This window comes from Triticum dicoccoides, chromosome 2B (assembly GCF_002162155.2).
Source record: "Triticum dicoccoides isolate Atlit2015 ecotype Zavitan chromosome 2B, WEW_v2.0, whole genome shotgun sequence".
Taxonomy (NCBI): Eukaryota; Viridiplantae; Streptophyta; class Magnoliopsida; order Poales; family Poaceae; genus Triticum; species Triticum dicoccoides.
In genome coordinates this window covers 440615187-440687275 of record NC_041383.1, presented here as the reverse complement: position 1 = coordinate 440687275, position 72089 = coordinate 440615187, and positions in this window count along the sequence as shown.

Sequence of the window (72089 nt, the reverse complement as noted above, 5' to 3'; positions counted from 1 at the left end):
ACTCCGGTGTGAATCCAAGCTCGTCTACGGCCGATGGGGGAATCGCGGTATCTTGTGAGGAATTCAATGCGGCGTTGGACACATTGAAAACCTCCATGATGACCGAGGTTGAAAGCATGTTTAATAAATTCTTAGAAGGGCTTAAACTATCTACCACGCCGATGAAAGTGGGTGATCCCACTGACAAGGTGACGGATGCTAACTCCGACAAGGGAGAATCTACTAGTGAAAAAGCTCCTTCTACTAGTGGTAAAAATGGCAATGTAATCTTTTCCCATGTGGAACCTCCACTTACTTATGGTGGACCGATTCCTTCCACCCATTTGAATCATGCCGGTCCTCCCCCTAAGATTGTCAAAAATGAAGACTTTGATTCTTGGGTTTATCACTTTAAGTGGCATTTGAACCATGTTAATACTAACCTTTGGAGAATCATTGAAAAAAGTTTCTATTCGCATGACCGAAGCAACTTCACTCCTCGAGAAGCCGCGGATAATCAATTCAATGAGAATGCTCTATTCATCATCCAAGATGCAATTCCACCCGAAGATCTTGCTCATCTCCGACCCTTCACCGTGGCCAAGGATGCATGGCGGCATGTTGTTTCTCTTTACAGGGGAAGCGCTAGCATTCAACGCTCCAACTATGAAGTAGTGCAAGATGAAGCCGATGATTTTGCCATGAAAGAAGATGAAGAACCTCGTGAGCTCTATCAGAGATTGACTACTCTCGCGGTCTCACTCCGAGATCATGGGAGCAAGGATACGAATGATAATTGGATCAAGCGCAAATTTCTCAAGGCCATGTCCTCCGTCAATCCAAAGGCCGGAATTTCACACCTTGTCCTCAAGTGAAGTATTGGATGAGTTTGTGGCTATGAGCATCTTGGACAAGACCGCCGACAATGCGGTGTTACGTTCTCAAAGAGCAAAGAAGCCCAACCTTGCCTTGAAGGCCACGGTTAGTGTGGAAGAAGAGGATGATTAGGAAGAAGATGAGAGCAACCCCTAAGATTCTAAGTATGATTATCATGAACACATGGCTCTCGCTTCAAGGCAATTTTGGAGCAAGAAGAGTACAAGGCCCAACTTCAACAAGAACAACTCAAGTGGCTTCAAGGGCAAGCAACGTGTGATAACATGTTACAATTGTGGCAATGTGAGCCATTTTGTTATGGATTGCCCTTACAAGAAGCGGGAAGACAATGGTGGCAAGCTCATCCGAAAAGACAAAGCCAAGTCCTTCCCCAACAAGAACAACTTCACCAAGAAGACTCCATCCAGAGGGTTGGTGGTTCAAGAAGAATAACATGAGGATGATGATGATGATGAAGATAGTGAAGCCGTGGCCATGGCCTCCATTGCCATTGTGACAACTCCATGGATATCCCTCTTCGACTCACCTAACGAGAACATCACCACCAAGTGCCTCATGGCTATTGCGACCAACAAGCTAACCCCCAACATCAAAACCACCATCATTAATACTCCTTCCTTGATGGATTGCATTGATGAAAGTGAGGGGTCTAATGAGGAGGTAAATGAATTTGAGTCTTTTATGAGTAAGCTCAAGGGCAAATCCAAGAAGCACTTCGTTGCTCTATTGGAACAACTTGGTGAAGCCAATGACATGATGGAGGCTCATGAGGAAACCATCTCTAAGATGGAAGGTCATAGTCGTGAGTATGCCGATGAGATATCGAATCTTTCTAATGCTCTTGAGGAAGAGTGTGTGCACGTTTGGCTCTTGAGGAGTCACACAACGATGACCATGCTAAATTAAAGAAAGATCTTGATCATACTCTTGTTGTATCTCGTGTGCTAAGCTCCGAGAAGGCTAAACTTGGGGTTGACCATGCTAGACTCAAGGAGGAGTTTGATTTACTCGACAAGGCCCACAAGGTCCTAAAGGGTGCTCATGCAAGCCTCAAGGAGTCTCATGATCAACTCCAAGTGAAGATAACCAAGGAGAAAGACACTTTTTCTCATATGGTATTAATCGATAATGCAAATGCTACTAACCCGTGTTGTGAGCATGTGCATCTTGTGGAGGAGAATGCCAAGTTGAAGGAGCAACTTGAGAAAGGCCTTGTGATGTGCATACAAGGTGAGAAGAGCCTCAATGACCTTTTGAGAAATCAAAAGGAAGTTGTGGCCGAAGAGGGAGTTGGGTTCGCACCCAATTCCAAGAACAAGAAGAAGAATGAGAAGACCAAACGACCTCCCCCTCTCAAGCAAACTTTTGTGAAGGAGGGAGCGGGTGCAATAAAGGAGAAGAAGAACAATGCTATTATAAATTATCTGAGATGTTTATCCCTTTATTGTTTTCACCCTTTGATTGCGTAGTAGTCAATTATTAGGGGGATCTCTCACAATAAATATCAAGTTAAAAGGTGCTCTCCCCAGTGTTGCAACTTTCTATAACACATAGCATTCCGGAGTGCGTCATATCCACATGAGTACAAGCAGGACATGAGGAGTAAGACGGAGATGGTTACACCATGTATGCAGATAGCGCTCGGTTGTCTTCAAGTTCTGGTAGAATCGTTCTAAGCTCCAAGCACCAAGCATCAAAAGATGAACAAGATTCATATGGAGATATGACCGACAAAAGTTTGCCTACTGGTCAAAATTCTCGTCATTAGTGATGTCCACATCAATGGCTGAAAACTAGATTTGGATCTTGAATCACTCATTATCAATTATGAGATATATTGATTTGAGTGGGAGCATAATTATGTATTAATTAAGTTTAATAACTAGTGCAAATTAATTAATTATGAACAATGTCTATGTGTAGTCTCCATTATAGTTGTGGAATTATGGCTCACAGTTCCACCTTTTTTGTTGAAAATAGATTGTCTGTTATTTATCCGGTTGAAACTTTATGTTTGAGAGGATCATCATCTAAAAGTGTCAAGAAGGTTTTTGTCCTATTGCATGTTTACAATACTCTCTTGTTGATGATGTGAATGATGAGACTCACGTCCTTTGATCCAAAAGCTAGAATTGCATTACGGCATGCTTGCTTCCGAGAAACCCAAACTTCATAATGTTCAGGATAGTTATGTGATATTCTTGGAAATGAAAATTGTTCTCAGAAACAAACAAAGGCTAAAAATATATGCTATATCTAAAAAGTGTTTTGTTTGGAAATTCTAGTGAAGTGTTCAACTATGTTTAAGAATGAAATTCATATGATCCGAAAGAAAGTCAGTCATGTGTTGACAGTGAAAAAACTTGTAGAGAAAGAACAAAACTACAGGATGTAATGAGACTTACATGCCTAGGGAAGTTCAGGGCTCACGCCACTCTTAAAGTTGTTGTTTCTTCTAAGAGTAAGAGAAATATTGAAGTAAAACTATAAGAAGTAAAAGGCAGAAAGAAAAGAAGACTATAATGTCTACCTCGGGTATTAATGTCATACAAGTTATGAGATGTAGAGGTGGTTGGTCAAGTAAAGTGTAGTTCTTGGGAAATATGATCAATTTATTGATCGCTGATTCTTCGGTATTGTGGTTAAAAGGTTAATCACAAGGATATCGACTCGATTGCGTATTATTGCAAATCATTGCAAAGAAACTCCGAACGGCCTAAATGACCAACATATAATGAGGTTAAAATATTTTGATGATTGCAAAAGGTTACGGTATTTCTATCAACGTATTTCCTCTGTATTTATAATCATAGTTCATTTTAGAGTTTTTGTACACTCTAGCCCATTACATAGAAGTTGCAAGGAGGTTGTTCATGACAGAACAATAGTTGTTCAATGTTATGAAGGAGGTTGTTCATGACAGAACAATAGTTGTTCGATATGATGAACAAAAGGGCATACTGATATGTCTCCAAGGTATCTATAACTTTTGATTGTTCCCTGCTGTTATATTATCATTCTTGTATATTTATATTCATTTTATAGCAACTTTATATCATTTTTTGGGACTAACCTATTGACACCCAGGGTCAGTTGTTGTTTTTTGCTTCTTTTTTACTTCGTAGAATATCCATATCAAACAGAGTCCAAACATAGCGAAACTTTTTGGAGATTTTTTTCTGCCCAGAATACAAATTGGGAGCCAAGGAAGTGCCGGAGGGGAGGCCTGTGGGGCCCACAAGGAACCACAACGCACTAGAGGCCCCTGGCCCGCCCTCATGGGTAGTGGGGCCCACGGGCGTCATCTCCATCGCCTCTCAGTTCTTTAACTACCCAAATATTCCAGAAACCCTAGGAGAGTTGACAAAAACAATTCCAGACACGACCAGTCTAGAACCGCGAGATCCAATCTAGAGCCCTTTTCCGTACCTTGCTAGAGGGGAACACAATCACGGAGGGATTCGTCATCCTCATTGGTGCTCCATCGATGATGCATGAGTAGTTTACCACAGACCTATGGATCCGTAGGCAATAGCTAGATGGCTTCTTCTTTCTTTTTGATTCTCAATATAATGTTCTCCTCGATGTTCTTGGAGATCTATTAGATGTAATGAGTGTTGCTTGGTTCTCCTACTAGATTGATAATCCTGATTTCATAACTGAGGGAAATACTTACCGTTGTTGTGTTGCATCATCATCTCCTCTTCGGGGAAATACCAACGTAGATACAAGAAATTAAGAAGAATTCCTGGCGCCGTTGCCTGGGAGACATCATCAACTTCTATCATGTACACAGTCACAAATCTGATCTCCTTGCAATTTATATTATTTACCATTTGCCTCTCATTTTCATCTTCCCCACTTCTAAAATGTTTTTGCGAAAAGCACAAAAATATTTGCCCTTTTTATTTGCCTTTTTTTGTTTGCCTTTTTTTTGATCTTTTGTTTGCGTGTGATCTTGTTGGTGTAGTCAAGATATCTGAAACAAAGTATTATGATGTTTCCTACCCCAACATTTTGTTTGATATTGAGAAGAGTACTAAGGAATATATGACTATAAAATTTGAGCATAATAAGTTTTTCACCGAAGAGCTTCAAGAACACTCTGTTGTGCTAGATGTTATAACAAAACAACTTGATCATGTTAGTATAGAAGTATCTAATCTCCAATCCAAGTATGCTCATACTGAAAATTTACTAGGTAAAATATCCGATGCACAAGCTACACTAGTAAATCAAATGGCAGCCAAGCCAGTTTCTCTAGAAGATAGTAATGATGCGGATGTTAAGACGATTGGTGTTTATTCTATTGATTCCTTGTTTAGTAGTGTTAAACTTGGTGAAAAGAGGACTGGAGAAGAGTCAACTTTAGCTAGAGGGCGTCCTCATAATTCAGAAGGTGAAAATCTTATTGAAAAATTTGATAAAAGCGGGTTTGAGAGGTCAAAACTTTAACCAGTGATGTGCCCACTCTTTTGGATTTCAAAGATTTTAATTATGATAGTTGCTCTTTGATTGAATGTATTTCTTAGCTGCAATCCATGTTAAACTCACCGAATGCCTATGAACAAAATAAAGCTTTTACTAAACATATTGTAGAAGCGTTGATGAAAGCTTAAGAAGAAATGTTGGAATTAGAGATTTCAATTCCTAGAAAATTATATGATGAATGGGAACCACCATTAAAGTCAAGATAAAGAATTATGAGTGCTTTGCTTGATGGATTTAGGTGCTAGTGTTTCCACAATTCCAAAATCTATATATGATGTTCTTGGTCTTACCAATATTGAAGAATGTTCTCTTAATTTGCACTTGGCGGATTATATTACTAAAAATCCTTTGGGAAGTAATGATGTTCTTATTATTGAAAATAGGAACTATCTGCCCATAGATTTATTGTTCTAGATATTGATTGCAATCCATATTGTCCCATCATACTTGGTAGAACATTGTTACGAACTATAGGTGATGTGATTGATGTGAAAGAAGGGAATATTAAATTTCAGTTTCCACTAAGAAAAGATATGAGTCGGATTTCGGGTTCTGGCAGACCCTCAAGGTTCGAACTCTGGGGTGCACGCGGAGATCACACCCCCTGCCTACCCATGTCTCGTCCCCTTGCAAGGATCTAAACTACACGAAGAACCACACAAGGGACACGAGATTTATACTGGTTCAGGCCACCATTGTGGTGTAATACCCTACTCCAGTTTGTGGTGTGTGGATTGCCTCTGGGGCTGATGATGAACAGTACAAGGAAGAACAGCCTCGCGAGGGGCTGTTCTAGGGTGGTGCGATGAACTGCTAGGGTTAGTTCAATCACCTCCCTCTCTCTCTCTGGTGTTGATCTCTCTCTCTCTCTCTGCCAGCTGCGGGTCCGGATCCCTCTACCCTGCGGGTGGCTAGCTCTATTTATAGAGGGAGGCCCTGGGCCTCTTCCCAAATATTCAGCGGGAAGGGCGCCAACAATTGGCCATTTTGAAGGGGAACATCTTGTACACTTATCCTGACTAAAGTTGGTCCTCGCCTGCAAAAGACCCTGACGATGACGCCGGCCTGGGCTCCATGATGACCTCCATCCTGCCGTCCTGCTGGTCTTGGTCTTGTTGCACCGAAATGGTTGCCTTTGCTTGATACTCTCGCCTGCGCTTGCCCCCTTTGCACCAAAGAGGAAACAAGGACTCTGCGCAGGCTGGCGCCCGCCTGGCCTTGGTCGTCATGGCTTGCGTCATGAGCACCTCGTGAGGTGCCCCGCATTGATCTCTCCGCCTCCTCGTGAGCCAGCCTGACGAGGTCGTGCCCGAGGAAGACTCCTGTCGTCCGCCCCGCGAGGCTTGGCCCCTCGCGAGGGTCTTGAGCACGTGTTGATGAAGATGGGCCGTACTGGGCCACTCCTGGAGCCACGCCGCAGGCCGCAGGTAGGCAAGTCTGGGTACCCCCATTCCCAGAACACCGACAGTAGCCCCCGGGCCCAAGGCGCGCCTGGACTTGGCTTAGCAGAGAAGCGAAGTGGCAAGTGTGAAGCGCCGCCGGCCCCAATAGCCTGCGGCCTTGGGCGCTGCGTGGCGGTTGATTGGACGTGGGCGTCCTGGCTCCCCCACGACGCCTCGGTAACTGCACGATTTGACAAGTCCGTGCATGCAAAACGGGTCATGATTACCTGCGATCGTAGTGGCCGACGATTGGCCTCCCTCGGCTATATGTACGGAACGGCGCGATCCCTTCCAGTTCACCCCTTCTTGCTACCCCCCTTCTCCTTCCTGGATGCTCGCCATCCCCATGGCCCCGCCTCGGCCTCCCGCGGCCGCGGGAACAGCCCTCTGTGCGGCAGTGGGCGTTCAGCCGCCAACGAGAGGTACGTTGAGGCTGCGCGACCCCCAAGGCCGCGCTTTCGCTCGGCGGAGGTGCTGCCGGAGTTCGTCGTGTGGTCGGCGGACCCGACTGGCACCTGGCTCCAGCTCCCCCGCTTCTTCATAGGTGAACTTCCGGCTGGTGCCCCGGGCGGCCTTTGGCTTTAGGCAGATGGTTGCTGGGACAGGGCCTCTTGGGCTACTCTGGAGGTCTCCACCGTCGGGGAGGCGTCCTTGACCCGCGGCTGGCAGACATTTGCCCGCGCGTGTGGCCTGAGCCATCGATGCACTCTACACTTCAAGTTCGACGGTGACGCCACCCTCTATGTGAGGGTGTTCGGAGAAGACGGCCGTTGTGCCGGATGCTGTCCCGAAGATGATGACCGCGGCCGCGCGCCCAGCCCCGACATTGGTCGGGGTGAAGGTGGCGGAGGGCGTGTGGGCAGCGGTGCCCGAGGCCCGCCAAGCTCTGGTGACTCCCCCTCGGATGATAGCTCCTCCAGTGGTGGTCGCGACCAACCCCCTTGTCGTCGCGCTCGCCTGGGAGAGGGCAGCGGGTCGGCCCGACGCCGCGCTCCGGTGAAGCGTGAGGCAGAATCCTGCTGAGCTCCAGAGATAGTACGAGCCTTCGCTGAGAGTTGGCGCCGGGCAAGTCATGCCCCCTATTGCTTTCCTTTCTCTCCTGCACGAAAAGAATGTAATCCGGGGCCCCACGGGGCGTGCTGAACTGTCGCTGTTTAATTGGTGCACTGTTTCTACTATTTATGTGCTATGTTTTCGTTCTTTGTGTCTATGCGTGGAAATCACTTATCTTGGGGGGAGCTCGTCGCGGTCCTTGCCTCCCGAGGTTAGGGCCTCATCCCGCGCCTTGTGTCCTACAGAGTTTAGTCAGCAGGGGTAGTCTCCAGCCTCGGTAGCGAGGGCAACCAACTCAAGCCCCTTGACCGTGTTGCGATGCCTATGGGGCATGGAATGGGAGGGGTGCTCCCGCAGCGGACTCGGACAGGGAAGTTCCAAACCACTGGGCAGAAAAACACTCGCGAGGGTGCCCATGCTCCTCCCTCGTGAGACTTCGCGCGAGAGAAAATGAAACAAATAAGTGAAATGGACGAAGGGTCGCGAGCTCGAAACGGCAACAGCCTTAGAAAAACTTCAAATAAAAACAAGCAAGCCAACTGCGGAAAGCAAATGAAAGAACCCGCGTCCGGCACCTACTCTAGTCTTCGACGTCTTCTCACCAACGCGGAGCTAAGTGCTGCCATTGGGCGTGGGCGGGAGCCCCCGAGGCCCGAGGGCGGCTCTCCGGAGACTCCGGGGCGTGTACAGCCCCACTCATTATTACATGAGAGTGTCACGGGCGGCGAGCTTCACAGGCGTTTGCCTTCTTCACAGGCACTGGGCCTTTTTCCAAAACGTGGCTACTTCACAGGCATTCGCCTTCTTCACACGCACCGGGCCTTTTCCAAAACGCGGCTACTTCATAGGCATTCGCCTTCTTCACAGGCACCGGGCCTTTTCCAAGACGCGGCTACTTCACAGGCATTCGCCTTCTTCACAGTCACCAGGCCTTTTTCATGGGTAAAATCTTCGAAGATGTTGGATGTTCCATGCGTTCTTGATGGGCACCCCCTCCTGGGTCTCCAAGCGTGCGGAGCCAGGCCTGGAAACATGAACAACCTTAAATGGGCCCTCCCACATGGGAGAGAGCTTGTGCAGTCCCTCCCTGGAGAGAACCCGTCTGAGCACGAGATCCCCTACCTCAAGAGTCATGGGGCGGATGTTGCAGCAGTGGTATCGCTGCAGTGCTTGTTGGTACCTTGCTGCCCGCAGTGCGGCTTCTCGGCGATGTTCCTCCCCCAGCACAAGATCCGTCCCCCGCATGGCGTCCTGCTGCGCCTCGTCAAACACCAGGACCCACGCGGAACAACGTCTGACCTCGTGAGGGAGAACGGCTTTAGCTCCATAAACTAGAAAGAACGGGGTCTCGCCAGTCGGCTTGGTTGCGGTCGTGTGGATTGACCACAACAAAGACTGGAGCTCATCGTGCCAGCCCCTACCGCAGGCTTCCAGCTTCTTCTTGAAGGTCCTGGTTTTGAGGCCCCTCAGGACCTCCGAGTTGGCTCGCTCGGCCTGACCGTTGCTTCGCGGGTGCGCCACCGATGCGTAGCATATCTGCATTCCAAGGTTAGCACAGTATGTTTTGAAGAGGTTACTGGTGAACTGCGATCCGTTGTCGGTGATGATGCGGTTCGGCACCCCGAATCGGCTCACGAGGCCCTTGATGAATTTGACCGTGGAGCCTGCGGGGATGGTGCGGACAGCTTCCACCTCAGCCCACTTGGTGAAATTGTCCACGACGACGTAGAGGTAGCGGTAGCCTCCTGGTGCCCGAGGGAACGGACCCAGGATATCCAGCCCCCAGACTGCGAATGGCCATGAGAGGGGTATAGTCTGCAGACCACCCGCCGGCTGATGGATCTGCTTGGCATGGAACTGACAGGCCTCGCAAGCTTTCACCAGTTCCACAGCATCATTGAGTGCCGTGGGCCAATAGAACCCGCTTCCGAACGCCTTGCCAACGAGAGTTCGTGACGACGAGTGATGCCCACAGTCCCCACCGTGTATGTCTACCAGTAGCTCCTTCCCTTGCTCCCTGGAAATGCAACGTAGGGACACATCATTCGATCGTCTTCGATAGAGCTCTCCATCCTTAAGGCAGTATGCCGTGGCCTGCCGTGCCACACGTTCCGCTTCCTCCTCATTTTCCGGCAATGTGCCTCGTGTCAGGTAACTCCTGAGCTCTGTGATCTAGCACCCCTCCTGAGGCTCCAGTGCCAGGAGCAGGCGCGCTCCTGAGGTCGGCTCGGAGACCGGGGCTCCCAAGGCAGGGGCTGGGGGAACTCCCCCCGAGGCTGCGCCGTGCTCGACAGTGATGGCGTCGCCGAGGGCTTGAAGAGACACTCCTCGAAGACGCCGGGCTCCTGAGGAAGCCGCCTGGATGCCCTTTTGGCGATGTCATCAGCCTCTTGATTGGTGCCGCGAGGCACATGCTGCAACTCTAGCCCCTAGAACTGCTTCTCCATCCTGCGGACTTCCGCGAGGTAGGCTTCCATGTGCTCGTCCTTCGGCTCGTATACTTTGTTGGAGAAGTTGACGAGGAGCTGCGAATCGCCCTTGATGGTGAGGCGCTTCACCCCTAGGGCGACTATGGCTTTCAGGCTTGCTATCAGGCCTTCGTATTCTGCTATGTTGTTGGAGACCTTTTCTCCGTGCTGGAAACAGAGTTGCACGGCGTAGTAGACTTTGTCTTGAGTGGGAGATACGAGCACCGCACCAGCCCCGCGCCGTGATAGGAGAACGCCCCGTCGAAGTACATGACCCATCCGTCCGGTGCCTCGCTTCCTGGGGAGAGTGATCGATCCTCGCCAGCCTCAAGGCCTGGTGCGTCCACCCATTCCGCCACGAAGTCCGCGAGCGCGGCCCCCTTGATGACTCTGGTTGTGCTGAATTCTATCTGAAACGCTTGCAGCTCGATGTTCCACTCAGCGACTCTTCCGGCTGAGTTGGGGCTTCTGAGCACCCTTTCCAAGGGATATGATGAGACGACCTTGATGGGATGGCCTTGGAAATAGTGCCACAGCTTACGCGAGGCTACCAACAACGCGAGGAGGAGTTTCTGGGGCATGGGGTACCGCGCCCTCGCGTCCCGCAACACCGTGCTGACGAAGTACACAGGGTGCTCGATGAGGTGGGGAGTGCTGGCGCTGCTAGCGCCCTCCGGAGGCTGGGGCGCCTCCCAAGACAATGGAGCCCCCGGCGGCTGGTCGCTTAGTTGAGGGGTCTCTTCTGTCCTGGGTGTGCTTCCCTGCTGTGGCTGGTCCTTCTCGGCTGCAGCCGCGGTCTCTGGGAGGCCCTCTTGGTCCTGCTTTGCTTTATCCTGGACGGTTGCCGCGGTCTTGGTCCTACGCTCCTCCCTAACAACCACCAGGGCTGCGCTGGCAGAGTAGGGGGTGGCCGCAAGGTATAGCACCAGGGGCTCTTGAGGACGTGGAGCCACCATCACCGGAGGGCTGGTTAAGTACCTTTTGAGATCCTGGAACGCCTTGTCGGCCTGTTCAGTCCATTCAAATGGGCCCTTCTTTTTCATCAGCTTGAAGAAGGGCAGCGCTTGTTCCCCCAGCTTGGAGGTGAAACGCCCCAGTGCAGTCACGCGCCCGGTGAGCTTTTGCATCTCTCTGAGGGTCTTCGGCGGGCTCATGTCCTCGACTGCTTTTACCTTTTCTAGGTTGGCCTCGATGCCCCGGTGGGATACGAGGAAACCCAGGAGCTTGCCCGAGGGGAATCCAAACACACACTTCTCCGGGTTGAGCCGCAGGTCCACTTCGTTAGGGCTCTCGAAGGTTTCCTCCAAGTCCTGTATTAGGGTTTTTGCCTCCCGAGACTTCACCATAATGTCATCAACATATGCCTCAGCATTCCTCCCGAGCTGGCGACCCAAGGCGATGTGCATCAGCCGCTGAAAGGTCGCACCAGCATTGCGCAACCCGAACGGCATGCACGTATAACAGTACACTCCGCACGGGGTTAGGAAGGTCGTCTTTTCCACATCTTCTACTACCATCTTGATCTGGTGGTAGCCGGAGAAGGCATCCAGGAAGCACAACAAATCGCACTCAGCGGTGGAGTTGACAATCTGGTCGATGCGGTTGGTGAAGTCGACACACATGCGTTCCTTTCCCCCTTCTTCGGCACGACAACTGGGTTAGCCAGCCAATCTGGGTAGCGGACCTCGTGAATGACCCCGGTCGCCTCCAACTTGCGGGTCTCTTGGACGATGAAAGCTTGCTTCTCAGTGGACTGCCACCTCGCCTTCTGCTTCATGGGGCGCATGTTGGGGCACACGTTGAGGTGATGCTCGATTACGCCCCTCGGGACCCCTGCTAGCTGATCAGGTTCCCACACGAATACCTTCTTGTTCGCGCGTAGGAACTTCACCAAGGCGTCCTCCTGTTCGGGCTCAAGGTTGGCGCCTATGGTGAAGGTGGCGCTGGTAGATCCTTCCTCGTCGACCAGTACCTGCTTGGTTTCCGCCTTGTCCTGTGTGAATAGCTGCTTCTTCTTGGCCGGTGCAGCCCCCTTGGGCTCGAGGGCGTCTGAGCCGGCGGGCTGCGCCACCGCCGCGGCCTTGAAGGTGAGCTTGAGCGCTTGCAACGCATCCCCTGTGTCTCCAGACACGGTGAGGATGCCGCTACTCCCGGGCATCTTCATGAGGTTGTACGCTAGGTGAGTTGCGGCCATGAACCGGGCTAGTGCCGGGTAGCCAAGGATGGCGTTGTATGGGAGGCCAATGGGGGCGATGTCGAAGTCGATTAGCTCCGTGCGGAAGTTGTGGTAGGTGCCGAAGGTCACCGGAAGGCGGATCTGCCCAAGGGAGCCGGTGGAGCCGCCTCCGACGCCCAAGAAGGGCTTTCTGGGCTGCAGCCGCTCCGGCGGCACGTGGAGGAGGCTGAAGGCCTCCATTGAGAGCACGCTGAGGCCAGCACCGCCGTCGATGAGGGTCCTGGTGACGGCCACCTGACAGATGGTGGGGGTACATAGCATCGGGAGCGCGCCCGAGCAGGCCGAGTTGGAGGGGTGATCCTCCAAGCTGAAGGCCAGATCGGCTTTAGGTACCGCCCAGCCCAGAGGCGCCCACGCGGCATGGAAGCGGTGCCGATCTGGCGGACAGATAACTTGATGTGGCGGCCTAAAGGTGGCGCCTGCGAGCCGCCTAGGAGAGGTGCGACGACCGGGTGCGCCGGTGCAGTGTAATGGGCGAGGAAGAGGCCGCGCAGCTCCCCCAGGAGGCCATGGAAGCCGTCGAAAGGTGGAGCATCCACATGCGCGGGACGCCAGTGAGGGCCATGCGAAACCAGTTAGCCATGACCCTGTCATCGCCCTCGGCCTAGAGGACGGCCTCCTTGTAGGCCAGCAGAAAAACCAGCGGATCGGCCGTGCCGTCGTATTGCGGTGGCATCTCCGGCTTGAACTTGTTCGGCCATTGCACCTGTCGCAGGGCGGGGGCCAAGGCTCGGAGCCCCATGGCCCCCGTGCTGGCGCTGGCGACCGGAGTGGGCGGCGCGTTGCCCATCATGAGGGCGAACCGCGGCGTTGCCCATCATGAGGGAAAGCTCCGGCGCACCCCTACCTGGCGCGCCAAATGTTGAATTTCGGGTTCCGGCAGACCCTCAAGGTTCGAACTCTGGGGTGCACGCGGAGATCATACCCCCTACCTACCCATGTCTCGTCGCCTCGCAAGGATCTAAACTACACGAAGAACCACAGAAGGGACACGAGATTTATACTGGTTCAGGCCACCATTGTGGTGTAATACCCTACTCCAGTTTTTGGTGTGTAGATTGCCTCTGGGGCTGATGATGAACAGTACAAGGAAGAACAGCCTCGCGAGGGGCTGTTCTAGGTTGGTGCGATGAACTGCTAGGGTTAGTTCAATCGCCTCCCTCTCTCTCTGGTGTTGATCTCTCTCTCTTCCAGCTACGGATTCGGATCCCTCTACCCTGTGGGTGGCTAGCTCTATTTATAGAGGGAGGCCCTGGGCCTCTTCCCAAATATTCAGCGGGAAGGGCGCCAACAATTGGCCATTTTGAAGGGGAACATCTAGTACACTTATCCTGACTAAAGTTGGTCCTCGCCTGCAAAAGACCCTGACGATGACGCCAGCTTGGGCTCCACGATGACCTCCATCGTGTCGTCCTGCTGGTCTTGGTCTTGTTGCACCGAAATGGTTGCCTTTGCTTGATACTCTCGCCTGCGCTTGCCCCCTTTGCACCAAAGAGGAAACAAGGACTCTGCGCAGGCTGGCGCCCGCCTGGCCTTCGTCGTCATGGCTTGCGTCATGAGCACCTCGCGAGGCGCCCTGCCTTGATCTCTCCGCCTCCTCGTGAGCCAGCCTGACGAGGTCGTGCCTGAGGAAGCCTCCTGTCGTCCGCCCTGCGAGGCTTGGCCCCTCGTGAGGGTCTTGAGCACGTGTTGATGAAGATGGGCCGTACTGGGCCACTCCTGGAGCCACGCCGCAGGCAGGCAAGTCTGGGTACCCCCGTTCCCAGAACGCCGATAGTATGGAACAATTCCCTAGAACTAGAATTAAGCCACCATATGAATCAATCATGAGGGCAACCTATGGAGCAAAAACTAAAGATGACAATACTTGAATCTATGCATTATGCCTAGCTAGGGGCATAAAACGATAGCGCTTGTTGGGAGGCAACCCAATGAATAAATTATTTTTTCTTTTTTCCTTTTTGTTTTTATGTGTTCACACAATTATGCTACTGTTATTATTGTGTTTTATGTTTTAATTAGTGTTTGTGCCAAGTAAAGCCTTTATGATCATGTTGGGTGATAGTTGATTTGATGTTGTTGGAAAACAAAAGCTTTTGCGCCCAGTAGCAGAATTGTTAAAAACCACATAAGCGTGAAAAATTCTGTATTTATTACAAAAGATTGACGTACAAATTTCCAATGTCATCCTTATTTTTTAGAACTTCTCTAGTTATAGAAGTATGGTCAAAGTCCAGATTACTATAGACTGTTCTGTTTTTGACAAATTCTGTTTTCGTTGCAATGTGTGCTTACTTTGATGAATCTATGGATTGTATCGGGGGGTATAAGCCACATTAAAGTTAGAATATAGTAGGTATGATGCAATAATAAAATATGAATGGGTTTGCAACAGTACTTAAAGTGGTGATTTTCTTTATTATACTAACGGATCTCATGAAAGTTTTGTTGAGTTTTGTGTGATTGAAGTTTTCAAGTTTTGGTGAGATCACAATGGATGAAGGAATAAGAAGTGAAAAGAGCCTAAGCTTGGGGAAGCCATGGCACCCCAAGGTAATATTAAAGGAGAACCAAGCAACTAAGCTTGGGGATGCCCCAGAAGGCACCCCCTCTTTCTTCTAACAACCATCGGTAATTTTACTTGGAGCTATATTTTTATTCATCACATATCATGAGTTTTGCTTGGAGCGTCTTGTATTAATGAGTCTTTGCTTGTTTTGATTTTTAGTTTGTCAAAATCATCCTTGCTGGACACACCTATTTGAGGGAGCCATAATGATCATCTGATTTGATAGAACTGCTCTATGTGCATCACTTAAAAAAATTGAGGTATGGAATTGCTCTAGTGCTTCACTTATATCTTTTTGAGCACAGTGGTGCTTAATTTTTGAAGAACTACTCTCATGCTTCACTTAGGTTAATTTGCGAGTTAGTAATTTTTGAAAGAAATTCTCTCATACTTCACTTATATTATTTTGAGAGATGGAAAAAATTATTTATGCTCATGTTCTTCACTTAAATTATTTTGAGAGCTTGTTATAAGAAATGGTAATATATGAAATTATTCCCAAAGTGATATATATCAAGAGGATATAATAAAAAAATCATGAAGATCATTGGATATTATAAACTTGATTCTTTGTAATAGTTTTGAGATATGATGATATTAATATGTCAGTCATGTTGGTGAGTAATTATGGTTTAGTAAGAATATTGGTGTTAAGGTTTGTGATTCCCTATGCAAGCACAAAGGTCAATAGTTTTGCAATGAAATTACATCCTACTTGTGGTGCATTATTCGGTGTTAGTTATGCTTAATGCTCATTTGTGATTGTTCTTAATGCTCATTTATGATTGTTTTAGTTTCTTTGTTGGTTGCTCCTCAATCTATTTGCTAGCCTTTCCTTGTACAAAGTAGGAATACTACTTGTGCATCCAAAATCCTTAAACCAAGTTGTTCCATATGAGTCCACCATACCTACCCATAGGCGGTATTTCTGTGCTGTTCCAAGTAAATTTGTGTGTGCCAACTCTAATTTTCAAAATGAATTTCCTTTTTGTGTGTCCGTACTACTCATGAAGCGGTAGGGGGTGGCCAATATTTTTCCATGCTAGATGTGTTATTCTCAAGATGAGTGTTTATTCACTTGTCATTGCACGGGAGTGTGGCGGTAATAGGGATGCCCATTCCCGAAATGAAAAAGAAATTTACTTTATGTCAAAAAATTAATTCCTTGAAAAGTGTTGGTATGGAAGGCACCCGTGGATACGGCTATCCATGGATTGTGAAAGAATGGTGGGAAAAGGAATACACTTTATTTGATGTTTGGGAACCGCCAATGATGTATATAGCATGGAAAGTATTGGGAATTACTCGGTCATTTTTGTTCATTGGAAAAGTGTGCCTCTCAAAATATTTTATCTCTCAATTTAAGCTTTGAGCTCTAGCACCTCTACAAATCTTTGCTTCCCTCTGCAAAGGGCCTATCTATTTACTTTGTGCAATATTTTTATTTGAGTCTCCATATTACCTTATGAAGCACCAACTAGGGAGCACTATGATCATACTTGTGCATTTGATGTAGCTAATATTCGAGTGCGTTTCATGAATGGATAAATGATTGAGCATGATGGGATATGGATAACTTTCTTGAGTGTTGATATTTTGAAATACATGGTTTCTTGTTGATATGCTTAAGTATTGAAATCTTCATGTCAAATATAGACTATTGCTTTGAATCATCTAAAATTCCACATGTCCATGCTACAAAAGAAAAGAATATGTGATGAACATGTTCGGCAGCATTCCACATCAAAAATTCTGCTTTTATCATTTATCTACTCGAGGACGAGCAGGAATTAATCTTGGGGATGTTGATACGTCTCCAACATATCTATAATTTTTTATTGTTCCATGCTGTTATATTATCATTCTTGGATTTTATATGCATTTTATAGCAACTTTATATCGTTTTTTGGGACTAAACTATTGACATAGTGCCCAGTGCCAGTTGTTATTTTTTGCTTGTTTGTTACTTTGCAGAATATCCATGTCAAACATAGTCCAAACGCGGCGAAACTTTTTGGCGAATTGTTTCTGCCCAGAAGACAACTTGGGGGCCAAGGAAGTGCGGGAAGGGAGGCCCATGGGGCCCACAATGCACCAAGGCGCCAAAGGCCCCTACCACACCCTCGTGGGTAGTGGGGCCCATGATTCTCATTTCCACCGCCTCTTAGGTGTATAAATACCCAAATATTCTAGAAATCCTAGGAGAGTCGACGAAAAACAATTCCAGCCACCGCAAGTTCCGGAACCACGAGATCCAATCTAGAGGCCTTATACGGCACCTTGGCGGAGGGGAACACGATCACGGAGGGGTTCATCATCCTCATTGGTGCTCCTCCGATGATGCGTGAGTAGTTTATTACAGGCCTATGGGTCCGTAGGCAGTATCTTGATGGCTTCTTCTCTCTTTTTGATTGTCAATACAATGTTCTTGGAGATCTATTGGATGTAATGAATTTTTGTGGTGTGTTTTTTGGGATCCGATGAATTGTGAGTTTATGATCAGATCTATCTATGCATATTATTTGAGTCTTCTTTGATCTTTTATATGGATGATTATTATAGCCTCATATTTCTTCTCCAAAACTTTGGTTTGGTTTGGCCAACTATATTGATTTTTCTTACAATGGGAAGAGGTGCTTTGTGGTGGGTTCGATCTTGCGTTGCTCAATCTCGGTGACAGAAGGATAGGTGACACGCATGTATTGTTGCCATTAAGGATAAAAAGATGGGTTCTATTCCTACATGAATAGATCTTGTCTACATCATGTCATCATTCTTATTGCATTACACTGTTTCTCCATGAACTTAATACACTAGATGCATGCTGGATAGCGGCCGATGTGTGGAGTAATATTAGTAGATGCAGAATCATTTCGGTCTACTAATCTTGGACGTGAAGCCTATATACATGATCATTGCCTTGGATATCGTAATAATTATTTGCTCTTCTATCAATTGTCCAATAGTAACTTGTTTACCAATCATATGCTATTTTCTTGAGAGAAGCCACTAGTGAAATCTATGCCCCCTGGCTCTATTTCCTATCATATTATTTTCAGATCTATTATTCTAAAAACCCAAAAATACCTTGCCACACTTTTTATTTATTTATTTATTTATTTTTTGTTTGTTCTAGATCTATTTATCCAATCTCATACAATTTAATCTATGTCAATACCGAGGAGGGATTGGCAACCCCTCTTACGCGTTGGGTTGCAAGTATTTGTTATTTGTGTGCAGGTACTGTTTACATAGTGTTGCTTGGTTCTCCTACTGGATTGATAACCTTGGTTTCATAACTGAGGGAAATAGTTACCATTGTTGTGCTGCATCATCCTCTCCTCTTCGGGGAAATACCAATGCAGATACAAGCAATCACATACTCTTGTTGTGAAAAAGATGTATATTATCAATATTGATAACAAAATTGAACATCCATAACACCAACGCTAAATGTCATAAGACTAAAATAATACCTCATCTGTGTTGCACTACATTTGGTCACATTGGAGAAACTAGCATGGAGAAATGTCATAGTGATGAATTTTAAAGTCATCTGATTGAGAATCATTTGACACTTGCAAGTTTCTCCAAATTAGTGAAGTAAACTGAAGTACCATTCATAGGCCATAAAGAGCAAGAAACAAAATAACTTGAGATATCCATATTGATGTATGTAATCAAATAAGTGTTGTTTCAAGCAGTGGATTTATCTATCCTCAAGATGACTCAAGTAGATATTTATATTTACTAATTGAGACATAAATCTGGATTGTTTGAAGTGTTTCAAAAGGTTTTCAGAATGAAGTGGAAATTATTGTAACAAGAAAATTATGTTTCTACAATCGGATTGCAGAAAAGAATATTTGAGTTACAAATTTAGTGAATGTCTGATGAGCTATAAAAGAATTTTATAGCTTGCAACTCCTAGAACTCTACTAAGAGTAGAGTGTTTTAGGTAGATGCAATCAAGCTATGTGTGACATGGTGAGATCAAAGATCACATTAATTATTTCACCAATATATTTTCAAAGTGATGCTTTAGAGACTATGGCTTTTACACTTAAAAAGGAGCGTCGTCAAATTAATTGAAATAAATGCTACTTTGTAGGTTATCCCAAATTGTTGGGTATTCCTCTATCACTATGCAGAGGCAAAGTGTTTTGCCACGGAGTGCATAAGTTTTGAAGAAAATGCTTTCTACAAAAGAGGAGTGGGAGGACAATGCAACTCGACAAGATTGCAGAATCTTCGTAATCAGCTCAAAGAAAACAAACACTGGAAGTAATTCTAGAATTTCTTACTGCGACTGATACGAAAGCCTCTACATGAGATATAGAGACTACGACTGAAGTTGTAGCTGAACTATATATGTTGCAAAATTTGTGAAGACCTTTGTGGTATGCAGATGAAATATTGTTGGGAAAACAATGAACCTATAATTCACAAAGAACCATTGATGGGCTCTAACTCTGGAAATTGGCTATATACCAACATAATCCAAGATAGTATCCCTTCACATAATTCGTGCTTCGTACTTGATGAACCAATTGAAAGACTTAGTGTCTAAAGAATAGTAATGGATTTATAAAGTAACAAAGATAAAAATGTTTTATAATGCTTGACTTGTTACAAACAGTTTATGACAAGATCAAGGAATTGACTATGACAACATTGTCTCATCATCACAATACTTAAACTCAGTTCGGGTTAAACTAGAAGTTGTTAGATATTTCAATTATGAGATAGAATAGATGGATGTCAAAATTATTCCCATGGGATGGACATAGAACCAAGATTGTATATTTGATACGATCCAAGGTAATTTTGTTGATCCATAGGACGCTAGTAAGTATGCAAACTTCAAGAGATCCTATAATGATTGGAAGCAAGCATAGTGGAATTGGAATCTTCATACTGATGAAATGGTCAAATAAATTGATTTCATCGAGTAAAGTGAAGATGCTTGTATTTACAAGAAAGTAAGTGGAGCATGATAATATTTCTAAACACTCTATGTACATGACATATTTTTGATTAGAAGTTATTTTCTTGACATAGATTAAGACTTTATTGAAACTAGTTTTTCAGTAAAATACTTAAGCAATGAATAGTCTTCGTATTAGACATAACAATCTATGAAGATAATAGTGTCTAATCGTAATTAACCAAAATACATATTGACAGAATACTAAAGCAGTTTAGTATGAAAAATATCAAGAAGAGTTTCTTGTCAATGTCACATGGAAGGAGTCAGTATCCTAAAATATTGTTCATTGAAATATAATTTCAACCACACTTGTATTCCATGGTATGTAGGCAACCACACTTGAAATATAATTTAACAAAGTCTATACCAGAAGCAAAGCATGGACTGACACCAGATTGCCATTGGTGTAAACGTTAAAAGTACTAACTGTATTATTGTCTCTAGTGCAAGTGGGAGACTGTTGGAAATATGCCCTAGAGGCTTTATATTCCATGCTATAACTACTATGTCCTGGATTATGCGATTCAGTGGAAAACTCATATGCACGTGTGGAATGATAAATGGTAACCGTAGGTTTCTGGTCTCGCCTATAAGACTGGCTCAAGTGCTGTTGGTGATCATGTTTTCCGGATCTTAGGATATCGTTGTGTAACAATAGTCCTAAAACAACATTGAGGGCATGACGTTAGAAGAACAATCATATTAAATCGATCCAATATTTTTGTTATACTTTGTGATTATATCGTCTAAAATCATATGTTATAACACGGAGTGTTAGCATTTGTTCTAGTTCCTCAGACCATGAAAGTATCTCAGTCACTTCCTACCAGACGGTGGGCTTTGGGGTTGCTCAAACGTCATCTGTAACAAGCTGAACATAACGACAACTTTCAGGTTCACCAGAAAGTTTGACAATTAACCGGTAGCTCAAGAGTGGGATTTATTCCTCTGACAATGGGGAGATATTCTTAGGGCCCTCCCAGTGTGATGGCATCCATCATTGTTTGGCCAGACATATGTGACAATGTCATGGGATGCCGAAAGACGTCAATGAGAAAGAAGAACAAAACCGGTAACGGGAGCAACGGTATAGTGAGCATGGTGATGACTCTAGAGGATACCGATGCACAATGGGTTTTGTAAAGTACCGTGAAGCGAAGGGAACATCACATTATAACCAAAGGTTCACTCAGATATTGTTCGTGTAATCATAGGGACTGATATGGATGTCCACGGTCCCGCTATCGATCATTGAACGAAGGGGTTTCGTTCATGTCTATGGTTTACCAAACCTATGGGGTCACAAGCTTAAGGTAATCATGATCTGATGAGTGTTAGTGGGACAGGAGTGATGAGAATATATTTGTGGAATTGTTTCATCAATATCTGGAATAGTTCCGAAAGTTTCCGGAAGCGTTACAAGGTCACCTGAAGGGTTCCGGTTAATATCGGTAATACCGGGTATTACCGATTAATTGTATATAGGTCGAAAATGTTTCCAGGGATGTTAGGTTTTATATATAATGGTCTAGAATTGTTTGGAACATTTTATATTTAATTTAAATATCAACGGGCCTTAAAAGGCCAAGAGGTGGAAGGATACTTGGGCCACAAGGGCCCAAGTGAAGTTGGGGCCCCCCTTTCCATGTGGGGGGACCGAATTGGACTAGGGGAGGGAGTCTTACTCCCTCTCCCTAGGCCAGCTCCCCAAAGGGGACTCTCCCCTCTTGTTGGTTGCCCTCTCGCTCCCCTCTAACGAATATATAATAGAGGATTTCCACCCTATGGATACACAAGTTTTGGAGCCTCCTCTAGTTGATCTAGTGCACATTCTAGTTGGTCCTACTTGACTAATTAGAGCGAGCCCTAGCCACCTCTAATCCTCATAATTATAATCCCCGTGTGGTTCTAAACTCAACCCTTGAATTCTCCGGTGATGATTAGCTCTGGACGGTGAAGCAGTGTGGGATCGTGAAGACCATACGCTTGCAACAAAGTAGAGAGGTCGTGCTTTCGGTCTTCTGTTTGAGGGATCATTCGAGGGTGGCTCATGGGATCGTCATCAATGTTCGATGTACTTCAAGTACGATCTACACCGACTCATCTACTTTTGCTGCACTCCTAGACTTGGTAATGATCGTTGATCACAACTCGTTATGCATCTTCATATTGTTCCTCGGTGATTTAGGGCGATTTTTTTTTGTTTTCTACTATGTTTCCCAACAGATGGAATTTTATTCGCCCGCTCCCGCGGCTTAGGACATGGGCATCTCCTCCAATTTGGGTTTGATGGATCCCCCACCCTTTTTGTGAAATTCATCGGGCCTTTCGGCGGCCATCTGGAGTGCTGCGCGGAGGGCTTGAGCGACAGTGACTTCGACTCCTCCAACGAGAGTGTCGACACCGAAAGCTCTCCAAGTGTTAAGAGCAAGGGTGATGGTTCTGAATAATTACACATGGTACTTTAGTTGAATCTTGAATATGAGCCATGCCCTAGTTAAGTCATATTTCCTTTTGCTCTTGTATCGCGCCCAATGTAACCCTGCAGGGACGCAAGAAAATGTTGTCGGGCACTTTCGACTAAATATCCATTGTTTATTATATTTGATGAATGTGTGCTATTTCCCCTTGTTCGATTCTGCTTTTGCATCATATATTCCCTACATTGTTTGGAACTTGCCGGTGCGCACACTTGCCGCGAGTGCTTGAGGAACGGGTCCTTAGTAGCCTGCTGGCAATGTTGCTACCAGTGAAAGCACAAGTGCTCCCTGGGTGATTTTGATAATTAATGTCAACATATCTCTTGTTGGACTAATGGTTTTATCTAGTACATTTCTGACAAGTTCAAAATGGCGTGGAAAGGACAAGAGGATGTGGAACCCCTTGAAAATGCTAAGGACACATATTGGCAAAATCTTAAGACTCTTCATTTCTATTTTAGTGATCGAAGATCACATTGAGTCTATAGGAAAGCCAATACTATTAAAAGGGGATGAGGTGTTGTTTAATGGTCTACTTGCTCAAAATGCTTAGTGATATTGCTCCAAATCCCTCAACCACTTTCTCATTTCCAAATATGTCCAAAACCCAAAGTTAAACTGGGCCCCACCGAAACATCCTATCCAGCACCACCGAGTTCACTTGACATAGTCACTGCTAGAAACCCTAATAGTTTGGTCACAGCGATACAGATGTCGGTCTCACCGAGATGCCCCTGCAAACTCTCTGTTTCTCTTTTGTAACATTTCGGTTTCACCAAAATGAGCGATCGGTCACACCTAGTTTTCTCAACCAACTCTCTATTTGCTCTTTGCTAAAATTGGTCTCACCGAGTTCACGTAATCGGCTACACTGAGTGAGGTTTTGCACTAGCCCTAGCACAGTGGTCCACCGAGTTATTCCAGCAGGTCCCTCAGAGATTCCCAACATTCACATTTTGAACTAAATCGGTCTCACCGAGTTCTTCTATTCGGTCTGACCGAGTTGGGTCTAATGTGTGTAATAGTTGGATTTTGTGTGGAGGCTATATATACCCCTCCACCCCTCTCCATTTGTGAGAGAGCCATCAGAACGTGCCTACACTTCTAGCTTACATTTTTTGAGAGAGAACCACCTACTCATGTGTTGAGATCAAGATATTCCAATCCAACCACAAGAACCTTGATTTCTAGCCTTCCCCAAGTTGATTTCCACTAAAATCATATTTATACCATGTCCAGATCTGTGAGGGAGGGTTGAGTGTTGGGGAGTCTATCATTTGAAGCACAAGAGCAAGGAGTTCATCATCAACACAACATATATTACATTTTGGAGAGTGGTGTCTCCTAGATTGGTTAGGTGTCGCTTGGGAGAATCCGACAAGATTGTGGAGTTGAACCAAGAAGTTTGTAAGGGCAAGGAGATCCCCTAATTCATGAAGATCTACCAGAGTGAGGCAAGTCCTTCGTGGGCGATGGCAATGGTGGGATAGACAAGGTTGCTTCTTCGTGGACCCTTCGTGGGTGGAGCCCTACGTGGACTCGCACAAACTTACCCTTCGTGGGTTGAAGTCTCCATCAACATGGACGTACGATAGCACCACCTATCAGAACCACGCCAAAAATCTTTGTGTCATCATTGTGTTTGCACGCTCCAATCCCATCCCTTACTTTCGTGCAATTTGCATGCTTTACTCTTTCCGCTGCTCATACTCTTGTCATGCTTTCTTGAAATGTATTGTGAATGCTTAAACTTGTAATAAAACTTCACCTTAACTTGAGAACTTAAAAATTGCCACCTTTACTTGTTGAGGGTCTAATCAACCCCCTCTAGACCCCTCTTCTTGATCCTTTCAATTGGTATCAGAACATTGGTCTACATTGCTTTGGTTTAATCGCCATTGGAGGAAGACGGATGAGTCTACGATTGGGAGTATTAGACGTAGAGTGCCTATGCTTGACGAAGAGCTCTATAATTCTTGGAAGAATGAGATGTTTGAGATTTTCAATGAATATAATTTGAACAAGTATATCACTAGCCCCTATGTGCCCCCATTGATCCTTTGCATCCTACCCCCGATGAGTACCTTGACATGACTCAAAATCTTAGAACTACTGATCTCATCATTAGAGGGTTGCCTAGAAACATGATTGTATGCTTGCCTACATTTGAATGTGCTTATACCATAGGGAAATATATTGAGGAGCGTTTTCCAAACTATTCCTTGAAAAATTTAGATGAAATTAAAAGTTCATTGTTTTTCAGAAAATGGATCCTAGTGATCCTAAATTTGATGATTGTCTATTGGAGCTCCGTGACCTTATGCATGCCAAAGGAAATGTCAGAGTTATTAGTGGTATCATCTCCTTAGTTATTAGAATTTATAAACATGCACATTGTCATGGTCATAAATCTAATGAATCACTCTCTCTAGGTGATGATCGTTCACAAGACAATATTGAGCACGAATATTATGATGAGGATGATGATAGTGACTTTGATCTTGATGAGTCAATGAGGCACTTTGGTATTATGGCTAACTTTCGCGGTTACATGGCCGAAGGAAAGGAATGGGTTCTTGATAGTGGATGTACTGATCATATGACCAGATGTAAGGACATGTTTCATGAGGTTGCTAAGAACTACGGACCCCGCAAATATGTCACTTTTGGTGACAACTCAAAGGGTAAAGTAGTTAGCCTTGGTAAGGTGTCCATCTCGCATGATAGCTCTATCCAAAATGTCATGCTTGTTGAATCCCTTGGTTATAATCTACTTTCCGTATGTAGACTAGCTGACTTCAGTTGCAATGTTCTGTTTACTAAAGTAGATTGGCAAGTGTTTCGTAGAGATAATCATAATGTGGTCTTTACCGGTATTCGTAGAGGTGATCTATACATTGTTGATTTCACTAAGAAAGCTCAACCTCGTACTTGCTTAATTGCTAAATCTTCTAAAGGTTCGTTATGGCATAGAAGGTTACGTCACGTGGGTATGCAAAATCTTGATAAGCTTATTAAAGGTGATCATATCCTTGGTGTTAAAGATGTCATATTTGACAAGGATAGACTTTGCAGTGCTTGTCAAGCAGGAAAACAAGTTGTAGGAAGTCATCCCGTGAAGAACATCATGACCACGAGAAGACCGCTCGAGGTACTTCACATGGATGTTTTTGGTCCTAGTGCCTACAAGATTCTCAGTGGTAACTCTTTCGGATTGGTCATTTTTGACCATTTTCAAGATTTATGTGGGTGTTCTTTCTTGATGATAAATCGCATGTCCGAAAGATCTTCAAGAACTTTGCTAGGAAGGCCCAAAACCAATTTGAAGTGAAGATCAAGAAGGTTCGAATCGACAACAGAATGGAGTTGAAGAACGCAAATGTGGATACCTTTTTTGACGATGAAGGGATCTCACATGAGTTCTCAGCTACGTACACACCTCAACAAAAAGGAGTTGTTGACAGGAAGAACCAGCCACTTATTGAGATGGCAATAATGATGCTTGATGAATACAAGACGCCAAGACACTTTTGGGCGGAAGCGGTTGAGTCAACTTGTCATGCTATAAATCGACTATATCTTCACAAGCTTCTCACAAAGACGGCATATGAGCTTCTCACCGGTAACAAACCCCAAGTTGGATACTGTCGGTGTTCTGGGAACGGGGGTCCCTAGACTTGCGTGCCTTCGGCCTGCAGCGTGGCTCAGTCAGTGGCCCAGCACGACCTGTCTTCATCAACCAACACTCAAGACCCTCGCGAGGGGCCAAGCCTCGTGGGGCGGATGACGCAAGGCCTCCTCAGGGGTGGCCTCACCAGGCAGGCTCGCAAGGAGGGGGAGAGATCAAGGCAAGGGGTACCTCGCGAGGTGCCCATGACGCAAGCCATGACGATGAAGACCAGGCGGGCGCCAGCCCACACAGTGTCCTCGTTTCCTCTTTGGTGCAAAGGGGGCAAGCGCAGGCGTGGAGTACCAATGCATCAGGAAAATGTTTCCCTATCGGTGCAATGAGACCAAGACCAGCAGGGCGACAGGATGGAGGTCACCGTGGAGCCCAAGACGGCGTCACCACCAGTGCATTTGGCAGGCAAAGACCACCTTTAGTCAGAATAGCTTGTACTAGTTGTCCCCATTCAAAATGGCCGTTGTTGGGTCCATTCTGGCTCAATATTTGGGAAGAGGACCAGGGCCTCTATAAATAGGGCTAGCCACCACAGTAGGAGGGGATTCGAACCCAGTTCATCTACACACCACCAAACACAAGAACACCTCTCCTTGCGAGGCTGTTCTTCCCTTGTACTGTTCATCATCATCCCAAGAGGCAATCCACCACACCACACACATGAGTAGGGTATTACACCACAACGGTGGCCCGAACCTGTATAAATCTCGTGTCTCCTGTGTTGTTCATGGATCTAGCTTAGAATTCGCGGCGAGGCTAAGGGCATGCTTCGGTAGGGAGAGATCTTCGTGTGCACCCCAGTGTTCAAACTTTAATGGTTTTGCCGAAACCCGATATCTGACATTTGGCGCTCCATGTAGGGTTGCGCCGAAATCTTCTTTCCACAGATCTGCGTCCCATCGCTTCATCGCATCCATGGCAGACGCTCGCCGAGCTCACACCGAGCACCGAGCCGCTCTCGCCGCCCGCGTCGCCCAGACGGCTCCCGTCGGCGGGCCTCCTCGTCGTACTCTGTCGCCTGCCGCCAGCGCCTCCATCGGCCCGGCGGGGAACAGGCAGCAAGCATATTCGCTGCACCCCTCGGTGCGGCGGGAAGGCCGCACCGCAACTCCGTCGCTGACCCCAGCTGGTTCGTCGTCTCACGCTCGTCGCGCCCCCACGGACGCGCAGGCCGCGTTGCTCCTGGCACGTGAGCTCCTGCACTACCGCCCCTTCTATGACCTCTATGAAGAGTGGCTCGCTCGCATCACCGAGCTCATCAGCACCGCAGGGGGCTCTCCTGCACAGTCCCTCTCGCTGCCTCGCCCTCCATCATGCATGGGCGACGCAGCTCAAGGAGCGCCTCCGCCATCTCTCCCCCAAGACGGCGCCCTAGCTCCCAGGCGCGCGGCCCCTGGGCGTGACCCACCGCATCCAGCGCCCGCGCGACAAGAAAGAAGCTGCCAAGAAATCCCTCGACCTCAAGAAGGCGCTCACGTACTCCCCACACCAGCACGATAAGACCGCGTCCCGGCACGCCAAGACCCCGTGCCGCCCCTGGCGGCAGTATGCGGGTACCACCAAGAGCCGGCCCCGCGTCAGCAAGGGGCTCCGGTGGCCACGGGAAGGTTGTCGTGCCTTCACCACCGAGCTGCGCAGTGTTGCCTGCCCGGGTATGTTCAAGACGGACCTGCCTCCTCGCTACGACGGTACTACAGACCCCGCGGAGTTCCTGCAGCTCTACGAGCTGGGCATCGAGGCGGCTAACGGAGATGAAAAGGTCACGGCGAACTAGTTTCCCATGGCGCTCAAGGATGGTGCGCGCACCTGGCTCCTGAACCTGCCACCTGGCTCGATCTCCTCCAGGGACGGGATGCGTAGCCGCTTGATCGCCAACTTCCAGGGCACTCGCGACCCGCACCGTGGCCGTGGGTGACCTGCACCACATCAAGCAGCAGCCTGGAGAGACCCTGCAGAAATACATTCAACGCTTCAACAGCGCCCGCCTCAAGATCCCCAAGGTGACAGACAAGGCCATCATCTCAGCATTCTCCGATGGCGTCCGTGACGTCAAGATGAAGGAGGAGCTCACCATCCACGAGGAGCTGTGCAGATCTCTGGAGCTGTTCAACCTGGCGACCAAGTGCACAAGGGTTGAGGGAGGACGCCTCTCCCTCCTCGAGCTTCCAACTCCTGACACAGAAGAGAAGAAAGCCAAGGCCAAGGACGTGAAGCGCAAAGGAGAAGCCGTGCTCGCAGCAGAGCCTAACACGAAGCGCGGCAGGGACCAGCCGGAGTCATCCAAGGGCAGTCGGCCGTTCTGGGCCTACCACAACCTCCACACCCAGAACACCAACAAATGCCAGGAGATCAGGGCCGTTCGAGAAGGATGCTTTGGTCGACGCCCCAAGCGCAACGACCGGGGCTACGGCCGAGGAGGAGGATGAGGCGGAGGATGTTGGGACGACCATGGCCCCCGCCAGGAGTGGCGTGATCGACCTCGCGAGGACCACCGGCAGGACCAGCCTCGCGAGGGAGCCTGGAGGGATCAGCCTCGCGAGGATCGCCCGTAGGGCAGCGCAGGTCTTCCTCCTCTACCGCCACCGCCAAGAAGGAATGACGACCACCACCAGGACGAGGGGGCCGGGGGCTTCCAGGAGCTACGTGCTATCGCTTGCATCTTGGGCGAAGCACATGCCCCATCCTCTCAGTGCATCTTCAAGCAGTTTGCTCGCGAGGTGAATGCAGTCCTCCCGAAGCTTGAGGCCACACGCCCGCTCAGGTGGTCCAAGTGCGCCATCACCTTCAGCTCAGGAGATCAACTCAAGTGTGTGGCTACCACTGGCGTCCTCCTGATGCTTTGTTCCCCAGTCATCAGCAACGTGCAAGTCACCAGGACCCTCATTGATGGCGGCGCATGGCTTAACGTTCTGTCTGTTCAGACATTGAACAACCTTCAAGTGCCATATGATCAACTGCAACCTACCAAGCCTCTCAGGAGTTACTGACGGCTCCACCACCCCGATAGGGCAGGTCTGCCTCCCTGTCACCTTCGGACAGCGCAACAACTACCACACCGAGCTCATCGACTTCGACGTCGCCCACATCCGCCTGCCATACAATGCCATCCTCGGGTATCCAGCCCTGGCCAAGTTCATGGCAGTGACCCAGCATGGCTACAATGTCCTCAAGATGCCAGGAAGCGGCGGAATCATCACGATCCCCTGCGAGGAAAGAGATGCGGTGTGCTCCCTCGAACACGCCTTCCAAGATGCATCAATCGAGGACCCGGACAGCAAGGGCGAGAACCCTCCTGAGGCGGTCCCCAAGAAGAAGAAGACATAGCCCAGCTCAAGGCCTTGGGAGGTTGGCATCGCAGGAGGTGTCGCATCAGGATTCGCGCCCCGTGCAAGGGGCGCCTCCTTCCATCGCATAGGAAGGCGCGCCCGGCGCCCTCCTCGGGCAGGGCTCGAGGGCTCTCTTTTGGAGGGCCTCAGACTTTCCCAAAATCACGAGGGAGGCGCTTGGGCACCACTTGGAGGCGTGCTTTGCATCACGTTTCCCTCAGGATGGCACATGGCAAGGAAGGCCCGACCCTCAGGAGTTCATCACCAAGACCACTCTGGAGCTTCAGGAAGCAAGAGCCATGCGCAGAGATCGCCGTTTGCGTGGGTGGCTCCCCATCAAAGCGAGGATGGTGGGCTGCGCGTCTGCATCAATGTCCCAAGGCTCAACTGAGTCGAATCTCAGGAGCGCCTCTGGCCTTCGCATGTGGGACGTTGCGAGGGTCTGCTGCATAGCTACGTTCGCATGCCTTTCGGCCTGTCGAACGCGGCTGCCACCCACCAGCACCATCTGTGGAGCTTTCTGGCAGCTCAGGAGGCCAGTCACCACGCGGTCCTGGGAGAGATGGAGATCGTCCTTGAGGAGCCGCCTGGACCCCTAGAGCCTCCCGAGGCTCAGGGCTCTAGGGTCTCATGAGGGTCAGCCTCTTCACCACGCGTCTTTAGCTGCTCCAACAACCTCCTCTACAACTGTACCAGGTGACATCTTCCAAAGTTCATTTCAGTTGGGAGCGCCCTCAGGGCTGCATCATTCCCATGCCGCATGGGTCCGTCCCTGCGGCATGTATCCCTTTTGCTTATGTCTTTAGTTTACCTTGCTGGGGGCACCCCTCGGGCTGCATCATCCCCAAGCCGCTCGGGCCTGACCTAGTGGCATGTATCCCTCTTGCATTTTCCTAAGCTGGTTTGCTTTTCATGCTTAACCTGCCTGTGATTATCACCTGCCGTCCACTACGGGCCTCCTCTCTCTCTCATGCAAATCGCTTGCGCGTTAAAAGGGGGGCTCCTGAGCATCGCGACTCAGGAGCTCTTACTGGCTCTCCAACCCTCACCCCTGGCCTTGTCCATGGCATCGCGACCTGGCATACCAGCGGTGACTGAGCTCGCTCGATGGTCGGGACCTGAGGACATAGAGCATTTGTATCTAACCCTCTCGCAGGAACACACAACTGTCAAAGATCCAAGACTAGGCACAACCCGCCTTGAGGTAGGGCCTCGTGAGTTCCGCGTTGCCTCACGAGTGCCCAGATACACCTCGTCTAGCCCTTCCGTGCAAGCCACGTGTCAGGGCGAGGCTGTACACGCCCTGGGGCTCCTCCCGGAGGGGTCCCCCCTCCCACGTACCAGTGGAAGCACCATGCTACGGACTAGCTGATGACACTGCCGAGGAGCACCTATGCCCGTACACATACGGAAGCGCTAAGCTCCATGCTGGTGATAAACAACTGAGGGCGGCCCACGGCCGTATCAACCTCAGGGAGCCCAAAGATCAGTGTCTGGCCTCATCGCAACACCTCCCCTCGGGAGCGTTACGCGAGGGGGCTGGACACGGGGGCAGCGCCAGGGTCACGCCTGAGCACACGCCACCCAGCCAGGTCCCTCGGGCCCTGTCATCGTGCGCCCATCCCCGAGCGGAGCCAAGGTATGAAGATCGTTTGAATGTCAAGGGGGACTCCTGAGCATCGCGACTCAGGAGCCTAACTGGTCACGTAGCCCCTCACTCCTTAGTCCCGCGGGGTAATGGCGGTTGAGGTATGCACGCGGCCGGGCCCTGCTGACGTAGAACGCCAGATCTACCCCTACATTCCCTCCCTATTTGTTGTTTGCGCGTCAAGGGGGACTCCTGAGCATCGCGACTCAGGAGCCTAACTTGTCGTGTAGCCTCTCACTCCTTTGTCCCATCCTAGTGATCCGGTCGGGGCTAATGGCGGTTGAGGTATGCGTGGGACCGGGCTCTGCCGACATAAAACATAAAGCAAATAGGAAGGACACCGCAAAATCCCCAAGCAAATCCCGGAGCACATATTACAAACCATGATTGTCTTCACAATACCAAATGCAAGTTTGAACGCCTCCACGAGGCATGGTGCACATTGCAGGAGTTAAAACAGGAAAGAAGCCACAAGGAGATCACCCTTGGACATCGCCATCGTTCGCGAGAGACTCCACCCCCATGGTGGCACCACCCGGGGCCACAGGATCAGCACCACCGCCTGCCTTGGGCGTAGAACTTCCCCAGCAAGGCTTCCACCTAGCTCTTCACAGCTTCGGCAGCAGCGGCGAAGTGCTCGCTGTCCACGGGCTCCAGCAGCTTGTCAAGATTAGCATCAGGATCGCGAAGGTGGGCGTGGCTGAAGACGTGCGTCAGCACTGCAGAAGAAAGGACACGAGCTTCTACATCGGCCATGGGGCCGACGCCAGTCACGACTTCCTCGAGTGCCTCGACCAAGAAGGGAAGTAGCTGGACGGGGCCGTCCTCGGCGCCGGCCACCGGATTCTCTAGGCCATTCTCGTAGAGCGTCTTCACTGCCTTGCGAGACCTCTTCTCAAGGAGCGCAAAGGCCACACGGTCCTCGGCCAGGACCTTCGCCTTGGCGTCCATCTCGGCCCTCTCCGCCCTCAACTTCTGCTCCAGCTTCCCTAGCCGGCCACGCTCAGCAGTCAGCTCGGCGTCGTGGTACCTGACGGCGTCCTCCCAAGCCTTCATCTCCTTCTCCTTCGCCTGGCGCTCACGAGCTTCCTTGGCATGCACATCGCGCAAGGCTTGCGCTCGGCCGCCAGCACCTTGCAGCGGTCCTGGGCGACTGTGGCATCCTTCAATGCCGCCTCACGAGCAGCTATGACCTAGGTGGTGGCCTGCTTCTCCTCCTCAGAAGCTGCCGTGGCCCGCCTCAGCGCCCCTCGGACAGAGGCATCAGATTGAAGCCACCCGGAGACCAGCTCCAGGAGCCCGGCTACCATGTGGGTGTCGGAGCCTTGGAGGTCCTCTCGCAACTGGCTCAACTCAGACAGGGCGCGGTCCAAGACGGCGGAGGAGGCAGAAGATCCCGGAACCATCGGCGCATGAGGAGGAGGCGGCGGCGTAACCATGACTCGGGAGACTGAGGGCTCCTGAGCATTGGATACCTCAGTAGCGGCAGCGGGCACTGGCACCTCCGGAGCCAGCGGGGCCACGGGGGCTGGCACCCCGCCAGGGCGCTCCTCCAGGCCGCGCGAAGATGATTGGGAAGGGGAGGTGCGAACGTCATCGCCTCCCCTTCCCACGGATGAAGGCGCGGCTGCGGCAGATGAGTTTGCCCCAGACGGGGTCACCGTGTCCCCCTTCTTCTTCTTTGCCGCAAGCGGCGGCCTAACCAATTGATGGAGAATGTCAAGCCTCGACGGCATAACCGAGAACAAGATGGAGTTCGAGCACTTACTGGTCAATCGCGGCATAGTTCATCGCCCTCTTGCCGAGCTTAAAGCCCGAGAGCCTCGTGGCCCGGGGCGTAGCTAAAGGGCTAGAGGCGGCTCCAGGTGATGCCTGGGCAGAAGCAGCTTCTCTGGAGATCAACGCTGATCTATCCTTCTTCGAGATCGCGGGTGGATCCCCCTCCTCCCACGTGGCGTCAGCCTCGTCGTCGTCCGGTAAGGTGTAGAGGATGTTGGACCTGCACAGGGGTGAGGTCTCCCCTGCCCCCTCAAAGGTCGCCTCCGAGTCGCGCTCATCGTCCTTTTCTCCCTCTCCTCCCCCGTGGGAGTCACCTAAATACACGTCCATCGGCGCCATTGCCCCTGGGCCACAGGAGGCGCCGCCGGCACCAGGCCGCAGCCATCAAAGCTAGGCATAGTGGCCACCACCTGTTCCCGTACCTCATGGAGGAACAAGGGGGCAGGGGCACCCTCCAGACCTTCCTGGTCGTCTCGAACCAAGAGGCGAAGAGCTGAGGCAAGTTCATCATTAGCCAGAGCAGCCGGATTCAGGCGCAGCTTGTCGTCTGCACCCCCAAGCTTCCATAAGGGGTGCGAGTGCGCCTGAAGCGGAGCCACCAACTGTGTCAGGAACTACCTCAGGAGTGTGGCCCCCGTCAGCTTCGCCGCCTTCATGTTGCCCCGCTTCAAGTCGGTGTTCATCTTCTCCAGCACCAACTTCGCCCGGTCGTCGGCAAGCTTTGTGCGAGACCGCCCTTTGTCAAGATGGGGTGCCTCCGTTGGCAACACCAACCAGGAGTGGACACATCTGGCATCCATCATGACCCACTTGCTCCAGAAGTTGTCGGCCCTCTTCCCGGTCTTCGAGATCGCATTGGCCTTGAAGTAAGCGACGAAGTTGGCACACGCCAAGGTGTGCACGCCATTGATTCAGAGGGAGAAGAAGTGGCGCAACAGAGCCATGGACGGCGTCACCCCAACATGTGCCTCGCAATAGTAGGAGAAAATTGACAAAAGGATAACGGAGTTGGGATGGAGATGAAGGGCTTGCAACCTGTAATGGCGGAGGATGGCGTAGAAGAAGTCGGAGAAGGGAGGAACCAGGCCGGCAATGACGGCATTCATGAAGAAGGGGTAGAAGGTGCTCCCCTTAGCCTCCGGCCCGGCGGAGCCAGCTCGGAGCTCGGTCTCCCCCATCTCGCTGCCCTCCGCCACCATCATCAGGCGCGTAGCCGCGAGATTCTTCTCTGACATGTTGGGGGCGTCCAGGGCCGGCGAATACCAAGCCGGCAGCGCGTCGACCTTGACCTTGCGGGGCGGCATTGCTCGCTGAAAGGGAAGGAAGTGAGCGGATCTGGAGATTTCAGAAGTGGGGAAGCAAAGAAGGGGATCTGGAGCAAGACGAAGGAGAGCAATGAAGACAAGCCTTGCCCACGCCAGCCTTTTGTCAGTCGGGTAGTTGTCGAGGCAGCATGGGGAAGCGGAAACGCCCACGTCCAATCAGTCGCCACGCATCGACCAAGGCCGCAGGCTGTGGGGGCCCGCGGCGCTCTGCACTTTCCCTTTGGCTTCGCTGCTAAGCCAAGTCCGAGCGCGCCTTGGGCCCGGGGGCTACTGTCGGCGTTCAGGGAACGGGGGTCTCCAGACTTGCCTGCCTGCGGCCTGTAGCGTGGCTCAACCAGTGGCCCAGCACGATCCGTCTTCATCAACCAATACTCAAGACCCTAGCGAGGGGCCAAGCCTAGCGGGGCGGACGACACAAGGCCTCCTTAGGGGCGGCCTCACCAGGCAGGCTCGCGAGGAGGCGGAGAGATCAAAGAAAGGGGTACCTCGTGAGGTGCCCATGACGCAAGCCATGACGATCAAGACTAGGCGGGCGCCAGGCGGGCGCCAGCCCGCACAGTGTCCTTGTTTCCACTTTGGTGCAAAGGGGGCAAGCGCAAGCGCGGAGTACCGAGGCATCAGGAAAGGTTTCCCTATCGGTGCAATGAGACCAAGACCAGCAAGACGACGGGACGGAGGTCACCGTGGAACCCAAGACGGCGTCACCACCAGTGCCTTTGGCAGGCGAAGACCACCTTTAGTCAGGATAGCTTGCACTAGTTGTCCCCTTTCAAAATGGCCGTTGTTGGATCCCTTCCCGCTCAATATTTGGGAAGAGGACTAGGGCCTCTATAAATAGGGCTAGCCACCACAGTAGGAGGGGATTCGAACCCAGTTCATCTACGCACCACCAAACACAAGAACACCTCTCCTCGCGAGGCTGTTCTTCCCTTGTACTGTTCATCATCACCCCAAGAGGCAATCCACCACACCACACACAGGAGTAGGGTATTACACCACAACGGTTGCCCGAACCTGTATAAATCTTGTGTCTCATGTGTTGTTCATGGATCTAGCTTAGAATTAGCGACGAAGCTAAGGGCGTGCTTCTGTAGGGAGAGATCTTCGTGCGCACCCTAGTGTTCGAACCTTAAGGGTTTTGTCGGAACCCGATATCTGACAGATACTATCGAGTATATGGCTCAAAATGCTACATTCTTGATAAGCATCATCGTTCAAAATTTGCTCCTAAATCTCATGAAGATTTCCTACTCGGTTATGGCTCAAACTCTCACACTTACCGTGTCTACAACAATTTCACCCCGAAAAGTTGAAGAAACGGTAGATGTGAAGTTTGATGAATCTAATGGCTCGAAAGTAGAGGAATTGCCAATTGATGTAGGAGATAAAGACCTTTCAGAAGCAATTCAAGATTTGTCTATTGGCAAGATTCGCCCAACGAAGGTAAAGGAGAGTACTTCCTCCATTCAAGTGGAAGCCTCAACTTCACATCAAGGGAACCACAAGTTGACTTGGAGGCATCCACGAGTGGAACACGTTAAGACTATGGAAATGAGGAAGTGCAACAAGATGAACCACCTCGACTTCCCTCTCCACCTCCAGAAGAGAACAATAACACCAACAACAATGAGGAAGGAGAAGAAGAAAAAGAAAACAATGAAGAGGATCTTCCAGCCCAAGCCGAACAAAAGCTCTCTTGAGTTAGAGCAAGAGTTACAAGAGATCATACCATCAAACAAATCTTCGATGCCATTCAAACCTGGACAATCATGTCACATCCCTAGTTCTATTAATGCCTAGTGCTAGCATCTGGTGTTGCATCATGTTTAAATTTCAGTTAAAACTGAAATGGGGATTGCCTAAACCCTAGCATCAAAGGAATCCACTAGGTTCAACTAAAATATTCTCAGTGAATCCAAATGGCTTTCAAAAATGTTCATCATTTGTGAAAAAGAAAACATTAACCAGAGGTGTTGCACCTTTTTCCATGTCATATTTGGGCTCTGGATTAAATCACATGCTATTTGCAATTGGGCATTTAAATGCTATATAATATTTTAAATGCTCAATTAATTCTGAACTTAAGTGAGGGCTGTTGGGAATATTCCAAAAAGAGCCCACAATTATTTTCAGGATTTTTGAAAATGTTTTGGTATTTTAAATAAAGCCCAGAAGTTACATAAAAATAGAAAACAGAAAACAACTTAGAAAAGAGAGAGAGAGAGAACACCTACCTGGGCCACTTACTTGGCCGGCCTAGCTGGCAGCCCACCTGTGCGGTCCAGCCCACCTGGCCCCTCCCTTGTCGTATTCCTCCCTGCCAGGAGGACGGGCGCGTGCCCGACGCGCGCGCACCGCCGTGCGGACACCTCCACCCTGCTTGCCTGCGTCCTCAACGCCTGGACGTCTCCAACGCCGCCACAGATGCCCCTGGAACCCCCTCACACTCTCCCTCGCTCTTCCCCTCTCCTCTGTTTCTCTTTCGCGCACCCACCCGAGCGCAGCCGCAACCGCCGCTCGCCATAGCCATGGCCACCAGCCACCCCACGCCTCGTTGACGCGCTCAAAAGCTCCGCCACTTCGTCCTCCACCCTCTCACCGAGCCATGCCCCGCCGGAAGCCCCCGAACGTCCTCACCGAGCTCGTCCCCAAACTCCCGACGACGAGATCGCCTCCGCCGCCCCGACCGCTCCGGTTCTTCCCCGAGCTCGCCGTTCGCTTCCCTACACTCGCTGTGAGCCACTGATCCTCTCCCCCTCACCGTTCTCGCTCTCGTGCACTGTAGCCACCGCACCTTGCTCACTCGCACGCGCCGCCGCTTGTGCTCGCCGCCGACGTATCTTTGGCCACCTAACAGTCCGACCGTCGTGCTCAGCTCCCTCTCCGCTCCGTGTAGAGCACGTAGGTGCCCCGCACGAGCCACCCTACCCACCATAGCATCGACCCCGAGCTCACCTGAGCTCCGGCAACCGCCAAGGTCAACGCCGGTGACGACTCCGGCCATCCTAGGCCCAGCCGCTGCCACCACTCGACGCGGACGAGTGCCCGCGTCCCGCAGATGCCCTCCGCCGGCCATTTGGTCACCGGAGGAGGAATCCCGAGCCCCTTCGCCATCTCTGGCCCTATCGGCGACGAGCCCCGGGTCAACTCCGGCGAGTTTGACCCGGGTTGACCCAGTTGACCTCCCCTGGGTCCGGACAAGTGGGCCCAGAGCCCTGCTAATTTAGTTTAGTGCTAATTAACTTTTAGTTAACCAGCTAAGTCACTGACATGTGGGCCCATGCCCTAATTAACTTAGGTTAGCACTTAACTTAGCACTAATTAACTCTGTTAATTAGCTGTGACACTGACACGCGGACCCCACTGGTCAGGTTTGACCCTGGTCAACTCGGTTGACCTGCTGACATCATGATGGTGTCATGCCGACGCAGTAAATCTATTTCTGGATTTAGCTTAATTTTAAATAATCCAGAAATTGCAGAAAATGCTCTAAACTTCTAAAATTCATAGAAATTTAACCGTAACTCAGAATGAAATAATTTATATATGAAAAATGAGCAGAAAAATCCAATCTATCCATCTGTACCGCTTTCACGCATGTTAGAACAACTTATGAGTACTGTTTAGGACAAATCATATAAATGGCATTTGAATATCCACATATGGGGTTTGAATTTGAATCTTGGATTCAAACCAACTCCATTTAATCTGTTGTAGTTGCATTAGGCCAACACACTCATTATGCCATGTCATGATCATGCATCATATTGTGCATTGCATTGATTGTGTTTCTTCTTTGTTGTCTCTAGTTGTCCCCTCTCAGTAGACTTGTACCGATGATGTGATCGATGACACCGATGAAGAGCTATACTATCTTCAGAAGTGTCAGGCAAGCAAAACCCCCTTGTTCATTCCGATACAATCCCACTCTTTTGCTCCTGCTCTCTTTTACTGCATTAGGACAACAACGATTCATCTGTTACTTGCTGCGGTAGTTAAACCCCTTATCCTCTGCATGACTTGTCATTGCCATAGTAAATAGATGAAACCCACTAGCATGAGTAGGAGTTCCTTGAGCCCTGTTGTGCCTACTCATTCATGCTTGTTTGTCATGCCTGCTACTGCTTAGAGTTGAGTCAGGTCTGATTCATCGGGGACGAATCAGAGGTGTGTGAACATGTCCTACTGTGTGTGAGCTAAGTGTGTGAACACGATTTGGTAAAGGTAGCGGTGAGAGGCCATGTAGGAGTACATGGTGGGTTGTCTCATTGAAGCCGTCCTTAGGAACTGAGTTCTGTGTTTATGATCCATGAAACAGCTACTACCATGCATTGGGCCCTGAAATATGACCCCGCTCGACTTCTTAATCACCCTTGTCCTCTGTCCAGGAGTTGCAAGTAGTTTCTGGTGTTTGTAGTATGCTGGAGGCCGTGCGCAGCGCTGACCCGAGGGGTGGGCTGTGATGCGGTAGGCACGTGGCATGGTGTACCGGGCGCCCGTTTGGTGTCTCGGGAACCCTGCACACATCGTTCGGGGCCGTATGTGGAAACTTCGGCCGGACTCCCTGCGGATGGAACCTGAATAGGCGATAAACCTAGACTAGAGACTTGAGTGTTTAGGTAGGTCGTGGTCTACACCCACGTCGGCTTTCGCTTGAAGTCTGCCGAGCACATGTCGTGTGCAGACGCTAAGTGGTGGAAACATGTATGAAGAAGTACACCCCTGCAGGGTTAACATCATCTATTCGAATAGCCGTGTCCGTGGTAAAGGACTTCTGGGTTGCCTATAACAGTTCATAGACAAGTGAAAGTGCATACTTTAAAATGCACAAGATAAGCGTGAGTGCTATGGATGGCGTTCTCGTAGGGAGACGGGAGCGGATCCATAGTGGTGTATTGATATGGTGAATATGTGGACTCGTGTGCGCCACCTCAAAAGAGTTACTTGCAGTCGTAGTTTAGGATAGCCATCGAGTCAAAGCTGGCTTGCTGCAGTTAACCCCACCAACCCCCTGTTGATAATGATGCATATGTAGTTAGATCTGATGTAAGTCTTGTTGGGTACATTTGTACTCACGTTTGCCTATTTTACGTTTTTGTAGAGAGATTTTAGTCTCACTAGTAGTTCCGCGTGGACTTCGACATTTAGCTTGTTACCTCAGCTACGATCTTGTGCCCTCGGCAGGATCTGGTAGTTAGTCAGGCTTCTCAGTCTGTTTCATTTGCAGATGTCTATACTCAGACATGTTAAGCTTCCGCTTGTGCTTTGACTTGTATGCTTTGAATGTTGGGTCAGGAGACCCATGTTTGTAATATCTCGCTCCTCGGAGCCTATTGAATAAATACTTGGAGTTGTAGAGTCATGTTGTGATGCCATGTTGTATTTGCACATATCAAGCATATTGTGTGTATGTTATTGAAATGCTTGGTATGTGTGGGATCTGACTAACTAGTTGTTTATCCTTGGTAGCCTCTCTTACCGGGAAATGTCTCCTAGTGCTTCCACTAAGCCTTGGTAGCTTGCTACTGCTCCGGAACACTTAGGCTGGCCGGCATGTGTCCTTCTTCGTTCCTATGTCTGTCCCTTCAGGGAAATGTCACGCGGTGTCTACCGGAGTCCAGTTAGCCTGCTGCAGCCCGGTTTACCGGAGTCCTGCTAGCCCAGTTGCTACAGCCCGGATTCACTCGCTGATGGCCGACACGTTCGTTGTTGGGTCATGTATGCCTGTCCCTGTAAGTTAGTGCCACTTTGGGTTCACGACTAGCCATGTCAGCCCGGGTTCTTTGTCATATGGATGCTAGCGGCACTATCATATACGTGAGCCAAAAGGCGCAAACGGTCCCGGGCCAGGTAAGGTGGCACCCGTGGGAATACCGTGCGTGAGGCCGCAAAGTGATATGAAGTGTTACATGCTAGATCGGTGTGACTTAGGATCGGGGTCCTAACAAATCACTCGCTCTACAACTCGCCTGGCTAATTTTGGTGAACGTTACTCATTCGTTTCTAGTATTGAACCTATAAAGGTGAAGAAGCTCTTGAGGATCCGGATTGTGTGTACACTATGCATGAAGAGCTACACAACTTCGAGAGCAATCAAGTATGGACGTTGGTTGAAAAGCTCAACGAGAAGCACAATGTCGTTGGAACCAAATGGGTGTTTTGGAAGAAGCAAGATGAAGATGGACAAGTTGTACGCAACAAGGCCCGTCTCATTGCTCAAGGCTACACTCAAGTCAAAGATATGGACTATGGTGAGACATACCCCCTCGTTGCTAGACTTGAGTCCATACGCATCTTACTTGCTTAAGCCACTCACCATGATATCACCTTATACCAAATGGACTTTAAAAGTGCTTTTCTAAGTGGATAAATTGAGGAGAAAGTCTATGTTAAACAACCTCCTGGCTTTGTTAATCCTAAGAAAACTAATCATGTCTACAAATTTCACAAAGCTCTTTATGGTCTTAAACAAGCTCCTAGAGCATGGTATAAATGCTTGACCAGATTCCTTATTGAAAAAGGCTTTGAAATTGGGAAGATTGATTCTATAGTTTTTACTAAAAGGGTTAATGGTGAATTATTTGTGTGCAAAATTTATGTGGATGATATTATATTTGGTTCTACTAACCCCCATTTCAGTGAAAAGTTTGGAAGGCTAATGTCGGAGAAGTTTGAGATGTCTATGATGAGTGAAGTCAAATTCTTTCTTGGGTTGTAAATCAAACAAACTAAGGAAAGTAACTTTGTTTCTCAAACAAAGTATACCAAGGATCTTTTCAAAAAGTTCAACATGCAAGAGAGCAAAGGTATGAAAACACCCATGCCTACCAGTGGACATCTTGACTTGACTAAGGTTGGCAAACTGGTTGACCAAACGGTTTACCGCTCTATGATTGGTTCATTGTTATATCTATGTGCCTCCCATCCCGATATTATGCTAAGTGTGTGCATGTGTGCACGATATCAAACGGCCCCTAAAGAATATCATACTAATGCTTTGAAAAGGATAGTGAGATACTTAATTCATACACCAAACTTTGGCATTTGGTACCGTAAGAGGTCATATTATGATCTTGTTGGATACTCCAATTTGGACTATGCCAGATACAAGGTTGATAGGAAGTCCACTTCGGGTACTTGTCAATTTGTTGGTAGATCACTTGTGTCTTGGTCATCCAAGAAATAAAACTCGGTATCGTTATCCATCGCCGAAGCGGAATACATTGCCGCCGGATCATGTTGTGCTCAATTACTTTGGATGACCCAGACCCTTAAGGATTATGGGATACATGTGAAACATGTTCATTGCTTTATGACAATGAAAGTGCTATTAAGATTGCTCACAACCCCGTGCAATACTCTCGAACTAAGCATATTGAAGTTCGTCATCATTTCATTCGAGATCATGTTGCTAAAGGAGACATCAATCTTAAGCATGTTCGTACCGATAAGCAATTAGCAGATATATTCACCAAACCGCTTGATGAGAAAGTATTTTGCCATTTGAGGGGTGAATTGCATATCATTGATTCCTCAAACTTGGAGTAGAAACTCCATTTGGATACATGCAAGGCTTGAGCCTTTTTATGTCTAATCCTTGATATTTCTCTTATGATGATGATCATATGACTTGGATCTATACTTGCACTCTTGCATGTTGTCTAACCCTTATAGGTACTTGGATGAGTCGAAATCTATGGGATTGCAAGTCACACACATCTTGAGCAATCTCTACATCACCAAGTTCATAAGATATGGTTTTTGAATACAAGTAAGCATGAACTCACTCAACATATCCTTTGACAATTTCAATATATCAAATATCTTTTGGTCTCAAGATTCACGATTGTCATTCTGGATACACAAGTGCTCTTCCTTGCAAGAGTAGCCCATGTAGGAAGATGAAATCAAACTACTAGTGGTGCTCCCAACTCTTGATGAACTACATCAACCTTGAGCATCCAACACAAGTTCAACTACGTGATCAAGATCAACACCACCACCCAAGGTATGTCATTCCATCTTAGAGAAGCTTTTCCCCAGGTCATGAGACAAAGCAACTCAATGAGATGCAAGTACATCAAAATGCTTAAACGAAAAATGGTAACCCCATTTTGAGCTTAAACGATGAGTATGATCTACGATCAAGTGCTACCACTTGACTCCTCAATCAATATACTCTAACATAGGCGACTTTGTCGCCGGCCTCCTCTAGATGAAGTTCTCTAGTGTTCCTTTGCTCATTTACTTTGAGATCTTGCATTCGGATCGTCCTACTTTTACTTCATCTAGATCTCTTTTCTGTTTTTCTTTCTGTGGATAACTCCTTGCAAATCCTTCAGTTAATTCCTTGCAAATACTTGTGAAATTTCACTTGCCAAGTGAGCTGAGTTGACAAAATCTTTACTCTGTGTTGAACTCGGTCTCTCTGATTCAAACCTATCGGCCTGACCAAAATACAAGGTCTCCTTGTAAATAGTTAATCGGTACAACCAACATGGACTAACTCGGTCGCATCGATAAGTACCTTGTGTGACACTGTCATTTTAGAGCCACCGATGGAAAACACATCGGCGTCACAAATTTCAACTCTGAGAAAATATTTTTCCATTTCTTTTCTGCCTATTTCCTTCAGCTCCACTCAATGATTCATTCCTCTACAATCATCATGAAATACCTACTACTTTGTAGTGTCTCAAGCACCATACCTACTTGACTCATGCTCGAGAAGTGCCCTTCTTGGAAATTGATGTCAAAGGGGAGAGAGCACATAAAAGCCTATCATATGAGCACATCTAAGCTCTTGCAGATGCTGGCAAAACAAAGAGGAGAGAAGTCACATATCTTTTAGAGGGGAAGGACATGTCAATATGATGATCATAGCTATTGCCATGAATATCCTTATTGCTCTGATTTCGGTTGATTGTACCATTTCTTGCTCTGATTTTCTCTCACCCTACCTTGTCCCGTTATCAAATACCAGATTCAGGGGAGAAAGAGTCCTTGTCTAGGGGAGAAAAATCTTTGGAATTCATTGCATATATTTAAATCTTTGGGGACATGTCTATATCTAAATCAAGTACTTAGTATTTACCCATTACATGTCATCCCAGTCTTGGTATTCTTGTGGTTCCCTGAAATTGCTTTACTTAAGAGTGTTCTTGTGTTATCTAACCCTGTTTTCTCAAGTCCACCTCTTCCAAAGCCAGCTCAAGACTACAAGGTAAGTATATGCATCACACTCATGTGCATGATGATCTCTTGCTAATACACATATTGTTTGCAAGAGGCATTGATAAACATGGAGGTACACGTCTTAACCACATAATTTGCTCTGATGCATATACCCAAGATACATGTAACTTTCTGCTTGCTCTGTCTTGATTATGCATTCACATGTCCTTATATTCTATCTTCACATGACTGCATACATGTAGGGGCAGCTTATGCATGTCACATGTCTGTCCAAAGCTTTACCTATTACTTTGCATATCCTTTATCTAAAGCTTTGATGTATGTTGTCGTAAATTACCAAAAAGGGGGATATTGAAAGAACAAGTGCTCCCTGGGTGATTTTGGTAATTAATGTCAACATATCTCTTGTTGGATTAATGATTTTATCTAGTGAATTTCAGACAAGTTCAAAATGGCATGGAAAGGACAAGAGGATGTGGAACCCCTTGAAAATGCTAAGGACACATATTGGCAAAATCTCAAGACTCTTCATTTCTATTTTAGTGATCCAAGATCACATTGATTCCAAAGGAACCAATACTATTGAAAGGGATGAGGTGTTGCTTAATGGTCTACTTGCTCAAAATGCTTAGTGATATTGCTCCAAAGCCCTCGACCACTTTCTCATTTCCAAATATGTCCAAAACCCAAAGTCAAACTCGGCCCCACCAAAACATCCTATCCAGTGCCACCGAGTTCACTTGACATAGCCATTGCCAGAAACCGTAACAGTCCAGTTACACTGATACGGATCTCGGTCTCACCCAGATGGCCCTGCAAACTCTTTGTTTCTCTTTTGTAACATTTCAGTTTCAGCGAAATGAGCAATCGATCACACCAAGTTTGCTTGACCAACTCTCTGTTTGCTCTATGCTAAAATCGGCCCCACCGAGTTTATGCAAATGGCTACACCCATATGAGGTTTTACCCTAGCCCTAGCACATTGGTCCCACCGAGTTTTTCCAGTCGGTCCCACCGAGATTCATAACGTTCACATTTTGAACTAAATCGGTCTCACCGAGTTCTTCTATTCAGTATGACTGAGTTGGGTCAAATGTGTGTAACGGTTGGATTTTGTGTGGAGGTTATATATACCCCTCTACCCCCTTCTCCATTTGTGAGAGAGCCATCAAAACGTGCCTACACTTCCAGCTTACATTTTCTAAGGGAGAACCACCTACTCATGTGTTGAGATCAAGATATTCACATCCAACCACAAGAACCTTGATTTCTAGCCTTCCCCAAGTTGCTTTCCAATCAAATCATCTTTTCACCATGACCAAATCTGTGAGAGAGAGTTGAGTGTTGGGGAGTCTATCATTTGAAGCACAAGAGCAAGGAGTTGATCATCAACACAACATCTATTACCTTTTGGAGAGTGGTGTCTCCTAGAACGGTTAGGTGTCGCTTGGGAGCCTCCGACAAGATTGTGGAGTTGAACCAAGTAGTTCGTAAGGGAAAGGAGATAGCCTACTTCGTGAAGATCTACTCGAGTGAGGCAAGTCCTTCGAGGGCGACGACCATGGTGGGATAGACAAGGTTGCTTCTTCGTGGACCCTTCGTGAGTGGATCCCTCCATGGACTCACACAGCCATTACCCTTAGCGGGTTGAAGTATCCATCAATGTGGACGTATGATAGCACCACCTATCGGAACCGCGCCAAAAATATTTGTGTCATCATTTCCCTTGCACACTCCAATCCCATCCCTTACTTTCTTGCAATTTGCATGCTTTACTCTTTCCGCTTCTCATACTCTTGTCATGCTTGCTTGAAATGTATTGTGAATGCTTAAACTTGTGCTAAAACTCCACCTTAACTTGAAGAACTTAAAATTTTCCACTTTTACTTGTTGAAGGTCTAATCACCACCCTCTAGACCCCTCTTTTCAATCCTTTCAGCCGACAAGGTCTCTTGGCAATCTCAGCGCAGCTACTTAGGTTGTTGAGTAGACTCGAAACAAAATAAGAGGGCAACTAATCTCGACAAGGGTCCTTCGCGTGTAGGTTTTCCATACAAAATCCAAAACCATTCAAGGAAGATAGCTTCTACAACAAAGAAAATTGTTTGGAAGTTTTCCAACTTAGCTTCTCTTTTTTATACTACTTGTCTGGGAATATTAACATGAATGTCACTCGTCGTGTCCATACCATCACTCCCCCCAACAAACATGCATGTGAGGCAACCTTCTGCCCTTTGACAAAAAGAAAAAAAATAGAAAATAATGATATAGGACATTGACGGTTCGTTAATCATCCATACAAGGCACGCATATCACAACATCACAGAGAAAAACATATAATTAAACATGTGAATTGACAATAATTGTGAAACACTTAGCTTTATTTCAGTTATGCATGGGGTCAGCACATGGCTTTGTACGAAGGATTACATGCTTTGGCAGCAAACTTGTACAAAAGGTGGTTGCCGGGATGCGCCTTACGGGTAGAAATTGCGAAGATGCTCAATATTCCATGAGTGATGCACTGGAGTGCCATCTTAGGTCTCTATGCGGACTGTGCTAGGCCTAGTCACTCGTACCCCCAATACAAAAAAGGCATATCCGTGACATTTTGGCCCAAACAAAAAAAATTATGTCATCCTTATGACACTTATATGACGATAATACTCACAAAAACACGTATCATCATAGATGTGGTGGGCTCCTACTTCTATGACAAAAAATCATGACAGGAAATGGGCTTTTAGTCCTGGACGGGCTGGAGACAAAACTGCATGACATTCTTTGGGCCATCCATGACAGAAAAAATCATGGTAGAACCAAGGGCGAGGAAAATATCGGGGAGTTCCCGGTAACAGTGGGTGGTCGGGGGCAAGCAATGCACTGTGGTTTGCGCGTTTCTCTCGTGTAGGCATGTGTGTGCGAGGCGTTGCTAACTGAACCCGAGTGATTGCATGTTACTGAACTCGAGCGATCGATCCCTTGGCTGTTAACTGAACCCGAGTGATTCATTCACTGCTAACTGAACCCGAGCAATTCCTTAGGTGCTCCTGCTACCTGAACCCGAGCGATCGATCACTGTTGCGGCTTACTGATGCCGATCGAGCCGCCATGTGAGACGTAGCCAGCTGGTTTTGGGTTGCCTCTCGATGAACAATGACCGTTGCTACCGTGTGCATGGTACGTAGAACGATTCGAGACGTCGTGAGTCAAGCCGGTTGGTTGGCTGTGGATGAACAGTTCCCGGTGGGGGTTGGATGAACAGGACACCATGGTAGTAAGCCATTGTCGCTGGATCAGGACCCCAAGGAGGCTGCCACACCCTAGCCGGCTGGGGGTAGATGAACAGGACCCCGTGGAGGCTCTATGAACAGTAGGCGGTGGAGGTTGGATGAACAGTAGCCCGTTGATGAACAATAGCTAGTGGAGGCTGGAGGAAGTCGATGGTGGATGAATAGTAGCCTGTTTAGGCTGGAGCGAGGCAATACATGGTGGATGAATAGGACCCCTGTTTCAACCATAGGCACTCCAACAGAAGTCCGTTTCTTCTGTTTTGCGGTACACCACACCCTCCCGATCAACAAGACCCCGTTTCGACCGTAGGCACTCGAACAGAAGCCTGTTTCCTGTATTTTGTGGTTCACCAGACTCTTCCTGATGAACAGGACCCTGTTTTGACCATACACGGTCGAACAGAAGGCCATTTCCTCCATTCCGCGGTATGCCAGACCTCGTTTCGGCTGTTCTGTCCAAGCCGGTTGGCTCCTGATGAACAAGACGTATTCCGACCCAGTCGGTTGCCTCCCGATGAACACAACATTGTTTCCTCCATCGCGACCCGATCGGTTGGCTGCCGATGAACATGACGACGTTGTTATACGCGTTTGAGACCCGCCCATATGAATGTACGTACCCGTATTTACTTTCTTGCAGGGTGGTTGTACGTACGTGTACACGATATAGATGGGACTCCATGACATGATACGTCCGCGCCTCTACTACGACACATGCTGCTCCTTACTCAACCACAGTTCATCGCTGAAGAGAGACTGATCGACTAGTATGTACGTACATGTTTGCGACCAGACAAACAACCCTATGCATGCTTCGATTGGGTGGGTCCCATCTTTCATGGACGATAATGACGTTTTTCCTTGCGTGCGAAGATATATATGGTGGGTCCCAGCTGTCAGGGGGGAGAATCATTTGTTTGCATGTAGTATGGACACACTTCCTTGCGTGCGAAGATGTAGCTGGTGGGTCCCAGCTGTCAGGGGAAACATTTTTTTCTCACAAAATACGGTGGCCTTTATGGTGGGCCCCCGCTGTCAAGTGGAGGAATCATTATTTTCCCAGTAATAAGGAGGCACTTCCTTGCTACGGCCATGGACCCAGCTGTCAGCCTCTCCACATATAGTCCACTTCCGATGAAGTCGTTCCTTCACCATGTTGGCCATGCCGCGTCGAGAGCACCAAGGCGGGGACAATGGTGAGGCCTAGGAAGGGAATGACTAGGAGTCGGGGAAGACTTGACAGTTGTTTCCCATGCGGAGGGGAGTACAAGGGTTTACTGCTTTGGCTGCATTGTGAGGCTGGCGTCGCCGGAGAATAATAGGAGGTCTAGGTGAGTACAGGGATGGCCAGACCAGCGATGGTAGTATAGCCGGCCGAGAGACGCAGGAGCAGGTGGCACGGTCGGCAATGATTTCGGCGGCTTGGGAAAGAAGACCAGAGATTGAAGAAACATGACACACATTGGATGGACATCGTATGGTCGCTGTAGCTGGAATTGTTTATATTGACTAAGTTGAAAAATCATGCGTCCCCGTAAACTTAGTAGGCCCACATGTCATCCTCCAAATATGGTGGGTCGCAGCTAGCAGGGGAGTATTCTTTTTTTGTGCGTAATAAGGAGGAACTTCCTTGCGTGCGAAGATATAGCTAGTGGGTCCGAGTTATCAGCGGGAGGAACGTTTTTTTCATGAAATACAGAGGCCCTTCCGGTGGGTCCTTGCTGTCAGGTGGAGGAATCATTATTTTGCGTGTAATAAGAGGCACTTACTTGCATACAGCTGTGGACCCAGCTTTCAGCTTCTCGACGTACATTCCTCTTATGATGGATGTCATTCGTTGACCACGTTCACCACGCCGCGCCAATAGAACTAGGGTGGTGGATGACGGCGAGGCCTAGGAAGGGAATGACACGGAGCCAGGGAAGACTCGATAGTGGTTGCCCACAAGATGGGGAGTATGAGAGTTTACTAGTATGGCTGCCGTCGCCAGAAAATAACAGGAGGTGTGGGTGAGTAGAGGGATGGCCTAGCCAGCGATGGAGTAGGGTGGGGCGGTGCGGCCTGCACAGCAGCACAGCCGGCTACAGGAGGCAGGAACAGGCAGTCCCACCGACGTTGGTTTCGGCGGCTGGAAGAAGAAGATCAGATATTGAAGAAGCAGCACGGCCGTTGCATTAACATCCAATGGTCACTGCTGCTAGAATCGTGTGTGGACTAATTTGACAAAGCCTTTCGTACACGTCAACCTAGTAGACCCACAAGTAAGCTTCCAAATCTATCCCAAATAGTATACAATCCAAAATTTCTAGCTAGATTCAAATTAATTTAAAAACTAAACATACCTTAATTTAAATCAAATGAAATTTTACGCCCACAAAAACAATGAAATTTACAATATTAAAATCCGAAAGAAAAAAGTAATTTGGAACTAATTGCCTGCTTGCTGTATTTTTTTTTCATTTTACAGCCCATTTCTTATTACTTATAGCCCATTTTTTGGGGCAAGCCTGAATGCATCCCTCCTCATCTTGAATGATTTTCGACCCAGCAGGGCGTAGAAAAGCAGTAGGCCTATGTTGGTTCTTCTGCAAAAAAAAGCCGGCCTAGCCATTTTCAGAAAGGAAAAAAACTAGGTTGGTCATGTGGTAAACATATGAAGTAAAAGCCTGGGCTAGACGGGCCATAGCTCCCGCACAACCTAGTTGATACCTTTATCCGTCCCAAAAACAAAAAAAATACTACATGCGCTGCTGGGTCCCGGGTGTCAGCCGCTCCTTGTGCAATTATCTCGCTTATTGACTACGTTTACAGTGGCGTGCAACCCAGATGTCTGGAAACCATGAGGAGGAACCCTTTTTTCTAGTAATAAAGGAGGCACTTGCTTGCCTACTTCCATGATCCTGGTGGGTCCCTACTGTCATCCTCACCATTTACAGTCATCTCCTTATTCCTCTCGGTTGTTGACCATGTTGACAACACCGGAGGGCGGCGCCGCGGCGAGCAAACCAAGGCAGAGGATGATGGTGTGGCCTTTGACGGGAACGAACAAGAGCTGGGGAAGATGCGCGGAGTTTTAGGGTGCGGTGTGGCCATTATGCATGCACGGCAGCAGAGCCATCCGTGGGAGGCAGTCCTGCTGGTGCTGGTTTGGTTTTGGCGGCTGGAGGAAGAAGAGACTGAAGAAACACAACAGACGTTAAATGTCAATCCAACGGCCAAGGTTGGCACAATCATTTGCTCACTAAGCCGGCACCACATAACATACTTTTTATAGGAAGAAAAAAATTGGGCTTGTTCGCTAGATAACATTCCCGAAACTGCCACCGTTTGATCTTGCGTCGCAACAAAAACTGCCAAGAAAATGCGTTCGTTTGCCGTCCTCCTCCCAGGGAATGTTCGCCACATAAGTGACTAGCAACCTTGGTTTTCAACTGAGAGGTCTTGGGTTCGAGTCCTAGGAACCCTCAGTTTTCTCTTCCTTTCTTCCTCACAAAAAAAGAAAAGAAAATCAAAGACTTGAGAAGGCGTACAGAACAATCTAGTGTACCAGTAAAGAGACGTTGCTGAGTTTTAGAAAAAAGAGAGACGTGCTCCTGTAGCTAGTTCAAATCCAAACCTAGAATATGATTTTATATAGTGCTATGCTACTCTGCAAGTAATGAAACTTACATATCCAACGTTTGCTTCTCCTCTTCTCTACTTACTCTGCCTAGCATCAGAAGCTCTGGCCGCAGCAACCATGTCCGCTGGCATCTCATCACACCCCCGCCGGCATACTCAATGCATCCGGTTGCTCATCACAACCCGCTGCCGTTGGTGTGGTGCCACTGCTGCCAATCACGCAGAGTCATCCGTCGTGTCGCAACTACAGTCATCAACCCTGGCCGAGTCTTCTACAAATGCCGGAATCATGGTGTAATAATATGTTTAAGTTTTGTTCTCCTGCATTCAGTTGCTGATTTTTTTAATAGTTTGGTTGATGATCTTCCAATTTGACTCATGTAGAAAAGGGAATATTCATTTGATTTGTATTTCTGGGAAGTTGTTGATGTGGGGGAATGGAACTACGCTAATTATTTTGTTAGCCGAGGAATCGTCCCAATACCAGCAGGTTGGGGTGTTGGACAAGTAACTTAAGGAACGATAGAAGAGGAAGATGAAGAGCGGAAGGTTAAAGATGCAGTTCTTCTGATCATGGCCAAGCAGTAGCTGTTGAACGTCCTTGATAGTAATGAGGAGATGAAAGACTTGTGAAGATAATGGGCAAAATCATTGTGCTCTATAGGATGATTGTCTCTTTATTTGCAGTGTATGTAGCACTCGTGAAGTATTCACTGGCTATGACATGAGCACTTTGCTGAAACTAGTAATGAATGAAACTTGTTTAGCAGGCTGGGCGTAGTGTTGTGGACATTTAATGATTTCTATTAACGAAAATAGGGGGCGTATCCCCTTTTGCTCATAAATAAAAAATAGCAGAGGCCCTTTTGCTAATAAATAAATAAATTAGCAGAGGCCCTGTCGGTTCAGCTTCGTTTCCATTCAAAGACGTAGTGGAAATTGCAATCCAACAGCAAACTATGTCATCAAATACAAGTTTCACAGCCAAATATGAGTACAACTAAACAACAATGTCATGATGTTTTAGTCCTCATACAATCACCAAACACAAATCAACATACATAATAAGTGATGTTCTCACAGCAAAATACTAAACAACAACTTCATCAGGTTTCAGTTGTCACAGCAAACACAATTTCACATAGTAGATAAAAAGTCATCTTCTCATAGGCAAATATGACAAAAGTAATCTAATCATCATCTGCAGCAACAGTGTCAACATCTTCGCCATGTGTATCAGTCTGAATCGTAATTCCCCAAGTGTCATCTTCTTCTTCATCCCCAATGTCCTTGAACGTTGGCCTCTTATCCATCAACTCTCGTTCATCCATAGCCCGACAAGTAATCTTTTCCCCATCCTTATTGACGTGATGGTCCTCAAAGATACTACGAACTTCTGTGGAATCTTCTACATGATGGGCAGTGTAAGCATCATCTTGTTGTGCAACTTCATGAAACAAATTCATCTACTCAAATCTTTGCAATACTCTCCAGTCATCGCTACGTGCAGATGTGTCTTCATAGAAAATTATCTGATTTTCCAAAATAAAAGGCTCGTCGATGTGGTACGCCACCTTGACATTGATGGATTTGAAATAATCATCGGCTTTGGGTTTTCAGATCCTGGAAAACAGCAGAACAAAACCACACATCGATGAACCTCAAAACTAGAGATATACTGCAACTGAACAATGTTTGTTATGTTAGCATACAATTCAATTGTGTTCATGATGGCACTATTTTGTGTCTTCCCGCCTTCGTCACGTGTAAGGGTGTTGTAGCGCACATCTGCCACAACGCAAGATTCATAATGTCTTACCTGAGTATCAGGACCCATTGCTAGTGCATAAAGGGCATCATTAACTGCCTGCCATCCTCCTGCATCTTCCGAACCTGTGGTTAGAAAATAGACAAGCTGATCATCTTAGGTACTCAATATATTAGAAAAACTTACAGTGCAATTAGAAAGCTTACACAACTCTTGAACCATTTCGCAAATCCTGCCATAACTAGTTTGTCAATGTTTCTCGGATTTTGCGCCAGTAACTCCTTTTTGTAGATGCTGCACAACATAGTGATCACATCAAACATCTAAATATATAAGAATGTGATGCAAGTTTAGTAGATTATGATGTATAAGCTGCAGAACTTAGCACTTACTCAATATAAAGTAGAATCTCAGGACAGTTATTCAACACAAACCAAACCATTTTGTCCAAATCTTTAGATTTGTCATCTTGTCGACTCTTCCCTGTAACTCGAACAGAACAATCAAAAACATTGAGCTCAGGATTGTCTTCACCCACCTTTTTGCTATGCTGATAAGCTGTTTCAATGTATTTTGAGCAGAATGTCAAGGCTTCTGTAGAAATGTAGACATATGCAATGGAACACTCATGTCTAGCTCTGTTCCTAACATAGCCCTTGAAAGTGCTTAGTTGCCTTTCAATAGGGTACATCCAGCCATACTGTACTGGACCTCTAAGTAGTGCCTCATCAGGTAGATGAACAACCAAATGCACAATCACGTGAAAGAAGGCTGGAGGATATATCTTTTCAAGGTCGCATAAGATAGTTGGTGTCTTGTCTCTAAGACTCTCCAAAGCATCTAACCTGATATTTCTACTGCAGAGTTCCCTGTAGAATTGTCCCAACTCTGCAACTGATGTGTATAAGTCAGGGCGGCCCAATCCTCTAGGGATAATAAGAAAAACCCTTTCAAGTAGTACGTGGCAGTCATGAGTTTTCAACCCTTGTACCTTGTATCCATCTGCACTATTTCTCCTTTCATGGTTGGAAGCTAATCCATCTGGGAATATCACACATGACAGGATCATGCAGAATTCTTTTATTTTTATCTTGTCCAAGACGTACACAACTGGTGCCATATCCCGTCATGCACCATGACCCTTCACCTAAAAATCGGTTCTGATACCTAGGTGTGTCAAATCAATCCTAGATTTTAAGGTAACTTTCATCTTGCCTTCAATATTAAGAAGTGTGCCGATAATGTTGTCACATATATTTTTCTCGATGTGCATCACATCAAGATTATGCCATAGATCCAAATCTTTCCAATACTCCAAGTCCCATAAAGTGGGACTACCGATAAACAATAATCTCTCTTCTGCCCTGCCACGCTTCCTTTTCCCGCTACTATTATCAGGATGGTTTCCTGGTGTAATATGCCTGACCTTCTCTAATCCCTCTTGCAACTCATCATCGGTGAGCCTCTTTGGCACATCACAGTTTCCATGCTTTGCATTGAACACATGTCTTTGGTATTTTGTGGGACACAGCTTGTCCTTGGCAAGGAAACAACAGTGTGCAATGTAACAGATCTTGCTAAGTATTGCATATGACAGCGGATTCTTGTCACAGCAAACACATGCATTATAACCATGTGTCATTCGACCTGACATAGTGCCCAAAGACGGGTAATCATGGCTGCACCAAATTATAACAACAAGGAAGAAGATATCAGATGGTGGGCTGCTATATAGGTCTCGAGTGAGAACACCCCACCATAGCTTTTGAAGTTCCTCCACAAGAGGATCCATGAATAAATCAAAATCCTTTCCAGGACTTTTTGGACCTGGGATAAGCAACGCCATCATGTAGTTTGATTCTTTGGTCCAGACATTTGGTGGCATGTTTGTCGGCATTCTGGGAACGGGGGTCCCCAGACTTGCCTGCCTGCGGCCTGCGGCGTGGCTCAAGTGGGGGCCTAACGCAGCCCAGCTTCATCAGCTCAAGCTCAAGAACCTCGCGAGGGGCCAAGCCTCGCGGGGCGGACGACAGGAAGCTTCCTCAGGAGCAGCCTCCTCAGGCAGGCTCGCGAGGAGGCGGAGAGATCAAGGCAGGGTACCTCCCGAGGAGCCCGTGATGCAAGCCATGACGATCGAGATCAAGAGGGCGCCAGGCGGGCACCGACCTGCGCAGTGTCCTTGTTTCCCTTTTGGTGCAAAGGGGGCAAGCACAGGCCAAGGCATCAGGCAAAGGTTACCGTTTCGGTGCAACAAGACCAAGACCAGCAGAACGGCAGGATGGAGGTCACCGTGGAGCCCAAGACGGCGTCAATGTTAGAGCCTTTGGCAGACGAAGACCAACTTTAGTCAGGATAAGTGTACTAGATGTCCCCCTTCAAAATGGCCAATTGTTGGCGCCCTTCCCGCTCATTATTTGGGAAGAGGCCTAGGGCCTCGCTCTATAAATAGGGCTAGCCACCATAGAGTAGAGCATCGAGCATCTATCTCAAGGAGATGCATAGACTATAGAGAGGCGACTGAACTCGCCCAAGCAGTTCATCGCACCAGTTCAAGAAAAGCCCCTCGCGAGGCTGTTCTCCCTTTGTACTGTTCATCATCAGCTCCTGAGGTAATCCACCACACCACACACTTGAGTAGGGTATTACACCACAATGGTGGCCTAAACCAGTATAAATCTCGTGTCCCTTGTGTATTCATCTTTCTTGCTTAGATCCTTGCAAGACTTCGACGCGTGAGCTGGTAGGGGAAAGGTCTTCGCGCGCACCCCAGTGTTCGAACCTCAAGGGTCTGCCAAAACCCGAAATCCGACAATGTTGTAAGGGATAACAATCACTAGCCACATGCTCTATGTGGTGCTCTGGTGGCCAAATGGGTTGAATCCATCTCTAGCTAAGCCAAGTCTAATGTTTTTCGGTGCAGCAACAAACTTTTTGTGTTTCTGATTGAAGCTTATCCAGTCACTACCATGAGATGGATGGCTCATTACATTCCGATCTTTGTACCCCTGGTTACTAGATTACCACAGTACATCTTCTCTCGTTTCTGCATCATGAAATAACCTCTGCAATCTTGGTATAATTGGAAAATGTCTCAGAACATTATGAGGAGTCCTCTTCACAACATCGCCATCTTTCCATCTTGATGATTTGCATTTTGGGCATTCACTTAAGTTGGCATAATCCTTCCAGAACAGAACACAATTATTCTTACAAACATGGATCATATCATATCCAGTTCCAGCTGAACGAAGGAAATTCTTCATTTTACTATAGGTGGGTGGCAACTCAGATGCATCTGGGTAAGATTTGCGGAAAGCAGCCAACATCGCATCGAATGATTTGTTAGTCATCCGCTCAAATGTCTTCATCTGAAGAAGGGCGACCGTAGCTGAGAATACTGACAAGTTATTTCCTGGGGTGACTACCATGTTGCATTGTTCCAACATGCGGCCCACTGTTTTTCTTTTGCAGGTGAAAGTTCATGAAATGCACGAGCATTTCGTAGCATTGTTTCCATGTTGATCAAACTCACTGGTTCTGCCGCCACCATCTCCTCCTCCTCTTCCACCTGAGCATCAGGCTAATCAAGATGGTGATCTGCTCCTTCCACATAGTCAGTAACATTGACGTTAATAGGTTCACCATGATGAACCCTCCTAGTATATGTGACTGACATCCCATACAAGTTAGATGTTTTTGCATAGTTGACTCGGGTCTTGAAACTGAATTCATACAAGTGCTGCACGGGCAGAGCACATCTGATTTCGGACCACTATACTCGGTCTGATAAAGTTCATGAAGTTTTCAAACCCCTCGACATATGCAGGGGAGAATCTTCGAGCAGAAGGTCCTGTCCATCTGTTAGACATACAACTTAGTTTTTCTACTAGATATTACAGTACAAGCATATATGTTTTTTTATAAATTCCAAAAAAATACCTAGGTTGATGTCTTAAGCTATGGCAAGATATTTGGACAAGCAGATCTAAGTAACAAAATATATGTAAAGCTAATTTAGCAAACAGATTGAGTGCTAAATTATGGCAGGCTATTTCAGCAATCAATGAGGCCAAGCACACAACCATCAAAGGCCATCTCAGCAACAAAGATTGAGTATAAAAGGTGTCAAGCTATTTCACCTAACAGATTGGCTACTAGACCATGGCAATCTACTTCACAATACATATATGGTCCTAATATATGGCAGGTTTAAGCGACTTATTGGGCATGGCATGGCATCTCAGGAAAGCAGATTGAGTGTAGAACAGGGGAAAGGAAGCTTCTTAAGAAGAGCATATTGACCGTAAACTTTTTTTGGCAAGTAGTGATATTAACAGCGTCTATCAGCTAACATTCAGCGCTACTCCGACATGCACGGGGCCTCAGTATAGAATGTGCGTACCATGGGAGAAGCTCACAGTCTACAAGAGTGTACTATGAGAGCGAGAGGATCGCCGTGCGTCCCCTTGATAAACCACGGCACTGACATATCGACACGGTGGGGAGGGCATCGGTGGCAGAGCGAATGGAGTGGAGGCACCGGGAGGAGGGGGTTTGGGGAATATTATTGGCTAGTTGGCCAAAGGGTGGTTGAATTTGGGATTTGGGGCGAATTGTTTTTTGGGGGGGGGGGTCGTGCAGTGGGCGGGGAGTTTGGCGCTTGGTCGGTTTCTCCAAATGCGATTCCACGTGTCAGTGAAGAGGCAAGTCAAAGTGTGTTCCATTTGGGTGAGCCGTGTCCAGGACATACCGTGTGAGGGGTGCAATGCGACCGTGACAGGCGTGATGTGAGTGTATGGCCATTTTCCTTTTAAACTTGGTGCTTCGCGTGATCCTTCGATACTACTAGTAATCCAGTAATCGTAACTAAAACGGCGCGACCGGGTCTTTTCCCACGTGATATGCTTGGAGGTTGGCTTAGTTGGGTTTTTTAGGATGAATAATGCTACACCTACATAATCCCAGTTACGTAATTAACATAATGTGAAATGTGTGGGCTGCTAATTGGATATTGGAGAGAGGGAGGGCCCCACCACCATCAAAATCAGGGGGGGAGAGAGTTAGTTAGGCAATTTACGTTAACCCTTTTGTAGGTGCCGGTAGATGTACAAAGATGTGAAATGCATGAATGTGTAGTGGACATACTATTGGAGTGGCTAAGATAAATTGTGTATGTAGACCCTATGTGTTTATTTACTTCACATGTTAGCTTTGTCTCAGGGCAAACCTTCTAAACTTAGACCAAGTATATCTCTACTCTTATAAAAAACCGAGTTGGTGATGATGGTGTGCCTGCCATCTTGCAATACAGACCGCCCGATCCATATATGATGGATATAAAGCAAACTATGGCCATTTTGGAAAATGATACCCGCACCTCTATCATTCATCCTTATCTCCCACAACTTGATTGTTGAGTAATTAAAAAAGGAAGCCTCTGGAACAATCTGGCATGGTGGCTGCAGGAGTCATCCATCCCCTTGCCTCCGCTAAGTCCGACCACCAATCACCACCGTGCCCCACTCCTCCTCACCTTATCTCTCATCTTTCTCGAGATATCATTTGTGATGAAATTCTCAAGATACCTTTTTTTGATGAAATTCTCGATATATCATTAGATTTTACACATGGGATTACTCCTACAAGGATCAATCACAATAGGTGTTTTGTAAAAAAATGCATCTTGATGTTCCGTGCAATGAACAGGCATCTTGCTTACACACAAAAACAAATCATCATTTCACATATTTCCGTACAATATATCTTACTATTATTGTGAAAGTTCATATACACCAGACGAGATTCATGCAAACACGGAAGATTTTCATTACATTTCGAACTTTTATATGACAGGAAAAGAAAAGAAACCCGACCCTAAACCTATTTTACGACGGCGACCGACGTCCATTTTCCTTTGTACTGTCGATCGGTGACGACATCCTCCATCTATCGTATCCATGAACGGGGGCAGGGTTCAAGACTAGTGAAGTCAAGGTGCAGTCTTTGGGGAGGAAGAGTAGAACACAAGAGACGGACCGGCCAGTTGGCACACCATGCCCTACCGCCTCCCATGACATACACATCCTCGGAGGAGTCCCTGACATCAGCAGTGCTAGTATTGCATTGCGAGTGGCGAGTTGAATGAGGGCATCAACCTCGACTTCATCCCTGAAGACAAGCTCTCCCGCAGAGCATTCCCACTCGCTGTTATGGTGGATGTGGTGCGAGGTAGGAGGATGCGCTATGGTGTGGAGTTTAGCTGGGCGCCCGCTTTATGTAGTGCATTTCGGAGAGGCCAAGCATCCGGGTACGTCATTAAGTCCCTGGAGTTGGTTCCTCAGGCACCGAGACTGCTTAATGATGGCACACAGATGGACGACATGAATGCGGGCAGCTGGCGCCGGCTGGGAACGCACGCGTGCGACGGCGCGAGGGACGAGGGTTTTTGGTGTGCCAGGGTAGCCAGCTGCGGCCGTGGCAACGTTGGAGATGCCCTTTGCTCACATGTGTTCCCCACATGTCATGGAAAAAGCAAGACGACCCGCATGGTCTCATGTCCTGGGGATGTAGTTAGCCGCGCTAGAACACTCCACGGACGCGTCGTGGCACGCGCGCACTTTGGCGCCCCATGCATCCTCGACGAGTCGGGTGTTCATCTGCTGGTCGTGCGACAGCGGTAGCGCCACCCTCGGCACCGTGAAGCCGAGCATGTCCAGCAACGATGAGTGTGTCGCTCACTGCGATCGCCGTGTCCAGAGTCGGTGTGGGTGCTACGCCACGTTGCTGCCCCCCACGACCCACATGAATGGTTGCCGGTCAGCTTCTCTGATGGACTAGTCTGCGCCACGTCATCCGGACAGATGTGCCCCACATGTCGGTTTCCCTATTTTCCTGGCCAAATTCGAACGTCAGTGCTCCACATTACGCATTAGGCATAGAACAGGTGGTTTTTGTACCCTGGTTCAAATGTGGTACAGTAGCAAGTTGTTACCCTAGCCCCAAGTGTGGTGCTTTTTGGTACAGTACCACCCTTTTCCTTTTCAACTCGTGAAGCATGTCACTTGATTAAGTAGCCAGATGTTGTGCTAATTTAGGTGTCCGACTGTTTGAAGGAATAATTGAGGTGTGCCCGGTCCATACCCGCATTTAGGGGTCCAACTTACCATGTTCCAGCAATAGTACTAGTCCCTATGTATCTTACACCGTGACCAAGACGAAAGGGAAAATGGGACAACTTTACGTTTAGTTGAGCCGTCCAAGTATAATCATGTGGCGTTGCTTATTTCTCATTCATGTTTAACCCTCTTCTCCATCAATCATGCCGGCCTCCGGTAAACTCCATCCTCCCGCATGCCTCATTTGAACATTCCGTGGAGTGTCATTCGCATGTGGGCCTAGACCATGCTTGTATTTCCAATGTTGTTATTTTTTCGACATGCATACAAACAAACTGTTCATTTAAAGTTTCATGTTGCCTCCACTACGTGCCGCTTCCCATCTTAGTTTTGACATCCCATTCGGTTCATGCCCTGACACATCATGACGAGATTGATAGATGTTGAGAGATGAGTGTGTTTCTTGCAAGGAGATAAAGGTTTGGTGTGTTTCTATGATATAGAAATGACCGTGTGGGGTGGAGTGAAGGACGGGGCGGGGGAGGGTTCTGCGTGTGCGCGTCGGTCATGTACCATCTAGCTAGATCGATTGAAAGAGGACTAGGGTGGCTCCGGACATCGACCAATCTAGAGAGGGGCAGAGAGGATGAATGTATGATTAAAATGGATAGATGAAGGGTTTTGTTACAATTAATGCATGGTAGAGTGACCTATGAATGTCTTGAAGAGCAAACTGGCGACGAGCGGCATACAATCCTGATACCTCGGGAGATCGATTAGGTTTGACAAGTACAAAGAGGAAGAGAGGTGGTATGTGTGTGTGTGTGCGAGAGAGAGTGAGAGGGAGGGAAGGAGAGAGAGAGCCCCGAGATGAAATCAAGAGAGAACGAGTGGGTGCATGTGTGATACCTAAGGCGGATTCAAAATTTTGAACCAGTGACCATAGCATCAGCAAATCATATATAAAGGGTATTCAATGTTCGTTTCGCTTTTGAACGTGCAATATACTCCCTCCAATCCTTTTTAGTTTACATATAAGTTTTATGTGTAGTCAAAGTATCTCTACTTTGATCAAACTTACAGAAAAAAGTATCAACATTCAACAACCCCCAATCAATATTGTTAGATTCATACATACTCCTAGATTTGTATTAAAACAGAAATGGTTTCCAATTTGTATTCAAATACGTGAGTTCTTGTTCTCGCACATGCTCTTCCTACTAGGATTTCTCCATGTATAGCCAGTCCAATAGTATCTTTTTTAAGCTCGCTGTCCAATAGTAGTAGAAGTAGTAGTGATAGTGGAGTACTGACAACATCTGCAGTAGAGTATGCAGTGCTCCTAGTGCTAGTAATATACCACTCCCTTTGTTTTTATTTACTCCGCATAGTAGAGTTGACTGAAGTCAAATTTTGTAAAGCTTGACCAAATTTATAAAAAAGAATATAAATATTTAACATAACAAATCTATATGATGTGGAAGTACATTCAACAACGAATCTTATGGTATTGATTTGTTATTGTACATATTAATATTTTGTCTATAAACTTTGTCAAAGTTTGTAAAGCTTGACTTTGACCAAAACTAATATGCGGAGTAAATAAAAATGGAGGGAGTAGTAGTAACACTCAGCCGACCTCCCTCTCTTCTAGTATAAATGACGCGGGCAGGGGAGGGGGAGGGACGTCTGTTTGCTCTCATCTGCGGTCCCACAAGCGAGCAAAAATGCAAGACGAAGCGCGTTCCATTCGGTGAGCGACGTGTAGGGTTCAACGAGCCTGTGTGCAACACAAACACGACAAGAGTGACGTACACTGTCCATTCCTTATGAACTTGCATACTTCTAGCACTTCTTTTTTTAACACAGTACAAACGCAAGTGCTCATACATGCGCGCATACACTCACCCATTTGAATGCACACACGCACACCCTACCCCTATGAACACCTTCAACAGACTGAGCCGTCATACTTAGTCCCCCATGTAATCCCATAACTACTACCTCCGTCCTGGTTTATTGGTCCCCATTGTAATCCGTGTCAAATTTTGACCATAAATTTAACTATTGAAATGTTTATGCATGTCACCAAAAATTATATAACTTTTGTTGACATGCACTAACATTTTATCAGTTAACATGCCTAACAAGAGAACTTAATGTTTATTTGATAATTAATAGCATTGCATGCAATGAACCAACCACTGCATGTCAATTTGGTAGTATTGAGTCATTGAAAACATGCACGCCCCACATCTCTTATTGGTTCATATGTCAAGAAACAAGAAACAAGGTGGGAGTTAATGCACCGCGCGTAAGTGTTTTGGGATTATTTGGTTTTCGTAAGGTGACTTAGAGCGACTAGAATAATGTACAGTCAGTAGGCTATAAGAAGTAAAGTAATATTTCTAATGCTTAGTTGGAGGAGAGAGCATAGGAGAGAGAATATAAGCGGGCTCTCATGCAAGAGTCAGCTGCAGCACGTGCTTCTAGGCACTATGTGAGAGTGGAAATTGGGTCATGTATTAATAAAGTACCACATACTTATAGCTAATTGTTATACATGTTGGCTATAAGTTGGTTATAGATGACATGGAACTTTCTTATATTCAACAATTGGCTATACTATTAAGTATTAACCATGCTCTTATGCACCTACGGAGGGATTAAATTAGGATGACTTGCAAGGGGGCAGAGGAGATGTCGGAAATAGTTCATCATAAGTCTTTTACCATTACTGTAGTAAAAATTCACAATTAAACTCATAAATGGCAAGCGAGAACTCTAATGGAGCAAAGGAATACATGGAAGATTCTAGATTAGAGCAAAGGCATACATGGAAGATTCTAGATTAAATCATAAATGGATACACTTTTATTCAAACGTGATACTCTAATACAGCAATATCATGCATGGAAGGTTCTATACTATATAAATAAGAAGTCTCCACATGCTTAGACATCGGATCACATTGAGCGAAGACTAATGATGAACATTTGACTCATTAATGCATATGACGAGGTGAACCTGCTTGGAGTCCCTGTGCACCATCTTGGGGTGAAAATCATACCAGGCGTCTTCCATGTCCACATTGCCGGGAACGGAGCAGCTCAGCACAGTCCCAGTCAGCGTGATGGAGGCGGCGTGGGCTCCCTCATACCTCGGAGGGGCAGTAATAGTGAGCACGTACCCGTACACCGGCATCGTGTCAGTGTCAGCAGCGTTGCCCCTGACACACATTATAGAGACTGGGCGGCAGCTTGTGCGGACCATGTCAGTGCCCATGGCGAAGAGGAAGACGTTGTCGTCCTCCTCCATGAATAGCAAGCGGCGGTGATCCTCCAGGGACTCTGGCACGACGATCGGGTAACACGTCTCGTACTTGATGTTCACCATTGCGGGCCAGTAGTGAGTGACGAACTGTGTCGTGAAGTGATGGACGAGGATCGCCGGCGAGCCCTCAAACGGCGGCATGCACTCATTGCAGTAGCAGGGCGCGTGCGCACATCTGGAACTATGCTCTGCCAGTGAGTGCTAGTCGACGTACCTCTCGCAGCCGAAACTCATGTAGATGTAGGGCACCTTGTAGGCATCGACCAGGCCGTCCATGAAACGGGAGTGGCTGTACGGGATGTTGCGCCCGCCGAATGGAGTGCAGGTGGGAGTGGCTGTAGGGGACGTTGCGCCCGCCGAATGAAGCGCGGTAGGTCACAATCTGGCATGGTGGCCGCTACCGGCGCCGTCCATCCCCATGCCTCCGCCCAGTCCGACCACCAGACACCACCACGCCCCACTCCTCCTCACCTTATCTCTCATCTTTCTCGAGATATTTTTTTATGAAATTCTCAAGATACCATTTTCCCAATAAAATTCTCGAGATATCATTAGTTTTTCCACATGGGATTACTCCTGCATGGGTCAATCAAAACAGGTGTTTTGTAAAAGAATGCATCTTGACGTTCCGTGCAATGCGTGTGCATCTTGCTAGTTTGCATATAATTCCAAACACCTCATAGACACGTTCTTTCACCATTTTACAATTATGTTAGTATCATTGTTAGTGGTCAGCCGGTGCAAGATATAGCCCCGGGTGTTCTAACCATTTTTTAGTAATGATATGTGGCGATTTTTTGCCACGAGCTCAATCCTGGCGAATCCCACATAACCGTCAGTTTTCCATCCGACGGTGGCCTGTTTTTAAGCCATAGTATTTGACAAAACCGCCACCCTTACGCACGTACTGTAACTGTGTCGCGGGCGTTTGCAACTACCATGTCTCCTAGTGAACGTTCGCTGGGGATTGGAGTTCGCACTAATGGCGGTTTGTAGTCGTTCCACACCGGAGCATTGAAGTTTGTAACTATTTTAGAATATACTACTCCTTCGGTGCTAGTAGTAGAGCAGAGTCCTACTCTACTATATGCAAATTAGGGCATAGTAGTACGTACTTTAGGAAATATTAGTACCGTTATCACTCAAGCAAGTTGTCTGGCATCGATATGACCCTACACTGCTGGGATGTGTCTCGTAAGTCAATCGGAGTGATGTTGTCATCATCACCTGTCCACTTCCCGCAGCACATATTCGCTTCTCCATCTTTGTCCGCACATAATTGTCAAATCTTCCATCCCTGCTAAGGCGGCGCCCCCCTCTTCTGAAACCCAAGCACTAGCAATGGCAGAACCGAGCAGTGTCCGCTGAAAGAGTGGCTGGAATTCGCTCCCCATAGAGGTAATCAAGCGCATTGTTTCGCGTGTGGACAATCTCAGTACCATGCTGCTCGTTGTGTTCTCGTCGGAGCTTTACCGTTTACTCATAGCCCTCAGGCCGGAGCTTTTTAAGCTAGCTCCTTTCTTGTTGATGCCGCCTGATCTTCAGAAACAACATGTTACACATAATAACGATCGTAGGGTGGCGAGCATCAATCCCCTTGACTACATTAATGGTATGTACTGGGTCGGCATGGACACGTTTTGGATGGTGCTCATCGACTGTCGCGGCAGCTGGATCCTCGTGGAGATCTACACCCGATTGATCCACCTTCCTTCGATTAACACTACACTGCTTTGGCACCGCGGCCCAGAATACTCGGTATCTTATAGTAGCCAACATGATACCAAGTTTGATTTGCTCAAGGTTGTAATTTGCCAAGTGCCCACAAGATCTGCAAATTATAAAGACTTCATGCTAATTGTGTTCTTCAACCGCTGTCTCGCCTATCTGACACGTCACTTCAGTAAGTGGATAAATCTGCACATCCATCCCAGGATCATACATCCTCCATGGTTCTTTGATGGCATTGAACACAAGGGCTTCATTTGCGCTGTGGACTCCTTCTATGGCTGGAAGTATTGCTGGCCTACTCCAGTCATCGCTACAAACAGTTGTTACAACAGTATGTTACTTTCCTATGATATCATGATGGCTCGCTTATATTACTGTCAACATTTAACAAAAAAAATTCATGCTCATAATATGATGTTCTTAGGATTGACTACAGTACGAGCCGCATGGTATCTCTACCCTTCCTAATCCCAGAACCTTCCAAAGAAAAGTGGCATGGCAGTTGCAGGTGGTTCCTGGCTCGATCAGGAGATGGCGAACAATTGATGATCTTTTGCACGTACCGCACGTGTTGTTTCGCAGGATCCTAGCTTCTTCGGGCCTTCAGGAATTTCTGACTAGAGGCTGGTAAGTAGCCTTGGTACACGCTCTCTCTGTTTCTCAAAGTGAATTATCTGATTAACCAGGAGGTAACCGACGACAAGAATCATGATGGCAGCAATGTTTTGTTCATCAAGCAAAACTGCGTGTACACAATGTACCAGGTGTCTCTTCATGCAACATACCCAGATGTACCGCCACGCTCTAAAGCCCAAAGTAGGAGAGACGGTCACAAGTATCAAACTTTGACCTGCTGGCTAGTTTCCCCCGTCAGGCACCCATCTGGTTCAAGCCGTTAGTCAACGTCCACAGCTTAATAAATAGTAATGTCTAACTCAGCCAGTTAGTTAGATGTGTACACTTGGTGTAGTAGGATCTTTATTTAGTTTGATGCATACACTTTTTATTTTTTGGTAGCCCTTTTGTAATGATGGCTGGTGTTTGGAGAGAGAGTTGCTTCTTTACTCTTCTGGACTGCTTACTGCTTCTGTTGCACCCCCAGCCCTGTTTGCTACTGCTGCTGTTTCCGATGTACAATCAGTAGTATATTTCATCTGTTGGTTGAACGACAAACACAATGTTTTGGAGTCGTTGCACGGTCCGATCCTTTAGTGCCCCGTACCGTACGTAGCGCATACTATTTTTGGTACGGAACACATTTTCCACTTGTTGATAACATGCAACTCACTGATGAAGGCCCAATAGAGGAGCCCATAATGAACTTGAAGGGAGGCTCTCACATGAATCTGGTCCAGGTACATGCTCATGGTCCCCTAAACATAAATAAGTAAATAAATAAATAAATAAAGCAAAATGCTCATGCACCAGTCCTTTAAATTCACGATTTGAAAGGTCAAATTTTTACAGTAGGATATTATTTCCTATGAGAGTGTCGTTACATTCCGTCGATATTATTCTTAGGCAAAGATAGTGACCAGTCTTTTTTCTCCCACCATTTTCTTCGTGCAACCAGCGGACCCATGCAAATCCTAGTCAACGTCGTAAATAGTTCCGGCCATTATTATTTTTCAATAAGAATGCCCAACCCAGCCCAACACATTGGCAATACCACTTTATCCTCCGCCTTGGTGCGCTCGCCGCGGCGCCGCTGTCCGGCCTTGTCAACATAGTGAATCGGGAGAGGACTATAGTTGTGAGTATGATAGTATGAACCCACCAGGTCCACTCCAGAACACAAGCAAGCGCCTCTTTTACTACTCAGATGCACCCCTCATTTTTTACTCTAATCCACCCTGCTGATATCTGGGACCCACATCATTGTCAATGTGTAGTGAATTAACGACAGAATTACACAACTTTTTTTGAGCATTTGTTCGGAGGAGCAGGTGATATGTGTCCAATGTAGCTATAATTTTTGATTGGTCCATGCTATATATTATCCATCATGGATATTTTATATGCATTTATATGCTATTATATATGATTTTTGGGACAAACCTATTAACCTAGAGCCCAGTGCCAGTTTCTGTTTTTTTTCTTGTTTTTGAGTTTTACAGAAAACGAATACCAAATGGAGTCCAATTGACATGCCAATTTTTGTGGATTTTTTATGGACCAGAAGAAGCCCCCGAAGCAAAAGAGTTGAGCCAGAAGAGTCCCGAGCCATCCACGAGGGTGGAGGGCGCGCCCTACCCCCCTGGGCGCACCACCCTACCTCGTGGATGACTCGAAGACCCCACTGACTTGTTCCTGATGCCAAAAAGTCCTACAAATACAGAAACCCCCGAAAAGAAATCTAGATTAGGAGTTCCGCTGCCGCAAGCCTCGGTAGCCACCAAAAACCAATCGGGACTTTGTTCCGGCACCCTACCGGAGGGGGATCCATCACCGGTGGCCATCTTCATCATCCCGGTGATCTCCATGACGAGGAGGGAGTAGTTCACCCTCGGGGCTGAGGGTATGTACCAGTAGCTTTGTGTTTGATCTCTCTCTCTCTCTCTCTCTCTCTCTCTCTCTCCCGTGTTCTTGATATGGCACGATCTTGATGTATCGTGAGCTTTGCTATTATAGTTGGATCTTATGATGCTTCTCCCCCTCTACCTGTTGTAATGGATTGAGTTTTCCCTTTGAAGTTATCTTATCGGATTGAGTCTTTAAGGCTTTGAGAACACTTGATGTATGTCTTGCATGTGCTTATCTGTGGTGACAATGGGATATTCACGTGATCTACTTGATGTATGTTTTGGTGATCAACTTGCGGGTTCAGTGACCTTGTGAACTTATGCATAGGGGTTGGCACACGTTTTCGTCCTGACTCTCCGGTAGAAACTTTGGGGCACTCTTTGAAGTTCTTTGTGTTGGTTTGAATATATGAATCTGAGATTGTGTGATGCATATCGTTAATCATACCCCGCGGATACTTGTGGTGACATTGAAGTATCTAGGTGACATTAGGGTTTTGGTTGATGTGTGTCTTAAGGTGTTATTTTATACGAACTCTAGGGTTGTTTGTGACACTTATAGGAATAGCCCAATGGATTGATCGGAAAGAATAACTTTGAGGTGGTTTCGTACCCTACAATAATCTCTTCATTTGTTCTCTGTTATTAGTGACTTTGGAGTGACTCTTTGTTGCACGTTGAGGGATTGTTATATGATCCAATTATGTTATTATTGTTGAGAGAACTTGCGCTAGTGAAAGTATTAACCCTAGGCCTTGTTTCAAAGCATTGCAATACTGTTTTTGCACAGTTTTGTTACTTTCTACCTTGCTGTTTTTATATTTTCAGATTATAAAAACCTATATCTATCATCCATATTGCACTTGTATCATCATCTCTTCGCCAAATTACTGCACCTATACAACTTACCATTGTATTGGGTGTCTTGGGGACACAAGAGACTCTTTGTTATTTGGTTGCAGGGTTGTTTGAGAGAGACCATCTTCATCCTACGCCTCCCATGGATTGATAAACCTAGGTCATCCACTTGAGGGAAATTTGCTACTGTCCTACAAACCTCTGCACTTGGAGGCCCAACAACATCTACAAGAAGAAGGTTGCGTAGTAGACATCAGCAGGCTATAAAATGGGTTGTGCGGTCTCTGGGCCCGTCTAACAACATGACCATCCCATCAATTTTTTCTTTGGGAAAATAGGTCACCCACTATTTATTTTTGAAGAATATCCAAGCTAGGCCTATTTGTTTTCTCCGACTTACTGGGCTGCAAATCTTTCAAGACGAGGAGGGATGCATTTCGGTCTGGCCAAACAGTATGGGCAGTATATCTTAGAAGTAATATGAAAGGGTTGCAAATTCCGAAATAATTATAGCAAGTGGGCAATTAGTTGCTTTTTTTGTTTTTGCTCTACACTGGTATTTTATATTTCATTGTATTTTAACATGACAAAGTACTACTTTATTTTTAAATTTTTTTAGTATAGCTACTAATTTTTGGATTAAGAATATTTTGTTCCCGAGCAAAAATATGTGAATTTTTAAAATTTCGCACATTTTTTAGTTCAATTTTTTAACCCTTGCACTAACCACATAATGGGCAGCAATTCTAAAAATGGAAAATGGGTTGTAATAAATTCCATATGATTAGCAAATGGGCAGTAAATAATAAAAATAATAGCAAATGGGATGTACATGCCATAGATTTCAAGGCTGACTTGTTTAGGCAAGACTTTGTTAGTCAACACCCGATTCTAGAAGCAGTGACTATTGGATGTCCATCCAATGGCCGACGTGCTTCTTCAATCTCTGATCTTCCTGCTCCAGCCGACTAAACCAGCGTCGGCGGGACTGTGTGCTTCCTCCTCTTGTGGCCGGTTGTGATGCCGCGCAAGCTTTACCGGCCCACCCTACTCCCTCCGCTGGCCTGGCCATCCGTCTACCCACCCGCACCTCCTGTTATTCTCCGGTGATGGCAGCCTCACGCCACAACCGAACCAGTCAACCATCATATAATCCTCATCGTGGGTATCCACTGCTGTTTCTTCGTCGGCTCAAGGTCGTTCCATTCCTAGGTCTCATCGTCATCCACTGCATTGGTGCTCTAGGCGCGGCATGCTCAACATTCAACAAACAACAGCCATCATAATAGGGATGTACGTGGAGAGGCTGATAGTAGGGACCCCCATGGTCCATGGCCGCACGCAAGCAACTGCCTCCTTGTTACGCGAAAAAAATGATTCCTCCCACTGACATCTGGGGTGCACCGGTTTGGAGGCTGACCTGTGGGCCTACTAAGTTGACGCGTACGCAGGGCTTTGTCAACTTAGTCAACAAACAATTCTAGCAGCAGCGATCGTTGGATTTTAATCGAACGGTCCTCCTTCGCTGCTCTTCTTGCACCAGCCGCTGAAACTAGCACCGGCGAGACCGCCTGCTCCTACCTCCAGTGGTCGGCTGTGCTGCCGCACAGGCCTCACCGCCGACCCTACTCCCACCGCTGGCCAGGACATCCCTCTACCATCTACTCACCCACAATCTGTGTTATTTTGCACCGACGACAGCCTCACACCACAGCCGAACCAGTCAACCCTCGAACTCCTCTCCGCGTGGGCATCCACTGTGGGTCTCCCTCGGATTCACGTCGTCCCCTTCCTAGGCCTCGCCAACGTCCACTGCCTTGGTGCTCTCAGTGCAGCATGGTCAATGTGATCAAGGAACGACTTCCGTCGGAAGAGTACTGTACATGGAGAGGCTAACAGCTGGGTCCATGGCCACTGCAAGGAAGTGCAACCTTATTACACGTAAAATAATCCTCCACCAGACAGTAGGGACCCTGAGGGAGTCCTAGATTAAGGGGTCCTCGGTCAACCTGACTATATACTTTGGCCGGACTGTTGGGCTATGAAGATACAAGATAGAAGACTTCTTCGGGTGTCTGGATGGGACTCTCCTTTGCATGGAAGGCAAGCTTGACGATTCGGATATATACATTCCTTTCTCTGTAACCGAATTTGTGTAACGCTAGCCCCCTCTGGTGTCTATATAAACTGGAGGGTTTAGTCCATAGGACAAGAATTATAACCTCATAGGCTAGACTTCCAAGGTTTAGCCATTACGATCTCGTGGTAGATCAACTCTTGTAATACTCATATTCATCAAGATCAATCAAGCAGGAAGTAGGGTATTACCTCCATAGAGAGGGCCCAAACCTGGGTAAACATTGTGTCCCCCGCCTCCTGTTACCATTAGCCTTAGACGCACAGTTTGGGATCCCCTACCCAAGATCCGCCGCTTTTGACACCGACATTGGTGCTTTCATTGAGAATTCTGTTGCATCGTCACCAGAAGGCTTGATGGCTCCATCAATCATCTATAACAACGCAGTCCGGGGAGAGATCTTCCTCCCCGGACAGATCTTCATATTCGGCGGCTTCGCACTACGGGCCAACTCGCTTGGCCATCTAGAGCAGATCGATAGCTACGCCCCTGGCCATCAGGCCAGATTTGGAAGCCTGAATTTTGTGGCCGATATCCGTGGAGACTTGATCTTCGACGGGTTTAAACCCATGATGGTTGTCCCCAGCCACCGCGATGAACATGGCCTAGATCTGTCATTTGGCCGCGCACAGGAGATAGCACATGTGACCGCTCTGGCCCTAGATCCGGAGCAGATTGCATCGTCCGAAGACGGGAAGCTTAACCCCGCCACGGAGGCCACAGACTCAGCAGCACTCGAGCCACACACAGACCCAACATCGACTTGGGCTTGTGTCACCAGAACCTTGAACTCGTCTCCGGCCATGGTTCGATGGTCCCAAGCGCCGACGTTAGAAGCACCGACCTCGATCCGGCAAAAGGAAAAACATCAACATTGTCACGGACGACAATGATAATATGAACCAAGCCAAGGACCCCGTAGAGCCATCATTGGAGCAGGGTGTGCGAGAGGACGGCGAACACAGTCCGAAGATGCTGTCTGACCACAGCGATGCCGAAGATAGCAATTATCAACCTGTCTCTGAAGAGGAGATCTGCCTGCACGACGATGAATTCGTCATCCCAGAAGAACCATTAGAACAAGAACGCCTCCATCAGAGGCTTATCGCCACTCCAAGGAGCCTGAAGAAGCATAAGCAGCGGCTTAAAGCCGCACAGGATACGCTCAATGACAGATGGAACGAAGTGCTAGATTCTGAAGATAAAGACGGCGGAAATCGGCAAACAAAGAGCTATCCTAAATGTAAGATGCTACCCGAATTCGACGACGAGGCTATTGCGCCTATACCACCGACAGGCCAGACCGACCACCTCGTGGTCGAGACAGAGCAGCTAGCAATGCCGTACACAATCCCACACCCCCTCCCCCTACAGGAGGGAAGGTTTCAGCCCAGGACCAGAACACGATCTACATGAAGACCTGGACAAAAAAGCTGGCAAAACTAGTTCCATATACGGATGCAGGGAACGTGCTCCTACATGGGATCACGATTATCAAACAAAATATGCCTGCCATTTACCAGCTCGGAACCAATATCGAACATTACAACCGTCAGACCCAATCCACGACACAACCAGATACAGGGGTGTCGCACACCCCCTGTGCTTCACCAATGAGGTGTTGGAACATGATTTTCCAGAAGGGTTCAAACCCGTAAACATCGAGGCATATGATGGAACGACGGACCCTGCGGTTTGGATAGAAGACTTTATTCTTCACATCCACATGGCTCGTGAAGATGATCTTCACGCCATCAAATACTTACCCCTCAAGCTAAAAGGACCAGCTTGGCACTGGCTAAAAAGCCTCCCTGAAAATTCCATCGGCAGCTGGGAAGAACTTGAGGACGCTTTTCAGGCCAATTTCCAAGGGACCTATGTCCGGCCCCCAGATGCAGACGATCTGAGTCACATAATCCAACAATCCGGAGAATCAGCCCATAAGGTTTGGAACCGGTTTCTCACTAAGAAGAACCAAATCATCGACTGTCCGGACGCCGAAGCCCTAGCGGCCTTCAAACACAGTGTCCGGGATGAATGGCTAGCCAGGCACCTTGGCCAGGAAAATCCAAGGACAATGGCAGCCTTAACTACACTAATGACCCGCTTTTGCATGGGCGAGGACAACTGGTTAGCCCGTAGGAGCACCAG